We start from the raw sequence: 72,089 nt of genomic DNA, 5'->3' as shown, positions 1-72,089 counted from the left end.
TAGCTACAGGCACGGAACCCTCCACCAGCATGATCCTGGGCAACTTCCCCTCCGACAAGGCTCGCCCGGTGAAGATCCACCAGAAAGAGTCCACACACGGCTCCATCCTAAAAAAGGCCTCATAGATGAATCCAACGTGCCACCTCCTTCGGTGGAAGACGGCCAACACCACCTCAGGCAGCCTCTAGCTTGACATTGCGCTCCGGATTCACGAAGGGATCTGTGAGTTCTCCCCCTCGCTTACCCTCTCTCTCACTTAGGAACCGCCGTGACATACAGGCACTCTTGGTAAGAAGGAAGAAGGAGGAGAGGCAATAGTTGGAGAATAGGCAAAGGACTATGACGAGAAGCCCTCTCCCTTCCCCTATTTAAGGAGGAAATGCAGCAGCTAAAGAAGGGCAAAGGATCAAAGCGAAAAACTCTCTCCCTTACCCCATTCAATATGGATGGGAAACAATGGGACGTGCCCTGACCGATGGGACACACACTGACCGATGGAACGACGCCTGATCAGATGGGACGTGGCCTAGGTATGGCCCACAACTACCGCATGCTGGGCGCAAGAACCAAAGAGCCACCATGCGTAGGCGGCCCTCCGCCTTCCTAGGCGGGACTTGGAAAGGCCCAACTACAGGATCTCCACCCAAGAGAGACCGTTGTGCTTCTTAGAGTCAATCGAACGGCTCAGGCGAACGCCGAGAGATAGGTAAGGAGCAAAGGGATGCCCCATGTGGGCCATGCCAACTCCATCATGAACGACGAGCACGGATCCCGGTCGGACATTTCCGATTGGAGCTCTTCAAACCCCATCACTCAAGTCATCAAGGTAACATTACCAAACCCACTCTTTCTTTATATAATCATTCATACATCCATACACGCATTCATTCCATACGCCCACACCCCTCGGACGATTCTACCCGAATCACTCGGGGGCTCAGGAACTAAGGCATTGCACATGCGGCTAAATGCATCACAATGCTCCATGTTGTGTCACGAAGCGGCAGTAGCCTCATTCAAACATGAGCAACGACCGACCGAGGTTCAAAGGTCGGCCCATGAAGGGCTCGAGGTTGCCTCGCGTCAAACAGAGCCAAGGGAGAAAGCACAGATGAGCCCCGTGCGGCCCTCGCCCAGTCTGCCCCGAAGCAGACAGGGTCATCTCAACATTCTCGTTCGATCCAAAACCTCTGCCAAACCCACAGAATCTCCATTGAGGGGAGGCCAGCGGGCCACCTAGGTCGGTCTCTAGAACGACCCAGGCATCTGCCAGGTTGCAGGTTAAGGAGCAGTGGAATGTCACAAGAGGGCTATGCCCACCCCGTCATGAACGACGGACCTGGATTCCACTCGATCATACCCGTTAGCGAGCTCACCGAGCACGTCACTCGAGCCCAAGCGATCGAGGCAAGCGACAAAGCTCAACCCCTCCAGTTGTGAGAAACCGAGGATGGGGTAATGCACAAAACTCAAACCAACCCCTACCAAGCCTAACGAGGCTCAAGGGCTCAAGACACCTAAACTAACTACCTCGGCTGCGTGGGCTACACCGACGCTAGGATCCGTCTCTAAACTAACTGCCTCGGCTATGTAGGCTGCACCGATGCCAGGATTCGTGAGCTCCATCTCACCTGATCCCTAAACTAACTACCTCGGCTGCACCGACGCCAGGATCCATGAGCTCCGTCTCGCCCGATCCCTAAACTAACTACCTCAGCTACGCTGGCTGCATCGACGCCAGGATCCATGAGCTCCGTCTCGCCCAATCCCTAAACTAACAGCCTCGGCTACATGGGCTGCACCAACGCCAGGATCCGCAAGCTCCATCTTGCCCGATCCCTAAACTAACTGCCTCGGCTGCGCGGGCAGCACCGGTGCTAGGATCTACGAGCTTCGTCTCGCCCGATCCCTAAACGAACTGCCTTGGCTACGCGGGCTGCACCAACGCCAGGATCCATGAGCTCTACCTCGCTCGATCCCTAAACTAACTGCCTTGGCTATGCGGGCTGCACCGACGCTAGGACAACTCTGTCTCGACTAAAATACATACACACACGCCCGCTGACAAAACCCCCAGGCGATCCTACCTGAAACGCCTGGGGGCTCAGGGGCTACACCTGCGAGTGCGCTCGCGCGTGCCCGCTGACGAAATGAAACCTCCCCTACTGGCAAACACGAAAAGCATGATCATGGCTCGGTCATGTGAAAAAATCCGAGGTCCAACGACCCACGAGCCAATGCACGGTCGCAAAAAAACCTCACGACCACACAAAAAGAGGTCGAGGAGACACATCCTCGCATCACTAAGGCACGAAACGCCTCTAGGTGACCCTAAAACAAAGGCACGACCCCAACCCAATGGCCTGGGGCTCGTCAGGGGAACCAAAAACACACAGAAAAGAACACTCTTTTCACCCAACTTCAGGCAGTACAAGAGCGGTAGAGCCGCTTGAAACGTGCTGAACCACGACTCCGTTCCCTAGGCAGCATCGTCGGGGACCCCGAAGGCACCTGCTACAAGTGCGGGAGGGAAGAGGCAAGAAATGGCCTCCCATTCCTCCCCGTAGCACCCCAGCCTCATGGGTAGGGGCGCACAGGGAAGAAAGAATGGGGCAGGGTGAAGCCCATAGACCACCATCATCATGCTCCGAAAGGCATGAATGGAACACCACGGGACGACAACGCCTCCCCTGAACCCAAGGCGACTTCCCAAAGCTGTCTACAAGTACGGGGAGAAACTTGAAGTTGTCCGTGGTGCTCGTGCTTCAGCAACTCGAAGCCTACAGGTTCGGGGAAGCGCTTGAATCATGATATCCTATGGTTGGCCTGAACACAGCCCCATTCCTTCCCTACTCGCAAAATCCCTTCTAGCACCAGCTGTTGGAAGGAGCGAAGCCAGCTCCCGGCCACCGCAGATTACTCCCAACAAGTTGCATGATCAAGAACATATCCTCCTCTCTTCCTCCCTCGAAGTTCAGTCTCACGAAGAAGGGCAAGGAAGGTAGCTTACAACAACATGGCTACAAGTAGTTCAAATGAGAGGAGAGCCTTTATTTATAGGCCTAGAGGTGGACAGAGTAGCCTGAGACCCCCTCGCCATGTGGCAAACCAGGGGAGGTCACGTCTAGCATCAGATGCCCGCGTGAGGTCGGGAAAATTGAGACCCTCCCAAAGGCAGAGCCAGTATAGCATCGACGAGACCACTTGGCCCCACCTGGGTGATGAACCCCGATACACAACACACTGACACGGCAACGCTCAGCAGACATGTACCATGTCGTTGGGACGACTTGATCGGTCGGAGTGCAACGGCCACCTACCGCATTGAACACACTAGCCCATAAGGGGCCGAGCGACGAAGCTCGAGCAGGCCACGACTATGAACCCACGCTCTAGCACGAACGCATATTAGTGCTTTCACGATCACTCTGTGATCGCAAAAATGCTCGAGGGCTACTGTCGGGGTCATAACCCCGGGGTGTCTCAAGGCGCCAATTAGTTAGTAGGCCAAGCGGCCCACAATACGCTAGGTAATGAAGGGCCGAACAACCGAGGCCTAGCTCAGCCAAGCAGAGCAGGCCGGGCGCTAAGGCTAGGGTCAGCCACGACCCCTTAGCCATGCGACACTCGAGAAGCGCACAACCTCACCCCCGTCATGACCCCTAGAAGGAACCGAGAGAGGTCGAGCGCTGCCCAGCGTGCCTGTTCTGACAATAACAAGCATGCTGCACTGACCCCACAAGGACTGAGGGGACAACAGTCATCTCGGCCTGGTCAGACGCCATCCCTGTGCCACGCTGCCCGGACAAGACAACACCGCACAGTGGTGGCGATAGGTAAGGTATCCACCGCTCGAATACGGTCTGGTAAGACGCATGTATGATCCCACCCACTACGAGGACCTTGACTTAAAGACCCTCTAGACCGACGGGAGCCACGACCCTCTAGACCCCAGGCTCCTCAAGCCAACAAAGGCGATCGATGACCCGGGAGCGGCTACCAACTTCCGTATGATGCCCCGGGAAACCAGGGAACAATGACAAAGACCACGACGGAGACCATGTCGCGCAGGACGGCTAACGAACTACCACCGTTTCTACAGTTTTGCATTGGACAGCACAGTAGCACCACACCACCCCATGCTGCGATATGGCCACAAGACCATGACGATAGCCCCGCCTTGAGATACTCCACAAGGCGACGTAGCTTGCAAGCCAAGTTATCTAGGACCCCCCAGGCTCACGACCCTTTGGTCGAAAGAACCTCCTCTTTGTATCAAGCCCTGGCCCCGAACTCTATATAAGGACAGCCAGGGCTCTATCTTCAGACATCCTCTACTATTTCATTAATTCTCCATGGTAGTAGAGCTCCTGAAGCTTCTCTTCGGGGAGTCCACCGCCTAGCTTAGGTTCTTCTACCTCTTTCACCATTCTTGCACCCCCTATTGTAAGAACTTCAGAGCATTCAATCGAAGAACACGCACTCGATCATCTCTGAGACTGGACATAGGGCTCCGGCCTGAACCAGTATAAATTCTCGTGTCTTTTGGATGCTACCATCGTCCTCCTAGAGCAGCGCGGCAATCATATAAATTCACTAGCCCAGTTTACAAAACACCGACAAGTTGAGTTAATTGATCTCGAGCAAGAGCAAGATTGCCTCGCTCCACTTTATATAGATAGCGAATCTCAGCCACTACATCGAGCTCATTAATAATGTTTTGTCAATTTGTTTTTGCCTTTCTGTTGGCTATTGTTGTGTGCTGCTCATACTCGCAAATGTCACCATGGAGCACTCAATTTATAAAACTGTCACTACTATACCAGGATAGTTCTAATTTGAATTGTTTTTCATTCCCGACACAAGCTGGTGTCCATATACCCAATATCAACGGTGTGTGATCCGGTACACCCTTATCTAGTGCTTGTACACCAAAGGATATTTAAGTTTACATTACTTATCACAGTAATTCGATGGAGCTTTCTCGTAGGTTTTTTTTATGAAACAGGAGGGGTGTGAGCCTCTACTAAAATTTTATTAATAAAAAAGATAAGTTTATAAACATCCAGCTCATGAAACAAAAAAGCTTACAAAAAAGATAAGAAAAATTACACATAAGCTTCTAGCAGCTTCTGGTAGGTTGGAATAGATACATACGGTTTGTCTGCAATCTAATTGTTTTAGATGCGGTATTGCTCTCTCCCGAGCATCCGTTCGGCCGAACGCATGCCTTACTGGGCCTGCGGACCAGGTCTGACCGGCCCAATACGTGGATTCACGTCATCCACTTATTGTACCCACCATAAATATCTGATACTCCACGCTGCCTCCTAAAATAAAAATCTCCCACTCCACAAGCTGCCAGCGGCAAGCTGCACACACGTTCTACTTCTCCCAAATCTAGTCCACTCCCATTCTTCCCATGTCCTGCAGTCAAAGCACCGCCCGCCGATGGCGTCTCCGACCACTCAGTCGAGGTCCAGACAACTAGCGACTCGCTGCGGCCCACCGCGGCTCTCCTCTCCTCCTTCGTGGCCGCACCCCAGCCCTCATTCGCCCACGCCTCCTACTCCTCCTCACCGTGGCCCTCGCCGCCGCCACGACCTTCGTCCTACTCTGCCCACCCCTCACCGTCATGACCGCGGCTGCTCGCTCCCCAAAGCTCGTGGTGTTGCTCATATCCTCGGATGGCTTCCGCTAAGGGTACCAGTACATGGTCCTGCCCCACACATCCGCTGCCTCATCGCCGACGCCGGCACCGCTCATCACCTCCTCTTGTAGCTAGAGACGGCAAGGGCATCGTGGCTGTGTTGTACTTCGCGACCGTCTCGAGGCTCGCCAGACATGGTGGTCGCCAACCACTAGAGTGTCGCACCTGACATGTTGCAAGCATATGTTTCAAGTGTTTCATATGCATGTTGCAATCGTTTTATGTGGATGTTGCAAAAGTAGATCGGGATGTGGCATATATTGCAATGGCTATACACGTATGTTGCAAGCATCTGTTCCAAATGTTTCGGCTATTTCAGATGTATGTTGCACGTGTTTTATTTGGGTGTTGCATATGTTTCACACTTATGTTGCAAGTGTTTCATCCGGATGTTGCATATGTTTCACATATATGTTGCAAGTGTTTCATCTAGATGTTGCATAGATTTTGCAATGGCTACACACGTGTTTCAGATGTATGTTGCATGTGTTTCAACTGTTTGGGACGTATGTTGCAAATGTTTTCTCTACATGTTGACAATGTAGATATGGTGTTGCACATGTTGTAGTGGACCCCATCTGCATCAGCCGCCTGCTGCAACTGTTGGGTCTGCCTGCATGCGCGTGGGTGTGGAAGGGGCGCGAGCGACAGGCGCGGGAAACCGTGCGGGCGCAGATCGAGATGGAGTGGCGTTATCCTTTCCGTTTTAGATGATATAATGGAGGTGTGGAGGCTGCAATAGGTGAGCCATAGCCAACAACAGCATAGCCTGGATGCACAACATTTGCAAATTCATCAAATTATATGAACATATCATTCTTATATATACTGATGATGCTTGATTTAATTCGGTACTAACTTGTAGCTACGCGAAGGCTTTATATGTACGCGTGTAAGTCAAAATCCTGATGATTACAAGGTTCAATTTAGAAATGTAAGGTCGTAACAATGGTGTCTGTACAATATTATTAATTTATTATAAACAAAATGCCGTCCTATCCGCTATACACACCAAATTAAAGCCAACTCACCAGTGTAGGTATTTGCTATTCATTACTTCCACGATGTATTACTGGTAGCTTATATGTGACGCAGAATTGTTTTTTCAACTCATGTATATACCTCAGTGATCGAGCTTTCTGATGTTCCTTCAGTTTTTTTGTTTAAAAATCAGCTCCTTCGTGCTTTGGCTGAGGCTGCCAGAGCTCCGATGTGTTGCTCAGACTAAAAAACTAGGCAGACAGGCCAAGTGGTGGAATATGTCTTTCCTGTTATACAGAATTTTCCTAACCTTATTTTCCTCGAATGTGCAAGAAAGCTGCACATCTTTGTATTATAGGGAGGAAAAAGGATCGGCCCCTTACATGAACACCACGATCTCACTCGAGAGCGAGCCACGAGGGGTTGAATGAAACAAAATAGTTGGCACTCATAAAAAAAAACCCAAAAGGACGAGGCCTGACAAAAACCCTCACAAACTAGAATTAACTAGCCCAAACCGTGACCTAGACCGAGAGTTGGTAGGCCTCATGCACCCATGAGTCCATGACTAAAATCTTCCACCTAAAAAATAGAACGTGAAGAAAAAAACTTCCCCATTTTAGCGAATGAACCTTCAACGTTGGGAGTCGATGGTAGTCAAATTCACGTGTTTCATTCCAATTTCCACCCACACCCATCACTAAAATCTACAGAAACAGCAAAGAAACTCAATACTACTACTGTTGCGCTGTTTGAACACAATGGATGGAAGTAGCATGCTTATATAGAAAACACAAAACCTAAAACCGCCGAGTCATGGAGGTAGGAGCAAGTCGTTGTCTATCTCCCTCGCCGTACAGCTAATGCAACACTACACTTGTGCGTTGTTTGGTCCAGCTTGGCCTTTCCCTTTTCTAGAAGCCGTTTCAAGAGCTTTCTGGCAGTGACAGTGACAGTGACGCCTTCAGTTTCGTATATGCAATCCAAGCTCATAAAGAGAGGATTAGCAACTTGCCGCCTTTCAATTAGTGCTAAACAGAACAGACAATTAAAAGGTGGCAACACTTGTTGGAAGTGACATCGAACCCAGTTGGGGCAGAGAAAGGATGGAAGAATTGGCAAGATGGAGTTCTCATGCAGGTCAGAATTCAGTTGCCATCCCCATCATGGTGTTAGCATCCTAGCTTTCCACACGTAAACTCAGATATTTTCTCATCAGTTCTGCCCACTACAACCCCAAGAATTCATTTGCTGTTCTACGAGAATTCATGGTCTAGTCCAAGAACAGTTGAATCAATGACTTCTCAAGCGACCTCGTCATTACCATCTTGCCGGAATCAATGATGATAAATCTCTAGGCAGTGATCCTTGTTCCCCGTCGCCTCCTAAAAAATGGGAGCTCATCACAGTACTACATTTTTGGAAAAGGAAATTGACCTGCATTAGTACTCAGCTAGTTTCTATTACATAATTTTTCAGCTATCTAGCTAATCATACGGAGAACAATGATCGTTACATAATGTTGACAGAAAAAATGTGCCAACAAGAGTAATGGACTCCCTCACTAAGTTTATGACATTAAGATCACTAGTAGAGAAACGACCTTTGATCCCACCTCGAAATTTGGCTTTAGTCCCGGTATTTTTCGCGCCCGGGAGTAGACAGACCTTTAGTCCCGGTTTGTAGCTTTAACCGGGACTAAAGGTCCCTGCCCAACGGCTACTGCGGCAGGCTTTTGCTACAGGAGACCTTTAGTCCTGGTTGGAGCTACCAACTGGAACTAAAGGTTAACTTTTACTCCCGGTTCGTCCCTCCAACCGGGAGTAAAAGTCTACTCCGGGCTGGAGGCTCCGTCCGGGACTAGAAATGGACCTTTAGTCCCGGTTTCTATCTCCAACCGGAACTACGGTTCCCCTCCTATATAGCCCTTCTTCCTCCCCGAGCCCGAGCCACTTCGAGCTCAGTGTTTTCTTGCTTCATCGCCGGCCTCTCTTCTTCATCATCGCCGGTAATCACAAGATTTTCTTCGATTCCTCCATCGATTCTTCGGTTATAAAGGTTACCAACTTTATGCTCTCATGTTTCATCAGTAACATATGTCATTTTGTGGACTAGATATATGTGGTTTTTTATGATGGAATTTTTTTTATTTGTAAGCCATTTAAGCTCAAAATCACTTTAAAGTTTGCATATTTGGATGAAAGAAGATTAAAGTAGTTATTCAAAACTAGTATTCAGCTTTCATTTCTAGCATGCATAGCAAACTTCATGGTTTAGAGATATAGAGAATTTTAGAGTTTTTTAATTTTATTTGTTTATAAAATAAGAAATTTATATTATATTAAAAATGAGTATAGAGAGTAGATGGCAACTACTTCCGGGTCCTCGGCTTCTCATCGGGTTCAAAAGCGACTGAGGCCGGACCTCCCTCTCATTGCATGCGGTAAGTGTGAGGAGAAGATTGTGATGGAGTACCGGGTGAGGAAGGAGTGTTCCAACAAGGGCCGTATCTTCTACAAGTGTCCGGATCGCAATGTGAGTTATTTTATCGCATTTGATGATTATGGTTAATTTATACTTTTTTTCATGATGATTGTGATTAAAGTTCTAATTTTTTTGTTTTAATTTCAGTGGGATGGCACTGGATGTTCAGGCTGGTACTGGGAGGAAGAGTATGTTGAACACGTACAAAACTCTCTTGCACAGGCGGCTACAACGGCTGATGAGGCAGTGATCCTGCAGAAGAAGCCCATAGATGTTGAACAAACGCATGATCTGTCTATTTTAGTTGGGATTGGTCGTGAAATCCTTACGCTGCTGAAGTGCATTTTAGCTTTAGTTTTTTTACTAGTAGTTGGGATTGTCTACATTATAGCGAGACTTTCATAAATTAATATCTTGTGTGGTGACATGCATGTCGTATAATTAACTAATTATATTCTAGGTTTTAATATGGTATGTATGTTATGTAATACAGATGAGCCGGCATTGGATGTACAATGCTGATCGCCGCTCCCAAGAGTTCATTGAGGGCGTGCATTCTTTCTTACGTGTGGCCGAGGCAAACAAACACGATGGTTTTATGTGCTGCCCATGTGCCATATGTAAGAATTTGAAGGAATATGCTAGCTCAAGGAGTCTTCATTCACACTTGTTGAAGTCGGGTTTCATGCCAAACTATATTTATTGGACGAAGCATGGAGAAACCAGGGTTATAATAGAAGAAGGTGAAGAAGAACAATGGGACGATGATGACATTATTGCTGAATATGGTGCCTTCAATGATACTGCAATGGGGGAAGCTGAAGAAGTGGTAGTGGCAGAAGATGAGCCCACTGATGATCTTGGTCAGGCCATTCATGACGCACAAAGAGAATGCGAAAGTGAAAAGGAGAAGATCAAGTTCAAGCGCATGCTAGAGGATCACAAGAAATTGCTATACCCAACTTGTGATGCGGGACAAAAAAAAGTTGGGTACCACACTAGAATTGCTGCAATGGAAGGCAAAGAATGGTGTATCTAACAAGGGATTTGGGGAGTTACTGAAAATCCAAAAGAAGATGCTTCCGAAGGATAACGAATTGCCCGTCACTACATACGAAGCAAAACAGGTAGTCTGCCCTTTGGGATTAGAAATCCAGAAGATACATGCCTGTCCTAATGACTGCATCCTCTACCGTGGTGAGGAGTACAAGAAGTTAGATGCATGCCCGGTATGTCATGCATCGTGGTATAAGATCAGGTGAGATGACCCTGGTGATGTTGAGGGCGAACGTCCCACGAAGAAAATCCCTGCCAAGATTATGTGGTATGCTCCTATAATACCACACTTGAAACGTCTGTTCAGAAACAAAGACCATGCAAATTTGTTGCGATGGCACAAAGAAGACCATAAGGTAGACAATATGTTGAGACACCCTGTTGATGGGTCCCAGTGGAGAGCAATCGATAGAGAATTCCTAGAGTTTGCAAATGACGCAAGAAACTTAAGGTTTGCTTTAAGTACGGATGGTATGAATCCTTTCGGGGAGCAGAGCAGTAGTCATAGCACTTGGCCTGTTACTCTATGTATCTACAACCTTCCTCCCTGGTTATGCATGAAGCGTAAGTTTATTATGATGCCAGTGCTCATCCAAGGCCCAAGGCAACCTGGCAACGACATCGATGTGTACCTGAGGCCACTAGTTGAAGAACTTCTACTTTTGTGGAACAGACCAGGTGTACGTGTGTGGGATGAGCACAAACAGGAGCACTTTGATCTGCGAGCATTGTTGTTCATAACAATCAATGATTGGCCTGCTCTAAGTAATTTTTCAGGACAATCAAACAAGGGATATAATGCATGCACACACTGTTTCGATGACATTAAAGGTATATTCTTGAAAAAATGTCGAAAGGTCGTGTACCTTGGCCATCGTCGATTTCTTCCTGCGAATCACCCCCTAAGAAAGAAAGGAAAGCATTTTAAAGGTAAGGCAGACCACCAGACCAAGCCAGGCAACCAAACTGGTGAGGATGTACTCAATATGGTTAAGGATGTCAAAGTAGTATTTGGAAAGGCACATGGCAGCGAACCTGTTCCGAACGACGCCGACGGTCACGCACCCATGTGGAAGAAGAAGTCCATATTTTGGGAGCTACCCTATTGGCAAGTCCTAGAGGTCCATAGTGCGATCGACGTGATGCACCTGACGAAGAATCTTTGTGTGACCCTGCTAGGCTTCATGGGTGTGTATGGGAAGCCTAAGGACACACTTGAAGCACGACAGGACCTACAGTGTTTGAAAGAATGAGACAACCTACATCCAGAGAAGATAGATGATGGACGCCATTACTTAAGTCCTGTCAGCTACACTCTTAGCAAAGAAGAGAAGGAAAGCATGTTTGAATGCCTAGCAAGCATCAAGGTACCATCTAGATTCTCCTCGAATATAAAGGGTATAATAAATGTGCCAGAGAAGAAATTTCTAAACTTAAAGTCCCATGACTGCCACATGCTCATGACGCAATTGCTTCTAGTTGCATTAAGAGGAATTCTACCTCCAAATGTACGTCTAGCCACCGTGAAGCTATGTTCATTCCTCAATGCAATTTCTCAGAAGGCAATCGATCCAATGGATCTAGCTAAACTACAGAATGATGTGGTTCAATGTCTTGTCAGCTTTGAGTTGGTGTTCCCTCCTTCCTTCTTTAATATCATGACACACCTCCTAGTTCACCTGGTCAAGGAGATTAGCATTCTCAGCCCTATGTTCCTGCACAACATGTTCCCCTTTGAGAGGTTCATGGGAGTCCTAAAGAAATATGTTCACAACCGTGCTCGGCCAGAAGGAAGCATCACCAAGGGCTATGGAACAGAGGAGGTCATTGAGTTTTGTGTTGACTTTATTCCCTACCTTGACCCGATTGGTGTTCCTGAATCGCAACATGAGGGGAGACTAAGTGGAAAGGGGACACTAGGGAAGAAAACATATATTGGTACGCAGGACAATTATTTTAATAAAGCACACTACATAGTTCTTCAAAACTCCTCCTTGGTGGATCCGTATATCGAGACACATAAAGAGTTGCTCTGATCCGAGTTTCAGGGAAGTCTGAAGCTTGGATTACGCGTCAGCACATGGAAACTTTCAGCGACTAGTTGCGAAAAAAATGTCAGGGTGATGAGAGTATTGATGAGCAACTGTATTTGTTGGCTAGGCATCCAACGTGGCATATCCTCACATACAAAGGGCACGAGATAAATGGGAATACATTGTACACAGTAGCCCAAGATAAAAGGAGCATCAACCAAAATAGTGGTGTCCGCATAGATGCCACCGACCCTAATGGAAATAAGCAAACATATTATGGCCGCATAGAGGAGATATGGGAACTAAACTATGCACCTACTTTTAAGGTACCTTTGTCAAGTGCCAATGGGTAAATGCCACTGGAGGCGGGGTAGCAGTCGACAACCAGTATGGAATGACAACCGTGGACCTCAACAATATTGGGTACAAAGACGAACTGTTCGTCCTTGCCAAGGATGTGAATCAGGTGTTCTATGCCAAGGACATGTCTACAAAACCAAAGAGAGGGAAAAACAACAACGACCCAATCATTGAGCCAAAGCACCACATAGTTCTTTCAGGGAAAAGAAACATCGTCGGAATTGAAGACAAGTCAGACATATCAGAAGATTATGAAAAGGATGACCGAATTCCACCCTTCACAGTGAACAAAGACCCAAGCATCCAGCTAAATGATGAGGACACTCCATGGTTATGGCTCGATCATAACCAAGGGATATACGTTAAGAAGAAGTTCACTACTGTGCCCGCTTGATATATATAGTGATGTATTAGACCTATTATGTAATAATTGTGACTTCAGATTTTTTGTCATGTTTTCGTATTTTCTACGGTTTAAATGAATTTTCTGCTTGACGGTGGATTTCCTATGGAGAATGTGTGATGAAAAACCAAATAATCAATGTTAATAAGATGTGAAAACTTATTTCCTGTCGAAAAGTAATAGTTTTAATGATTTTAATCAAGTAGTATATTTTTGCATGGTGCAAATTGTAATTATTATTTACACTATGTTAAATATTTATACAGTAAAACAAAATAGTATAGGTTACAAATTTTTGTTGTGTATAATAATGCAAAACCAAGTCTAGGAATATTTATTATAATTTTTTGGATGATATTTTATTTATTAGGCAATTAATAACTGTCTGCATATTTATATAAAAGAAATATATAAAAAAGGAAAAACTTCTAGAACCGGCAGGAAGACAACTGCAGCCCACCTTTACTCCTGGGTCGATCAACCACTCGGGACTAAAGGTGGGCTACGTTTTCGTGGCCCACCAAAAAAATACCTTTTGTCCCGGGTCATGGATGCACCCGGGACTAAAAGGTCAGAGCTTTAGTCCCGGTTCTTACCATCACCTGGGACTAAAGGTCCTTTAGTCCCGGGCCGTGGCTTCACCCGGGACTAAAGATCGGCCTAATATATATCGCCTCGTCTTCTTCTCCCATCCATCGTCTTCATTCTTCGCCCGAGAGCCACCGTGCCGCCGCCGCTCCCCATAGCCTCCAGCCGCCTCCACGCGCCATCTCTCGCCATCTCCGCCAGCGGCCCGGCTCACGCCTCTCCCTGGTTCCACATGCTCGCACGCCTCGCCGAGCGCTCGTCGTCCCCTTCACCGGAGCGCTCGTCGTCGTCCCCTTTATTAGAGCGCTCGCCGTCATCCCCGTCGCATCCTCATCGTCGAGAGATCACCTCTGGCCATCCTCGTCGTCCTCCACCCTCGTCGTCCTCATCAACAACAGTGTGTGTATGAGTGTGTGCTTATTTGTAGATTTTATTTGTGTATGTGTGTGCTCGGACCGACGGCGAGGGAGCAGGGGAACGGGGCGGCCATGGAGTACAGCTCTGGAGGACTTCGGGCGTGTTTGGTTCATGCCTTCACCTTGCCGCACGCCCACACCGTGCCCTCGTGTCTTGCCGCACACGACGTAGAGCAGCGATTTTTGAGACTTGGCACTCGGGCCCGTCGAACGAAAGTTCCAATTTGCAATATGCCCGGTTCGGTGTGCTCTTGGTATTCAAACAGGTCGAGTGTAGAAGATAACAATCGAGAGCCTTCAAACTTAGAGTATGTCAGTAGCATAGCGAGCACAAAATCATTAGTGCATGTTTCACCGCGAACCAGCCCCCTCAGCCCTCAATCCTGCAGGCGTCCACCCTAGCCCCCATCTGGCAGTTCGCCGTTATTCTGGATCCCACGCCTGCTCTCTTCCCTCTCCGTGCCCTTCAATCCCTGACGTTTCCACCGAGCCTTGCCCAGATCTAGTGAGGAAGAGGCCGCCGAACACCTCCTATCGCAATGCCACCTCCTTCGCCCCAGATCCAGTGGCCCGCCCCAACACGGATCTTGCCATGGCCCTCTCTCATCGTACGTCCGGATCTCCTCCTCCGATCTGACACAATAGAGCAAGGGGTGGGCCGGCGGGCGCAATGGCCGCGACACACTCCTTCCCCACGTGGCCGGGACGCCCTTTTCCCTGCGGTGCTACTTCTTCCCCGCGGCCGCGATGAGCGCTTCCCCGCGGCGCTACTTCTTCCTTGCAAGCAGCCGTGACGCCCTGCTTCTCCACGGCCACGACGCACTCTTCCCGCGGCGCTACGGGCTGCGAAGACCTCTTCCCCATGATGCTATTTCTTTCCCGCAAGCGGCCGCGATGCTCTCCTGCATAGATAAGTTGGTAGGGATGATAGGTGGACCTCAATTGTCAGTGTCTATTAAAAGGATTTGGGGGCTCTGGTTGGAGGTCTTCTACCAGAGCAGAGAAGTTGGTGAAGAGATACTAATAGGTCCTAATAGCTCATACATAAGCCAATTATCCAACCACCTATTAGTAAGAGGTGGGTTCAAATAATCCATACTAAAGATGGATTGATGTCCTAAGATTTTAGGCCGTGCAGAAACATGGATTGATGAACTAGTTGAACTTGCGGACTGTGTTCATCTCGGCTAGCATGTTCTCTACCGAGTGGTAACGAACGTCAAGGAGGAGCTTTGATTCTACGAGGGAGAGCGGCAACGGTCGTGGAAGACCGTGTTCCCTTCCTTGTAGAAATAGAGCTCTTCCGTGGCCAAGTACGGTGCCGTCCGGTGGAGAAATGCTCGCTGAGATGATCACGTAAGCAAGGTCAACTAGTACGGATGGTTACTTATTTAAACATGTTTTTGAGCTAGAATTTGATGGATATTTGATAACTTCAGACCTACAAATGTCATCTACAAATGTTACTATCCTCGAGGTGGCACGTCCTGCAGGAGTCCATTTTATAGATACAGTTTTTATTTTTTGTAGATATATCTAGTGGAGTAAAAGTTAGATGGCTGCCCCGAGAGACAACATGGATGAAGAAATGATGGATATTATCAACACCGGCACTCAATTTGCCGATGGTGACCAGTAGGATGTAGATGACGGGAGTCAATACCTGGCTCTTGAAGATAACCAAGAAAATATTGTGCAAGAAAATACAGGCGAGGTATATATATTTATATATATATTTGAACATCTATCATCTATTATGTGTACACATGATATTTATTTATTCTTTTTTTTTATACGTAGCCCTCTGGATCGACGACCACAACGGCGAAAAGCAAAAAAATTCGAGGCCCGAAAAAGCCATTGGAGGGGCGCTACATAATATCGGAATTCAATATCGAGACAGGCGAACCACTTGGTCCACATGCAAGGAAATTCGTGCAACACTATGGGTGCCTTGTAAGGGACAGACTTCCGATCAGTGCCCATGAATGGAAGCAAAAGATCAACGAGCCTCATGTTAGTTTTGTCTCTGATCTTGATAAGAATTTAATTTGGGATGATATCCTTCAACATTTCACATTGCAAGCGGATGATTATGATGCTATCAACGATGATGAATTGAAGGAACTAGTTCGAAAGTGGGCTATGAAGAAGATGGCCACACAATTCCAGACTTGGAAGAAATCCCTATACACGAAATACGTCAAGAAGAACCTAACTCCCAATTTCAATACTAGCAGCCCGCTCACGAAGTTGAGGCCCTACTGGAATGATTTTGTACAGTACAAGACATCGGAAGAGGGTGCAAAACGGGTGAGAAGGAACCAAGAGAATGCCCGATAGAAGGTATACCACCATGGCATGGGATCAGGTGGCTACGCGACTGCCATTCCCAAGTGGGAGAAAATGGAAGCGGACATTCTTGCCAAGGGTATCACACCAGAATCACTCAATTGGCCTAAACGCGCGAAGAATTGGTTTTTCGCTCATGGGGGAAGACTGGACCTAGAGACCGGGAAGCTGGTTCATGGCACAAAACTCGAAAGAGCAACACAAAGATTGTCTTATGCTCTACAAGCTAAAGCTATTGGTGCGTTCAGGCTCAATAGAGAGAAGGATGAACTGACGTATGCCCTCGGGGCCGCTGAACATAGTGGCCGAACGAGAGGTTTAGGACAGAACATTTCTTGGGAGCATGGTTTCCTTGATGACAGAGATACCTACAGAAGCTGGCAGAGAAGGAAGGATGAGGATGCAGCGTGGATCAGCAGGTTGGAGGAATTGGTTCGTGAGTCACGGGTGGCGTTGCTTCAAGCATAGGAGCGCGAAAAAGACATGCAAGCTAGAATGCATGACGAAATCAGAAAGCAAGTGCAAATAGCAATGAGTGCCCAAAGGCAGGCATCAGATCTAGGAATCAACATTATTAGCCCCCCTGATCAGTTGAAAAGCAGCTGCGCTTCCACGGAGTTGCCAAATCAAGATGATGCAATGCTATGTTTCCCCATGGATGACATCACTGCACCATTTACATCATGTGAGCTACATATTCCAAAAGAGAATGCCACAATCATGGTGGCTCTCGGTGTTTTTTCTCCTCTAGATCCTACCAAGACACCAAGAATCCATGGGGCAATAATACCACCTGGATATGTTAGCGTCTCAGTGGATAGAGTTAACAAAGGTTTTAGTGATCTGCCTCTTGACATTCCAGGAGGTGATGGGGAGAAGACTCTAGGAGAAGCAGAGAAGACATTCATACTATGGCGCAAGCGCTACATCATTATTCCCGGGGTCTCTAGTCCACCGCCGCCTCCTCAACTGCCAGACAATAGGTGCGGACAAAAGTGAACGAAACAATTTTTTCACAAATTTTCTATTGATATGCATGATTAATAATAATAATTTCTTATATAATTATTCTTTTTTGTAATCACACAGCAAGGCCTCCGCCAACCTAAGTCCAATTATTCAATCTCCAGATCATCATAGTGCTCCGGGAAATGATTATGCAACGTCGCCACCGCCACCACCTCCAAGGATGTCTCCAACGCCTCCAAGGAGGTCTCCACCGCTGCCAACTCCAAGGAGGACTCCAACGCCTCCAAGGAGGTCTTCAATGCCTCCAAGGAGGTCTCCAGCTCCTAAGAGGTCCACCCCACAAACGAAGCCATTGGCCCACAAACTGGCAAAGAAGAAAGCCTCCTCTAATCCAGTTATTCCCCGAAAACTATCTTACGAGAAAAGTGAAAAGGAATTAAAGGCTGAAGTACAAAAAGATGTGAAAAGTTTCTTCGAAAATGTAAGAAAGCAACGACAAGCGAAGGAGAACCCGGAGAAACCATACTTCTACCTAGCTCCAGATCTTCTAAGAAAGAAGGTGGACCAGAAAAAGCGGGAATCTCAAAAGACCCGTCCAAAATCAAACTACGACCGCTCTCTCACCAAGTCATTTGAGGCAGCGCAGAAAAAGACTAGAGCAGGAAAAGGTGTTGCACAACTTGGACAACAATCACAACAATCAGTCCCCCCTCTTGTCATTCGTAATGAATATGATTCAAACTTAGACTTACCGGACGTTGATTTTGAGGAACTGGTTCGGTTTTACAAGGATACAGGTTTGGACCTTGCCCAAGTGCTCGCTGAAGGACCATCTGCTCTAAAAGTGGATCCTTGGAAGAAATTTGAACATGGAAAGAGTCTATACAACCCTGAGGCCTTAGGTGAACTGGGTACGCAAATGTACTTGCTAAACAAGTGGTACATGGCGGCGTGTAAACGGGGAGAGAACTTTGTTTCTGTCAGAATTAGAAACCAACATTACTTCTGTGGTGATGACGTTATATATGTCGAGTTTGGAGAATTACACCAACTATGCCACCTAGACTCTCTCGACAAAAGTCTCATTAGCTGCTATTGTCTGTAAGTGTGATTATTTTCTACTATTAAAGTGTATATATATAAAGCTACATGTATATATATAAATTAGAGAGAATTCCTTATTTGACACTGGAAAAATGAGTCGTTCCTTTCTTGGCCCTGAAATTTTCTTCGTTCCCTATTTGACACTCACTTCAACTTTCATTCCTAATTTGATACTGCCGTCAAATCCGTTAGCTAACGGTGTTAACTGGCCGTTAAAAAGACGTTTTTGCCCCTATAAAAAAAAGCGGCGAAGCAAATTTGAGAGGAAAAAAAAACCTGCGCCTTTTTTTTGTAGCTAGGCGCATGCATTAGAGGCGGACGCAGGTTTTTTTTCCGCTCAAATTTGCTTCGCCGTTTTTTTTCTAGGGGCAAAAACGTCTTTTTAACGGTCAGTTAACACCGTTAGCTAACGGATTTGACGGCAGTGTCAAATTAGGAACGAAAGTTGAAGTGAGTGTCAAATAGGGAACGAAGAAAATTTCAGGGCCAAGAAAGGAACGACTCATTTTCCTAGTGTCAAATAAGGAATTCTCTCTATAAATTATATATCCTCACACTATATTTTTATATATGCAGATATGAGATGACAGAACTCAGAAAGAGACAGGATAACGATGTTGGTTTCGTTGATCCAAATGTCGTATTCAAACACCCTGATTCCCCACCGCCTGGATGGAAAGCTGGACTCGAGAAAAATCTCATGAGGTTCTTAGTGAACCAACAAAACAAGGACATACTATTCCCCTACAACTTTAAGTGAGTGTTTGTCGCAGAACCGACCAATTTATAAGAATACAAGTACAATGGCAATCCGCAAGCGGTCGCACTGTCATACTTGAACCCATATAAACCCGGTAGTCCGTCGAGTACCACGACGGGTCTCGATAAACGATTACAACAACCAAGATCGTACAGGATTCAACATACATGCCACATATTATATAAAGTTCACAGATACTTTTCATCATCAGAGTACGAATAAAAAGTTATTACAAACTGAGTTTGATAAATAAAGCGGAAGCAAATAAGTTTGAAGATAAAGTTTCCAACATAGTTTGATACAGTGCCAAACCAGATCACGGTCCACAAAAGCAAAGATAGGAATTACTAAAGAAGCCTGCCCAAGGCTTACTCCTCATCCACGGCGGGATAGAAGCAACTCTTGCAATAACCATGATACACAGTGCCATCTGCAACAATGGGAAAAATAAACCCTGAGTACGAGAAGGTACTCAGCTAGACTTACCCGTCATGAACCAGAAATAAATTGACTCCAAGGATTATGCAAGGCTGTATAAGTGGACGTAACTTGACAACATTTTGCGTAAAAGGCAATTACCCGTTGTACAATTATGATTCCTTTATCAAGTTAATTATAACTATCCATTTCTAGATTAGCAACTATCCTGTGCCAAACATGTGGTATATCATTTAGAAGCATACAATAGTAACCAAAGCAGGTATTGTAATTCCATATTCATATGAACCATCATGTTTCATAATACAGTTGCTACGATGTTGGGACTAGCCAAGTTTCTCACTATCCGGGAGAGACGGTGATTCGAATCGATTTCAACCAGCTGGGAATTTATTCCTAACACAAACCCAGATCTACCAGCCACGATAGTCTTAGGTCACCTTTGGTACAACTCCGGTACACATTTCGTGGGTCCATACTGCGCCGCACAATCTGGAACACCAGATGCCAGGATGCTCAGGCCAAGCCTGCCCTTGGGCTCAGTCTGATCGTTCCCCGGAAGGAGCGCACAACAAAACGGTTCCCGGCCTGAGTTGAATTACTCGGCTTCGCGGTCGGAACGAGTTATCCGGCCAGCTAAGTGAGAGGCATGCGTTCAATCTTGTCAGAAGCGCCAACAATGGTACGGTCCTTAATCGACACAGACGGGGATAAATCCACACCCAAGACCTCCATGTCTTGTCGCTTCTCTATCGACTTCCCGTCCGATCTCAATTTACTTTTACCCCATGGTTCTGTTCCACGATAGCAGATATAGCCAACCGTGCTCCGGTATCCACCTATATCTCGCAGGTGACAGGACATCACCCGACTTCTACCGGTCTAAGCATGGCTAAGCATATATATTCGATCCTGGACCTATACCGGTTAAAGGTGAAATATCTAGACAAGGAATGTACATGCATCAAGTGGTTTCATTCAACTCTTATAACCTAATGCATCAATCATAAATACGTAAGTAAACATTTGTAAATTACTGGGAGACTTATAATGCTCCAGGGCTTGCCTCGCAGAAAGGAAGTAGGGTGATGGTCAGGGCACTCCGGAAGCTCTTCAGGGTTCTGCTCCACGCCTTCGGGAGCTACGGCTTGCGGATCCTCCTGCTAGTTCCCTTCCTCTGCTTCTTCGAATTCCAGCAACGTGATCTCTTCCTCCGATCCTAAATGCATGAGTATGGTATAAGTATTACGAATGCATATATGTTAACAAGTGCATCGCATTGTTTGAGTAGGTGCATATCTCTTCTCGATTATTACTTAACTACTTCTACAATGCATCGACTATGCCACAAACAGTAGCTACTTGTTTCACTCATAACTGGAGTTCTACAAATCCAAAAACAGTGATCCTGGACTTTCTGGAAAGCTTATCAAATTCTCTACAACTTTGTTATTAACCATTTTTACAGTCTACATCAGTTTCAACATGCAACTCATCACACTCTAGAATCAGTCCGAAACTATTAATCATGCAATATAAAGTAAGAATACTTCTACTTCAGGTAATCATTCAAAATTTGACAACATATAATTTACCAACAGTTTAAGCATACTAATTACATTTAATATAATATAATGGTGGAGCCCAAACTATTTATTTAATTGCCTTTATTATTTTATTTAGATATCTAGTTAAATAATAAACCTATATCAGATGTACTTCATAAATTCCCAAAAATTTACAGTGCCTTACTAATGCTATAAAAGGACTACTATAAAAATTTCATGTCATTTTACTAAGTAGAACATTCTGTACAAAAATGATAAGGCAGCAAGGCTTGAAATAGCATAAATGGAAAATCCCATTGAAAAGTGTCAAGCAACAGATTTTCTATTTTTCTTAACATCCATATGGTACTAGTATTACCTCCAATAAATTTCATGAATTTTGGACTCATAATTAATTTATAAAAATTCATGCAAGGATTGACTATTTATAAAAGAAAAATCTATAACTATAGATCTACACATGCACTGGTCCTCAAATTTTTACCAGAGTTCATATATGACAAGAATAGCCTACCACAACAATTTCATAATTTTTGGAGCACAGGAACTCTAGATATAAAATAAACAAATTTGAATGTATTCAAAAGCACATTTCAAATCCCTATTTAAATCTCAAAAATTTTCTACTGTATAAGTCAAAAACATATTTTTCCTAAATACTACACTTCCTAAGGAACACTACAAAATTGATTTCACAAATTTAGGAGCTACCAAACTGGATATATGAAAATCACAAAAGAATTCAAAAACTGGGGTATTTGAACTAGCTTTAATATACCAGTCACTGGCAACCGGGGCCCACCGGTCAGCCGGGCCCGCTTGTCAGCGACTGAAAACTGGGGAGGCGGTGCCGTTCGACGCGGCACGGCCCTAGCTCATCGCCGGCGAACTTGCCGGTGGTATCGACTACGCCTACATGGTCTACTCATCCACCCGCACCCGATGGTGGCCTTCGTACGGCTAGAAGGAGCACCGAAGCTCATCACCGGCGACCATGGCGGGCGGCTACGATGGCACGGCGGGCGAAACGACGGCAAAATGCCGGAGTTGGCCGTGAAGGCTCGAAATGAGGTCCGACCAAGTACATACGAGCTACGGCAAAACCATTTTACCCACTAACTCGGCGAATGGAGGTCGGAGTCGGTGCGGCTACGACGACGGTTGCGGCGGCGGAGCACCGGCGAGGACCGCACATGGCACGGGAGCTTACCGTGCTTCTTCGGCTAGCAATGTAGGCACGGTGGGACTGAGGGGGCACTACGTGGCTTCTATGGTGACAGAGGGGCTCCTGAGCTACGGTGGCGGCTGCGGGTGAGCGAAGGAGGCCACAAAAGTGAAATGAAAGCGTGGGGACGGAGCAGGCGACTTCGGGGCGCTATGTAGGGCATTGCGGCTCGACGTGGCTGGGCTGATCAGAGCAATGGCGACGCACGGCCTCCATCGGCTCCACGCGGCGGCCAGACTCTGGCGCGGTCGGCCACAGACGAACGGCGAGTTTAGACATCAGTCACGCGATGCTAAGCCTGACAGCGGGGTTTTCAGCGAAGAATTCACCAAATCCGTGGACTGTTAGCTAAAACTTCCTAAACCAATGTTAAAGCTTGAAGTACCAGCTCCAATTGTTGTTTAGAACTCATGCCTTGAATCTCAACCAATCTCAAGTTCTATCATCCCAAAGTCGGCGCGACTAAACTGTCAGTGCCCATGACTTACACAAATTTTGCTAAGTGTTGAATCCATTGATTTATTCATTTTTGTGATCTCAAGAATACCATGCTATGCACATAATTAGCTCCAGACCCAAACATAAAAGTTGTTCCCTATACCAAACACTACAACTTTGCTTTAGTGATCACTTACATGCATAGTCTCTAGCATATGATTCAAACTTGGTCAAACATGTTACATTTAACAGATGGTACATATTTGAACTATGTCATAATGACCTAATTAGCCCTAGCCATAAATACCAAAGTTGTTCATGATGATATCCTAAGCATGTTTAAGAAATTTCCATGGTCATCCTATCATTTTATGCAGTGGTCAATCATAGAGCTATCCAGGTCAACACATGAAATATCACTTAAGTGCTTGATCATGAAATGTGGCCTTCATGAACAAGGTTCCTTTTGTTAACCTAAGTGTAGCTAATGCGTTTTAGTGACTAGCATTACCCACTTGGATTTATTTGCACATGATCTTATGCATATGTTCTAAGAAACACGAGATAACAAGCAATGTTTCATATATTTCGATCAAATGTTTCAATTGTAAATGATGATTTATGAATGCTTGATGCTCATGCTCATGTTATGTAAGTCAAGTTATGCAAGGCTAACACCCGAGGTGTTACAGTGTTAAATAATTAATGTCGATCATATGGACATTTGTTCAATTATTTGCTTACTAGCTAAGATATCTCCCACATATACATATGTTGACTCTAGTTAATGTCAATCATATTTGTGTATAAAAATATATGCAGTAATCACTGGATATTGATGGTCATCGATATGGCCAATAGTCGATTGCGCATCTTAGACTCGTTAAGAAAAGAGCAAACAGACTACCAAGACATGATAGATATTATTCAAGGGTAATTTGGTCTCTCTAGCAACTATATATACCCCGATCTCTTAACTGCAACAATTATTAAAGGCCAAATTAAATTTTTATTTCATTGGGCGCAGTGTTTGGAAAAGTTTCATTGAGGAACACCACATGAAACATTGTAAAGCGCCACTGGATGTAATCGCACACAAAGTAAGTACCAGCTACATTTATATATATATAATTCAATTAACACCATGCATGCTTTCAATTCACCAGATCTTTTTTCTCGTAAAAGTGGGTTCTGAGGCAAGAACAGGGGAACAACTACTGCAGATACTATGTTTGCGAGTTCATCATGGCGTACTAAAAAAGAACTCCCGAAGAGAACCTCAAAGCACGTTATATAAATATATTCATATATTTACAATTTCTTTTATTGCTCATATATATAAGTAATCACGTGACCAACACACACACACATATATATATATATATTAATACTTTTCCTTTAACTTTTATTGAAGACTCTATGGTTGAAGGAAAAAGTCATACGACGTGACCAACTGAAAGCAATTCAAGAGACCATAGTAGGATTTCTTAATGACCAGGTCCTCAACCTTGCCGGCGAGTTCTACAATGACGTCAACGAAACATGGAAGCCAAACCAGATGGAGTGAATTTGTTATCCCAAGGATATGATAGAATATACAATGCAAGCTTTTTTTGTAATATATATATATATACATATACATATTATATGTACATAAAATTACGTACAATATATGTATATGCATGTAATATATATGTTAGTTTTATACTTTAGTTTGTACAAAATGTTCGAACATTATAAACGTGTAGAATACGTATATTATTAGCAGCGTAGAATGCGTATTCGAAAACCTATTCGAAAACCAAAACGAATCATCAATTAAAAATAGAAACAAAAAAAGAAAAAAAATAAAACCTTTAGTCCCGGTTGGTAATACCAACCGGGACTAAAGGGACGACCCACGTGGCCAGGCCGGGAGGCCTCTTTAGTCCTGGGCGTGAAACCGGGACTAAAGGAGGGACCCTTTAGTTCCAGATTCGTGCTCCCAGTTCCAAAACCGAGACTGAAGGGGGTTGAGAACCGGGAGTACATCTCGTTTCTCTACTAGTGGACGTGGAGGAAATATATTTAGAACATTAAAATTGAAGTTCAAATGAAGAGAAGATGGTTTTGGGCTCAATCTGTCAAAACTGGCCTAGCCAGGTTTCCAAACCGGGTAGGTCATTTCCCTATATGCTATCTAGCAACACGGACCGGCCTGAGAAAACCAGTTAGACTGGTTTCCAAAACTGATAAGATCGGTTTCCCTTTTTCAAGTCCGAGTTGAATCCAACTTGGTCGAGACATATTTTTAGTCATGGGAAACTTGAAGATTGTGTCTTCGAGATGTTTTCTACTGGAATAAGACCACCCCTATATATATCAGAGAATCATGACCGATTGAGAAATCCAACTTCCAATCATAAAAAAACACATTTAGTACTGCTTTTATCCTAACTTTTCATCATGTCTCTCGATGAGATTTGGTGGCGTTCTAGGTGACCTTGCCGACTCTAGAGCAACCTCATTGTGCCCCTCCGCTACGGGTCTTCCCGGGAGGTGTTTAGGAGTTTACCAAGCGATGAGTGGGCGTCAGATTAGCTCGATCGACTTGCTGGTCGGTCTCACTGTTCTAGGGCATTCTCACCGAGTTCAAGGTCGTGTGCAGCCTCGGGTGTGCTAGCTCTTGCTGGTGTATGACCTAATTCGATGTCAACACACTTTTTGATAACTCCACTGGCAAAGAAGAGGAAAACCGATCTACTAGAAACAAGTCGGACGAGAACGACAAGAAGACAGACGATACGACCAATCCAATGAATCTAGGTAACATCACCTCACTGTCATCACTCAAGGAGCTTCTGTGTCGATCTAGAAGCGTTCCTCGTGAGCTGCTCCAAAGATCGGTGGGTTAATGTGACTCACTCAATACCGTGAGCCCAAGTTTGGTGATCCTTCTACCTCTACGTCTGCTGCACTGGAGGTAAAGTTTAATGAAGAGGTAGAGGATCCTTACCCTACTCATACTAATTATGCTCAGATGCTACAAGATTATAGGACAGTGAGTGATAATAATCTTATGATTGTTGTTAATATGATCATGTCATGTTTTGGTAGAATAAATGGTAAGAAAGTCAGTTATGTCGATGCACCTGCTAGCAAACTAGCTTCTAATTAAACAACCTCAATATGGCATGCCTATAATTTTTATGAGAATCGAAGCTTGTATACAGCAGCTAACCAAGCCAATTTGACCTCTTTGGTAGTTCAAACCGATAAGGTCAATTTAGGTGGCGTTGGCACATATTTGCCTATATGGTCACTTTTACTTCGAATTGGGCTTGTAACATGCGAACCAATAATGGACCAGCAGTGAATCGGCCTTTAGCAGGGCATAATACGATTCTTCCAACCCGTCGAAGTCACTGAGTATGATTCCCACTCTTGTGGTGCACCCATTGTCCTTCCTACCGAGTTTAGTGAGTCTTTAATCGGCTTAGGGATGAATTGACTAATTCTATTGAGAACAGTTTAGGTGCACAGATTAAGCCTAGTAGGAGTACTTATCATAAGTCATACCTTCACATTTTGATTTTCTAAAAGCTCCTGGTAGTTGGAGGGTATCCGATTTTTCTAAATTCAGTGGTGAAGATAGTGTCGGGTTCATAAACCTGGGGTCCCTCACGGACCGGCTTACCCGCAAAGGCTCGGCCCAAGCAGACAACATGCAACTTGTGGGCTAGCCCAAGAGTCTAAACAACAGGCCAGAAGGGCGATCTAGTCACCGACCGGAAGGTCTGACCGAGGAGGAGCAGCGCCCGTTCGTCGACTCCAGCCCACCTCTCCGACCAGAGCGCTCACTTCGATCTCCAGCCGCCTCCGGATAGTCTCTCCGACCGAAAGGCCTAGCAAAGCGCTACCTCTGGCTCTGACCCCATGTCTCCGATCGGGGTATGCAAAGACCCTGCTCATTGCTCTTCTCCGATTGGCGCAACCAGAGCTGACTGGGACCAACCGACCAGGGACGCCCGCTCAGAAAGGACCAGGGAATGAACAAAGAAAGCGAGGCAAGGTGCACAAGTCAAAACACAATACTAGGGACCGTACCCTGTACACCCATAGGAATAGTACTCTACAACCACCCTAACATAAACAGTGTTGTAGGCGCCGACTTTTTACCTATAGTATTGTAGGCGCCATTAACTCCCATACGGTAAGCCCCCCAATATGCCTCTGGGCATTGATAATGTTGTGGGCGCTTGAATTTACCGTGCCGAGTGAACATGGTAAAACTCCTCACATGTCTCTGGGCATCAACAGTATATGCAGGTACTGACATCTACCATACCCAAAACAAGATGACATAACCTCCCACATGCATCCGACATCCAACAGTGTTGTGGGCGCCTACCATCATCCTGTACCTGCCGGCATGGGCAACAAGGTTTAGAAGCATATGTACTCTCTCCCTCTCACTTGTAAGGCCATCCCCTTCATCTATAAAAGGGGATGCACTCTCTCCCAGGAAACTCAGTTGATTCAAGTTAACCCAGATCGATCAAGTTCACTAGCACACAGCCATAGAACCACCAGGTTCGGACCTCAAGCACTCACTTGAACACTTAGCTCATAGCGGAGCTCCTGTCGCTCTCGGCCCTTCCGATCGGAGCCAACCGAACCTCTCGTACACCCCATCTTTCTCCTTCTTGTTTGTAACCCCACTGCAAACTTCGAGCACCTAGGCTCAGGAATAAAGTCATCGACCGACTCAAACTGGATGTAGGGCACGTTGCCTGAACCAGTATAAACCCTGTGTCATTGAGTACTAGGCCACCTCCGATCACAACATATGGCAAAACTACAAATATTTACTTGTTGGTCACTTTCTGCACCAACAGTTGGTGCCATCCATGGGTAAGACGATGTACGTTCAACACTTTTTGGTCATCGGATGGCCCACGTTTCCGCCACCCTCGCCATGGCAGGCTCGGGCAATATGATTCACTTCGGCTCACTGGAGTTTCCCGCACACTCACTTGTTGGGATGTGGGTTCCACCCATCTTTGAGCCATCCTAGGCCTTCCTCTTCGGAAGCCTGGACTTCATCACCGACCGGCTTGGCATACTACACCTCCGCGAGAAGGCTCTCATTCCGGCGCCCATCGGAGGGGCACCCTCCATCGCTCTGGGACACACGATGACTTCAACGACGTGGCATCTGCGCTTCATTCTGAGCAAACTCTCTGCTCAAACCCCACTGTGAGTAATGTCCATGCTGTTATTTACTCACTATTCTCTATCTTCCGCTAATTATCCAGAGGAATCCCATTGTCTCCATCGCGATGACCATACGATAGGTTCCCCTATGGCCTTGTGTCTCCCACAGATGCGTACACCTGGGGGCTCCAAAGGGTGCTAGTGCCCCCCGCTCTCATGTCCGAATTCATGGGAATGGTGAGCTATGCTCCCACCTATTTCCTCGACCTCATGGATGACGATGATGAGAGTGACGGCTCCAGCATTGGCGATATGGCGCCTAGCCACCGTCCGTCCTGGAAGTACGCTATGGCGGATGCTCCGGGACACCCACCGGTGGAAGCAGAGTCCTCATAGACTCACACCCCTCCGGACTCTCATACGAAGACCCCCCGAGCTCACATGGGAGCAAGGCGAGGCACTATGACAACAGTGGCTTCATTAGCCACCAACTGTGCCAGCGTGCTTGGTGCACCACACTGCGCCCCATGCGCATAGACCAGCGAGTGGCGCCTGGGGTCACGCCCATCGGGTCCAGCGCAACACCATGGATAGGGGGAACGATCCCCACAGTTCGCTCAGGCTAGTCAGAACATCGCTGCTGCGACAATGCTTCTATGTGGCCTGTCCGAGCTGAATGACCCTCATGAACAGGCGATCCACCGTTACTTCCGGGCTCTAGTGGAGACTGCCGCCGTTCAACAAGTGGAGAGCTCCGTATCGTGACACCGACTCGCGGCCTCACTCCCCACCAGGGGAATGGGGATGCAGCCGATGGGTTGCTCCACTCGCTCACCACTACAACCGCCAAGTGCGGCACAAGAGGCCACATTGGTGCCTTGTCTTGACTAGACGACCGCTTTGTGCCGACCGCCTGTATACGCGTGGCTCGAGCCGAACCGAGACACACGCAACAGCGACCGGAGTCCCAGCCCGGATGGCCCGGGACCATGGACCTTTGTCCAACACTTCCAACGAGCGCCTCTCCCGCCGCGCTCCAATGGCGGCCGAGGCAAAGGCAAGGCCAAGCGCTAGGATCAGCATGAAGGCCCCTCCACACAGAAGGGGAAAAAGAACATAAAAGATCACCGCCGACCAGCTAATTCTGCGTTGGTCGCCATGGCTGATCACACAGGCAAGCAGCCCTAGTAGGACCCTTCGGGCCACTTCCATGAGCTCATGGAGAGCCCGTGCACCAACCACGACTACCCCGTCAAACACCTCTACAAGGACTGCTAGCTAATCAAGCACCTTCTACGGCAGGCCGGCGAGCCAAAGGAAAAAAAGGTGAAGAAGCAGCGACCGAGAAAGCGGGCGTAGCGGGCAGGGATCCGGATGACTGAAGATTGAAGTAATCTGACCAAATGCCTACCGACTAAAGGATGACAATGACGATATTCTCAACGAATGCATGGAACAGCTATGTCATTCCCCCCCCTAAGTTTCAGTCTTACCATTGTTTACTTAGCGTATGCTCCTATAAGAGCACCCCGACCCAAACACATTTTGGCCTAGGGCGCTCGGGGGCTCCACTAGGGTACACTGCTACCTCTATTTTTCGTTTACTATCATATGGTGAAACTCCTTCCTACACAAACAAAAGGGTAGTTCATTCCTTTAATTTGCCTTACGTAGCTTTGCTTTAAAACATTCTGACCGATCGCACCCCGCCTTTTCCTATGGTTACAAGCAGCTGAGCCTCGTGGGCCATGCCTTGGGCTCCCAAGGTTGCAGCCTATGGGATAAACAGGAAGGTACAAGAAAGGAAGAATAAAAAACAAAATTATGCTAAGGGAAAACTAAGGAACAAAAGGAACAAGCTTCCCCGAACTGAGTGACTCCATCACAGAAAATGAAACTGACTGTAGTCATTAAGTACACTAGAATGTTTACACGAGGGCTCCCCCATGAACTTAAAACTTTTTACATTTACTAAACTACTTATACCTTACAAGCTATTGGGGCGGCTTGGTGGCATCTGCTGTTGGTGTGACCAGCGAAGGCACGAGCGGCTCACTCCCCGATGGCATGACATTTGGCTTGGTTGAAGCCGGGGCAATGTCCACCTCTGACCCAGGCTCTATGCCATCCATAGGCTGGGCAATGTCCTCCCGACACACGCTTCTGGCCATGTCTTCACGGTGGACATCCATCACCCACTGAGCAGAGACTTGCTCTGCAACCGACCTTGCGTGCGGCAGCAAGCTCTCCCCGATCGATTGGATGTCCTCCATGCTCAAGCCTTCAGCGTACCCACTGTAGATAGTGACGAAGTCTAGGTTCGGATGGTGCATCACCACCGAAGTCAACACCCCCAATGCTCCATAGAATAGCCCGCTCGTGATAAGGTACTAGACCGCATCCGAGACCTCCGCTAGCTGGACGGCGGGCGTGCTAGTGCTTGGTGCTGACTCGAAGATCTCCGAGACGATGAGCTGGGCAACATTGTGGATCTGATCAAGTTCCCTCTCGAGAGCACGTTGCTCTTCATGGGACTTGGCCAGCTCCTCTGCATTTTGGCTGAAAGTCACCTTGATCGTCTCTAGGCCCTGCTCCAGCGTCTTCACCCTTCCGCCCAGCACTAAAAGAAGGGCGACAAGCTCAGAAATAGGCTGAAGGAAGAAACCAACATGATGAAAAATAGAAAAGGTATGTACCGACATGGAAGTTCTCAAGGGTGGAGAATTCCTCCGCCTGCTGGGCCACCTGCTCGCACAGTCGGGCGCTCACCTCCTCCGTCCCCATCACCTGACCCCGAAGCACGAGCACTTCCCGGTCTGCCTCCGACCGGGCCTTCCGCTCCGACTCCAGGGTCTTCCACGCCAACTCTAGGGCGTTATGCTCCAACACCAAGGTGCTCTGGTCTAACTCAAGGGTCTCTAGGGATTTCTAGAGCGCTACCTCAGTGTCCGCCAGGGATGTCCACAACCCCTCCTCGGTCTCCGCCTGGCGGGCCTTTGCCGCCTCGAGCCCTTGCTCGGCGGCGGTCGCTCGCTCTGCTACATGCTACCCCTCCACCCGCGCCACGGTCACCTTGGCCACCCGGTCCTAGGACTCACAACGAGCGGACTCTAGCTGACGCTCAAGCTTTGCCACCTGGGCATGATCCATTCAGAGGAAGTGGGACTTGTGGGACGACATCCCCTTCAGACTCTATGAAAAACAAGCATGCTAAGGCAACCAACAAGAAATTCAGAGGTCAAGGACAAGTATGGGAAACTCACCTCCACGACAAGTTGCAGGTCAACCTCGACTAACTGTTGGGCGGACTTAACCCGCTCCTAGGCATCCCCGAGCTTCGTGGACAAGTTGGTGAGTTAGAACACCACGGCATGTCCTTGTTCCCCAAGGATGTCCCAGAGCTAATGCTCCTGCAAATCTCGAAGGACGAACCACACCTTTGCCGGGTCCTCAGGGCAGGGCCACTCTAGGTCACCCTCCGGTAGCCCACCAGAGGGCCCCGCCTCTGACTGAACCACCGCCAGCTCCCACGACAACACCGGCAGCTCCGCCACTACATCTGCATCATTGTCAGATGGGATATCCACCACCTCGGTTGCGCGGGCCACTACCAGGTGTTCCGACTCTATCCTGGCCACGTCTCCACCGGCCCCTTCAGCTCCGACCACGAGGGTGAGCCGTGCAGTCCTCCACCCAGCAAGGCAGGGAGCTCGGTCTCCCTCTCCTCTTCCACCGCGGCTGGTGGAGGAGGGGCCATGAGAGTTACCTCCAACATGACCTCCGCCATCAGCACTGGGATCACTGCCAATGTCGATGTCACTGCCACCATACCAGCAACCGACCTGGGGGGCACCACCCCTAGAAGGGAAGGACTCATTACCGCCACCCTGTTTCCCCCGTCGCTCACCGCGACACGTTGTAGGGTTGGCCTCCAAGTCTCCTGCACAGGAGTCGAGGTGATGCTCAACCCCGTCATCGCCTGGCCACTGATAGAAAGTGCAGGTAAGTCACACTCCAAAAAGACTCAACAACAAAAGATCGAAAAAATAAAGAAAATGTACTAGGAGGTGAGCGGCACGACTCTGAAGGCAAGACCCGATATCAATGGGCCTACAGGGCAAGGACTGCTCCTAGGCTGTGACCCATGCCCCCTCACTTCAGCCGGGGGCGGAGTTGTCCCAACCAGCTCCTACTCGGCCTATGGGTCGCTGCGACCCTCGGCTCGAGACTCCCCAATCGGAGCAGCGGGTGAGGCATCCTCCGACTACGAGTCACGCGATGCACAGGTGCCAGTCCGCTCCTCGGATAGCTCAGCTTGCTCAACCACGTCCACGGTAGGTGGGGCATCCTCTGACTGTGAGTCACGCATTGGCACTGGTCCTGGCGATGCACGGGTGCCAGTCTGCTCCTCAGACCACCTGGCTTGCTCGGCCACGTCCACGATAGGCTGGGACAGGACCGGCGATGCCACCAAAGGGCACGATGACTGCATCCACTTTGCCTCCCGTTCACCGATAGCGTCCACGCTCGCCACACGCTTCCTCGACATGAGAACCACCGCGCGCCTCTCTGCCTCCTGCTCATCACTAGCAGACGTCGCCATGGGGCCGCGATGCTCTACCGAGGTCAAAGCGACCTCCGGACTTTCCTCCTCCTCGAAGAAAACCATATCATCCACATATGTGGGATCCTCCGACTCAAGCTCGCACTCGACGTCGCACTTTCTCTCCTCAGCCTTCATGCGCCGAGCAATCTCCTTTAGCTTCTTGTACTTCCAATGAGCCACCTCGGCTTTCTTTTTCTTCCTGGCATCTACCGCCTCCTTCTAGGTGGCCTGCCAGGCCGCGCCCTCTGGCCCCTTCGGAAGGTGCGGCCAGGACCTTTAAGCATCAAGCCCCTATGCAATAGGCGACTCAAGATAAAAAAAGTAAGAAAACAAAGGGGGGAAAGAGCATGAAGTAAAGAAAGAGGAGCATACCAATTTGGACACCACTAAGGCGTTGAGAGGTATGGGCTTCCCCACAACCTTCTCTTTGGGCTTCAGCTACAGCACCCAGCCAAGGTGACTCTAGACCTCATCGTCCGGCAGCTCCTTCGGCGATGCACGGTCCGGATCTGATGGGCCGCTGTACTTCCACATCTGCTGCGTCCTCTCCACCAAAGGCGCAACCCGGTGGCGGTAAAGGGTGTCGAACACCTACACCCCATCAAGGCCATGCCGCACGATCTTCTAGAGCTCCTCCTCAATGATCTCCACCTTCTTCCTTTCCTTACGGGCACAACCCCACAACCAACTATCCTGCTTCTCCGGCCTCCCACTGGTGAACGCCGAGAACGGCACCTCCGCTGGATTCCTAATGTAAAACCACTCCCTATGCCACCCCCAGTTGGAGTATTCCTGATGTATGCGGGATACGAGCCTCCCACGCTTAGTTTCCTCGGTCGGATTCCCCACCATCAAGGCTCTCCCAGAGAACAGCCGCTGGAAGAAGTCCATGTGTGGCTCCATCCTGAGGAAAGCCTTGCAGACGGTGACAAAGCTAGCGATGTGCAGCACCCCCATCGGATTAAGGTGCTGTAGCTCCAGACCCCACTCATTGAGGAGCCCACGCAGGAACCAGTGCGCAGGGTATCCTAACCCATGCTCATGGAAGGTAAGAAAGGAAACCACCTCGTTAGGCCGAGGTTGCGGGAACTCCTCCCTCTCTGGAGCCCTCTAGTGCTCCACCTCCTTTAGCGGTAGAAACCCCTTCGCGACAAAGGCCTTCAACACCGACTCCCTCACAGTGGACGACCTCTAGTCCAACATTTCACTTCGGGATCACAAAAGGATTTGTGAGTTTTTTTCTTCTCCCTCGCTCTCTCCCTTTTTGTTTCCTAGAAACCGCCGTGGCTCTCAAGAACGCTCTCGGCAAGGAGGAAAAGGAAAGGAGGCAGCAAACGAGGAACAGGCGAAAGAATCAGGCAGAAACCTTCTCTCTTCTCCTACTTAAGGAAAAGGGTACAACAGTTAGGGGAGGGCACGGTGATCGGGAAAGGCAAAACAGCAGAGCGAAAAACCCTCTCTTCCCCATTTAATGTAGATAAGACGTGCCTTGACCGATAAGATGTGCCCTGCCAGATGGAACAACTCCTAATCAGACAGGATGTGGCCTGGGTATAGCCCACCACCATAGCACGTCAGCCACTACCGCATGCTAGGCACAAGAACCAAAGTGCCACCACACACAGGCGGCTCTTCGCATCCCCAGGCAGGACTTAGAAAACCCAAAAACGAGATCTCCGCCAGGAGAGACCATCGGGCTTCTTAAGTCGATCGAACAGCTCAGAAAGACACACCGAGCAACAGGTAAGGAGCAAAGGGACGCCCCATGTAGGCCATGTTGACTCTGTCACAAACGATGAGCACGGGTCCTGGTCGGACATTTCCGACTAGAGCTCTTCAAAACCACGTCGCTCAAGTCATCAAGGTAACACTACCGACCCCCTCTATTTCTTTATAAATCATTTCATACATCCATACGCGAATTCATTCCATACACCCATGCCCCCCAGATGATTTGGGCCCTAAACCGCCCGGGGGCTCGAGAACTAAGCATCGCACGTGCAGCGAAATGCATCAAAACGCTCCATGTTGCGTCACAAAGCGGCAGTTGCCTCATTCGACATGAGCAACAACAGAGCCAAGGGAGAAAAACATAGATGAGCCCTATGCGGCCCTCACCCAGTCTGGCAGACAGGGTCATCTCAACCTTCTCGTTCGATCCTAAGCCTCTGCCAATCCCATAGAATCTCCATCGAGGGAAGGCCATTAGGCCACCCAGGTCAATCTCCGGAATGACCCACGCATCTGCCGGGTTGTAGGTAAAGGAGCAATGGAATGTCATAAGAGGGCTATGCCAACCCCGTCACGAAACGACGGACCCAGATTCCACTCGATCATACCCGTTAGCGAACTCACCGAGCGCATCACTCGAGCCCGAGTGATCGGGACAAGCGACAAAACTCAGCCCCTCCGATTGTGAGGAACTGAGGCTAGGGTAATGCACACAACTCACACCAACCCCTACTAAAGCCCAACAGGGCTCGGGGGCTCAAGATACAAAACGCCTGGGTCTATGACCCCGAACTCGCCCCATCCGGCTATGCTTCGACTGCACTCTAAACACCTAGGTCTACGACCCCAAACTTGCCCCATCCAGCTACGCTTCGACTGCACTCCTAACACCTGGATCTATGACCCCAAACTCACCCCATCTGGCTATGCTTCGACTGCACTCCAAACACCTAGGTCTGCGACCCTAAACTCGCCCCATCTGGCTATGCTTCGACGGCACACCAAACGACCGGGTCTGTGACCCCGAACTCGCCCCATCAGGATCCACGAGCTCCGGCTCGCCCAATCCCTAAAACTAACTAAACTAAACTGCCTCGGCTGCGTGGGCTACACTAGGGCCATGATCCATGACTCCGACTCGCCTAGTCCCACGGCACGCACCGATGCCAGGACCCACGAGCTCCGACTCGTCTGATCCCTTAACTAAGCTGCCTCGTCGGGTCCCGCAACGTGCACCGACACCAGGACCCGCGAGCTCTGACTTGTCTGATCCGTTGACTAACTACCTCGCTCGGTCTCACTGCGCGCACCGACGCTAGGACCCACAAGCTCTATCTCGTCCGATCCCTTGACTAACTGCCTTGCCCGGTCCCACGACGCGCATCGACGCTAGGATCCACAAGCTCTGTCTCACCCGATCCCTAAAAACTAAAACGCCACGGCTGCGCAACGACGCCTCGATTGAAAATTCCATCTCAAACTAAAAACACACACACACCCGCTGACAAAACACCCCCCGGATGATTCTGCCCGAACCGCCCGGGGGCTCAGGGGCTACACCCGTGGGTGCGCTCGCGCGCACCCGCTGACAAAACAAAAACATCCCCCACTGGAAACATGAAAAACGCCCCAGACAGTTCTGCCCGAACCGCCTAGGGGCTCGGGGGCTACACCCGTGGGTGCCCTCATGCGCACCCGCCCTCAAGGCAAAAATCCCCCAGATGATTCTGCTTGAATCGCCCCGGGGCTCGGGGGCTCCTGTCAGGTTCATAAACTTAGGGTCCCTCGTGGACTGGCTTCCCTGCAAAGGCTCGGCCCAAGCAGACAACACGCAACTCATGGGCCGGCCCAAGAGTCTAAATAATAGGACAGAAGGGCGATCCAGTCATCGACCGAAAGGTCTGGCCGAGGAGGAGCAGCGCCCGTTCATCGACTCTGGCCCACCTCTTCGACCGGAGCGCTCACTTTGGTCTCCAGCTGCCTCTGGACGGTCTCTCCGACCGGAAGGCCTGGCAAAGCACTACCTCTGGCTCCAACCCCGTGTGTCCGATCGGGGTATGCAAAGACCCTGCTCACTGCTCTTCTCCAACTGGCGCAACAAGACCCGACTGGGACCAACCGACCGGGGACGCCCACTCGGAAAGGACCAGGGAATGAACGAAGAAAGCGAGGCAAGGTGCACAAGTCAAAACACGATACCAGGGACCGTGCCCTATACACCTGCAGGAACAGTACTCTACAACCACCATGACACAAATAGTGTTGTAGGGCTGACTTTTTACCTACAATACTATAGGCGCCATTAACTCCCATACGGTAAGGCCCCCCCATATGCCTCTGGGCATCGACAGTGTTGTGGGCGCTAGAATTTACCGTGCCGAGTGAACATGGTAAAACTCCTCACTTGCCTCTGGGCATCAACAGTATATGCAGGTACTGACATCTGCCATACCCAAAACAAGATGACATAACCTCCCACATGCATCCGACATCCAACAGTGTTGTGGGCACCTACCATCATCCTGTACCTATCGACGTGGGCAACAAGGTTTAGAAGCATACGTACTCTCTCCCTCTCACTTGTAAGGCCATCCCCTTCATCTATAAAAGGGAATGCACTCTCTCCCAAGAAACTCAGTTGATTCAAGTTAACCCAGATCGATCAAGTTCACTAGCACACAACCACAAAACCTCCAGGTTCGGACCTCAAGCTCTCGCTTGAACACTTAGCTCATAGCGGAGCTCCAGTCGCTCTCGGCCCTTCCGACCAGAGCCGACCGGACCTCTCGTACACCCCATCTTTCTCCTTCTTGTTTGTAACCCCACTACAAACTTCAAGCACCTAGGCTCAGGAATAAAGTCACCGACCGACTCAAACTAGATGTAGGGTACGTTGCCTGAACTAGTATAAACCCTGTGTCATTGAGTGCTAGGCCACCTCTGATCACAACGTACGACAAAACTACAAATATTTTACTTGTTGGTCACTTTCTGCACCGACAGATAGTAAATCCACTATGGAACAAAATAGTTTGTTTCTTGCTCACTGGGTGAAGCTTGTACCTTGGATTTTATGAATGTTTAACATTTTTCTGTCTCTTACCGATACAACTGTCTCTTGGTTTACATATTTACTTGCTTGTTCTATTGGCTCTTGAGCTCAACTAGAAGAAATATGTCAAGATCATTTTGTAATGTAATTACTATCTGTCCCTTTTATAGATGAAGGGGACGTCCTTACAGGTGAGAGAGAGAGAGTTCGTACGCTACTAAATCTTGTTGCCCACGCCGTCGGGTACAAGATGATGGTAGGTGCCTATAATACTATTTGTGTCAGGCGCATGTGGGAGGTTTTACCGCATTCACCACGTATGGCAAATGACGGCGCCCACAACACTGTCGATGCCCAGAGGCATGTGGGGGGTTTTACCATGTTTGGCTAGTATGGGAGTTGATGGTGCCCACAACACGATAGGGCAAACGATGGTGCCCACAACACTGTTTGGGTTCTGACATGCCTAGAAGGTTGCAGGGCACCCTTATGACATATCCTGTTGATACTATCCTATAGGTGTACAGAGTACTATCCTGTAGGTGTACAGGGTCTGGTCCTTGGTATTGGTTTTGACTTGAGCATCCTGCCTTACTTGCTCCGTCTGTTTCCTGGGTTCTCACCGAGCGAGCGTCTCCGGTCGGTTGGTCCTAGTCTGCTCCGACTACACCAGTCGGAGAAGAGCTATAAGCAGAAGTTCGGTGCATCCCCGGTCGGTGACGCGGGTCAGAGTCAGAAGCGAGCGTCATTTCTCTTTGGCCAGGCCTTTTGGTCGGAGAGGTGGGCCGGAGTCAGAAGCGAGGCCTTTTCGGTTGAAGGGGTAGGCCAAAGTCATAGGCGAGCAAGCATCGTTCCTCCTCGGCCAGGCCTTCCGGTTGAAGACTGGATCGCCCTTCTGGCCTATCGTTAGGTTTTAAGGCCAGCCCAGGAGTTGCACGTCTTTCGCGACATCATCTACTGGGCCGAGCCTTTGCTGGGAAGCAGGTCCATGAGGGACCCCAGGTTTATGAACCCGATACCATGTATATGCACTAGGAAGTAGTCAGTTGCCTTATAAAAAACATAATAAGCGAGGAGTTGCATATGAGTATGCTCCCTAAAAACTTGATCACTAGCATATCCATACAAGTATACAAGCAGACGAAGTTATGGAGGCCTACTCATCCAGGAAGCTATGTGTGCAGCTACCAAGACCATGGAATATAGAGAGAAGTAGTAAGAGAGAACATGGCGCTAGAGATTTTGTTCATGTGTGATATGTCTCTTGTAGGCACAATGGGAGAGGGGCGATGAACCTAGACATATCATTGACTAGTGTTGGTATTTATGAGTGCAAACTAAAATATAAGACTTCTGCAAGCGCATAGAATACCATTGTAGCATTTCACCGGGAGTATTCCAGATATCGTTATTTATATTTTACCATAGGGAAACAATGGAATAAAGATTATTAAATAGTAACAAAGGAGTATCTACTAACATACTAGCATAACTAGAGCAGGGGGTAATGATAGGAGTTATGTAAAATGACACACAGGGGATAAATCTATAAACATAATGTAAACTAGTTAACTCAAAAGGACAACGGGTGAGGTAGATTCCTATGATATTCTTATTATAGGATCAAAGTATATATATACCCGACTTTAGCTAAGACTAACTCTACTCTTGTGCACTTCAGGGCGCCGCTAGACAGCAGAGCACCATAAAAGATAACTCTACTGACGCGAATATAGTCCTACAATTTAAGAACCTGCACAACACAGGGTGGATTACAGAGGATAGACGGGGCTATCACCACCCGCTACCTACCACACAACTAGGGAGCAGGGTGCACTCACAGGTAGAGCATCGTGTATAAGCACCACACTTACATGAGGCTCGGCTACTCAGCCTAGTCGACAAACTAGCAGGCTAAGCACTCTGTGAAACCACACACAAAAGTAAAGAGAACCTTAACTAAGCAAGATATATATTCAAAGTAATTATAGCCATGTAGATAAGAATGATATAATGATAATTAAGTCTCACAAGATATGTAAGTGAAGATATAATGGTTTATCGAGCCTCCGAGACTTGATCTGGAACCTAAGCATGAGCCCAACTTGACCCTCACTCCCGAGCTACTAATGTACTACATTGGAGAGCTCTAGACCTATTCCTCCTAGTGTGTCTTGATTTGAATGTGCAACACCCTAAAATTGGCTACTTTCTAAAAAGAGTGAAATGATTTCTGTTAATTGTTTTGTGCTCATAAAAACATAGGTAAAAGAAAATTTTCTTTAAATTAAAATCCAACATAAGGGTAGCAACATGTTTGCGCATACATGTCGTTGCATTGGTACTTTTGTGATGAGTGGTTTGGAAAATAAATTCAAATCTCAATCTTCAAAATATTATTTTCAAGTAGTGGTTTAAAAAGAATTTGAAAACTTGCAAGAACAAAAGTTAGATAAGATGCTTTGTTTTCAAAATCCAAAGGCTTGGAAAAGGTTTTAAGATGCGTTAGAACAATGCCTCTCCTTCCGGGAATCTTTCCGACCTTTTTCAGGATTAAATTCCTAATTCTTAGAGCTTTGTCTTTTTTCCTCGATCAATCCAAAAGTCTTTTTTGGGAGCCAAAACCACTTTGGTTGTGTTCCTTATCCTTCCATCTATCCCTAGGAATTTTTCTAGTATTTTTTGGGGCTCTGAGATATTTTTCAGAGCCTAAATAGTAATTCTCGATTTTCTGTAATTATTTTAATTCTAAAAATCAATTCCTAAAATATCTCCACTTTCCAAAATCTTCAAACCCTACGTGTATATATATATGCCGATGTTTGTCTTGATGTGAGGATTCCAGAAGTACAGCCCATTTTTCGAGCCTCCACTCGTAGCCCCACAGATCGGACGCTGAAGTTCGGAACAACTAGATTTCTGGCGAACTCTTCGGCGAGCTTTTTTGGCCACCTCGGACGTCTCTAGCGAAAACCATCACCTCCGCAAGGTAGATCTCATCGTCCACTACGTCGGCACGCCTTTACTTTTGCAAATCTATGATCTGTTCATTGTTTCCCTAATCCTTCTTTCTCTACTCCGGTGAGGAACTCCCTGGTTGGCTGTGTTCTTCGTCCTCTCCGGCCTCCACCAGTGCACGCCTCTGCCCCTGGCCCGTGGACCCGTGCCGCCCCATCCTGCACCCCCACCCCATGCACCTATGCCCTGGCTCCCAGCCCTAGCGCACGTGCGGAGCAGGGAGTAGGCCGTGCATGCGGTGGCCGACAGCCACCGGTTGAGCCGGCCCCGATCCAGCTGCGTGGGCCCCTACGCTGTGCGGCCCTGTGCCGCCGCTGTCTGGCCGGCCAGGGAAGCCCCAGCCAGGCCCTCCCTCCCCATGTGAGCCGGCAGCAGCAGACAACCATGATCACGTCGGGATGAAGAAGAACAGAGAGGTAGAAGATGCAACTATTTATGATTTTGCCATCGAGTTGTCTCCGTCGTTTAATCGTTTTAGCTCTGTTTCAGTTCGTTCAAGTTGCATTAGATTTGTGTCGCCTAGATCTATGCAGTAGAGTTATTAGTTTTCATATCACATGTTTATGAATTTATTTTATTAAAATATTAATTGTGTTATAATTAATTAATTGTTGTTTAAGAAAAATCGATTTAGGTTTTTTATTTCAATTCGATTACGTGAGTTTTATAGCAATGTGTGATACGTGTTAGCAGCGTCATCCAATATAACAAATATTTCTGAATTTTAATATAAGGTATTAATTTAAGTTATATTTATTCAATAGCTTTTAATTAAAAGCAACTACATAGGGTTAACTTCGTTCTTGTCGTGTTAAATCATGCCAATGTAAGGTACGCGTTAGTAGCAATGTTTATCATGTCACATGTTCATAATATTATAATTTAAATATTAATTTGATCAATGATTTCATAAACTTGTTTCTAAATAATAGCAACCTAGGACAGTATCCACCTTTTATAATTACTTGTTAATTAATGCCAACTTAAATATGTATTTATTAATTATAATTTGCTTAGTTTAAACATGATTTATATAAAGTCGGTTAAGATGCTTTCACATGCATTTTTCTCTTACAAAGTTAAAGTTTAATTTGATTAAATGATATATGCATGTTTATGTATAAAATATGACTAGTTCAACTCGGCTTTTAAAATAAAATGTGATTTATGTTATCTGAATTAATATGCTTCACGTAGTTTTGCTCAATTAAAATAAATCAAGCATATAAGTTTTTCTCTCTTTTGTAATATATAATCCCGATAGTCGTTTCTTTTTAACGATAGTTCCGTTATCGGTGATTCTTGCGTTCCCGTGATTGTAGCGACGATCCCTATCTTTTAGTATATTGTTTTAAAGCTTTTGGTTATGATTGGTGTATTGTTCTTAGTTGTCTTTGGTTTGTCTGTTTGTATGTCTATTTGTGCTTGGTGTTTGTTACAAGTAGAAGTGAATCGTACGTAAGCGTTGGAGACCAGAAGTTGAGTGCCAGAAGCTGCAATATTGAAAGATGAAGTCTGAAGATTCTCTAAGCAAGCTACTTTGGGGAAAAAGTAAGTTAAGGCAAGTATAATATAAGGCTCCTTGTTACCTATTCACTTTAATGCAATCTCAATTCATATGCATATGTTAATGAACCGTCTAGAGTCTATTTACCTTGATATTGATTATTATGTCCTTGATTTACCTATGAGTTTTGCATGTGGGTAGTATGCTCAGTTTGCTCCAACTAATATTGACTAAAGAATACAATTAAAGATATATGCAATATGGTATTAAAAGATGCTTTTTAGCAACATGAACAGAAGGGGGCTAGAGCATTGGACCTTTTTGGGAGCTCTAGTCTACCCTCAGTAAGGACTGAATCTTAAAGTGGCAAACCAGGACTTACTGTACAGCCACGAGAACTACATGGCTCTGGTCTTAGCCTAATATCTTGATCTGTTCTAGTTCATCAGCAGCTTACTGAAAGGGCAAGAGGGGGGCACTAGTTAGTATGTTTCTTTTCCTGCCAGGATGTGTACCATGCCGCGACCATGAGTGCCACTCTTGGAGGAGGGCTGCATACGGCTAGACGGCTGAAACCTTAGCGGCTGCTACTTATTAGAACAACTTGTGAAAAGCTTCATAGTGATCCCTGCCGACTTATCTTGGAAGTGAGTCAAGAGGCTAATCACCTCGGGCAAAAGGCAATCATGGCTCGTGGTGAAAGTGTACAAACTCTGTAGAGTATAAAACTAATATATTAGCCATGCTCATGGACACGAGCGACCTAGATCTTTTTCGAGATAGATGGTTCTATGGATGGTTTGGGATATGATCAACCTTGATGTTAAATATACTTACACCTTGGGAGCTTAAGCATAACCTAGTGACACAGGTTTAACAAATAAAATATGACCAACTAAAAGTGCTTACCATAGTTCAACCGTGTCTAGCCTTTTGAGCCTTGCATCCCCTCATGTTATACTTGTTGAGTATGGTGCGCTCACACTTGCTTTACAATAAACAAAAATCCTAGATGGGTACCAGATGGTGGATCAAGTGAAGAGTTTCTTGTGGAGTCCATGAGTACCAGGCGAGTGTCTCCTCTAGTCAACCGTCCCTGTGGAGTATGGAGTCCCAAAGAGAAGATTAAGAATAGTTTCTGCTATGCTTTTGTAATAGTTGTAAGTCCTATTGTAATTATGTTCGATATATAATAAAACATTGTTCTTGATATTCTCCATATTTGTCGCTATATGTGTCATGTGGACATCCTGGGCACACATATAGTTAGCGCTTGGTATTCTTTGGAAAACCGGGTGTGACATGATTGCTCCCAATGGATGGCCTTCTAGAGAAGGTCATGGGTTCCTTTTATAAGGGGAGATGGAGTAGAGGGCAAGGCATTGCCACATCATCAATCCACGTCAACTCCCTTGATCACTGTTGGATGAACTGACTTCAAACCGACCTTCATGCATAGTGGAGATTGATCCTCAGAGGTGGTGGAGAGTCCACGTCGAAGGGGGAACTAGGCGTCTGCACAGGTTGGCTGGCCTAGGGGTGGGGCCGGCCGGCCTGCTTCCGACACCGTTTGACCCCATCTTTTGCAGACAGGTGGGTCCACCCCTAGGGTCATAGATATACGTGCTTGCACATTGGTTGATGTCAGTTTATATACTTGATGTGTATGACAATGGGCCTGCTGATCTTGTGAAGTAAACTGGAATCCTTGGATCTTTCTAATTGGCTTGCTTTGGTCCATTTTAGCCTGTAGAATGGCTGAATTACCTGCATGCAAATATTCACCAAAACTTGTGGAATTTGTTAGTTTAAAGCTTCTAAACCTATGGTGATGTTTGATTTTAAGGATTCTAGCAAGTGAAATTGATGGTTTATTTTGGCGGTAGAGACCGTCAACAACTAGTGATGGTAAAATTAGTGATGTTCATTACTAGTAATTGATGAAAGCATCTAGGCCTCTAATTTAGTTTTGGTGATTAATGACGATAAAATAATTGTGACGACTAATGTGTGTTTTGTAGTGACATTACTTTGTGAGGTCACAATGATTATTGATTGATGGGGCAATCATGGTTTTCATGCCCCTCTTGATGATTGATTGTTTGTTTTTCAAAAGATGAGCGACAAGGTTAAGGACAAACTAGTTCTAAGTGTCATTTTGAGTTGAGAGACACTTAGAGTAGTTTAAGACTTTGTTTTTTCTTTAGTCATACTATTAAGGAGGTATGAACGAGTAGTGTCGGTGCAGAAAGTGACCAACACGTAAATATTTGTAGTTTTGCCATATGTTGTGATCGGATGTGGCCTAGCACTCGATGACATAGGGTTTATACTAGTTCAGGCAACGTGCCCTACGTCTAGTTTGAGTCGGTCGGTGACTTTATTCCTGAGCCTAGGTGCTCGAAGTTTGCTATGGGGTTACAAATGAGAGGGATAAAGATGGGGGTGCAAGAGGCCCGGTCAGACTCTGGGCTGGAGGGCCAAGAGAGATGGGAGCTCCTACGTGCGCTAAGTATTTGAGCGTGTGCTCTTGTTGGAGTTGTCGTCTGTGTATCTATGAGATTGATCATGAAAAATGGCCCCTTCGTTGGGAGATAGCGCATCCCCTTTTATAGATGAAGGGGACGACCTTATAGGCGAGAGAGAGAGTTTGTACGCTACTAAGTCTTGTTGCCCACGCCGTTGGGTACAAGATGATGGTAGATGCCCACAATACTATTTGTGCCAGACGCATGTGGGAGGTTTCACCGCATTCACCATGTATGGCAAATGACAGCGCCGACAACACTGTCGATGCCCAGATGCATGTGGGGTGTTTTACCGTGTTTGCCTGGTATGGGAGTTGATGGCGCCCACAACACTGTAGGGCAAACGACGGTGCCCACAACACTGCTTGGGTTCTGACATGCCTAGAAGGTTGCAGGGCACCCTTCTGACATGTCCTATCGGTATTGTCCTGCAGGTGTACAAGGTACGGTCCTTGGTATTGCTTTTGTCATGAGCATTCTGCCTTACTTGCTTTGTCCATTTCCTAGGTTCTCACCGAGCGGGTGTCACCAGTCGGTTGGTCCTAGTCTACTCTGACTATGCTAGTCGAAGAAGAGTTGTAAGCAGTGGTTCGGTGCATCCTCGGTCGGTGATGCGGGTCGGAGTCAGAAGCATGTGTTGTTCCTCTTTGGCCAAGCCTTCCGATCAGAGAGGCGGGTCAGAGTCGGAAGTGAGGCCTTCCGTTTGGAGGGGTAGGCCAGATTCAGAGGTGAGCGAGCATCGTTCCTCCTTGGCCAGGCCGTTTGGTCGGAGACTAGATCACCCTTCTAGCTTGTCGTTAGGTTTTAAGGCCGGTCCAGGAGTTGCGCGTCATTCGCAACGTCGTCTGCTGGGCCAAGCCTTTGCTAGGAAGCAGGTCCATGAGGGACCCTAGGTTTATGAACCCGACAGGATGAGCCTTTGCTGGGAAGCAGGTCCATGAGGGACCCTGGGTTTATGAACTCGACAGGAGCCCCTGAGCCCCCGAGCGATTAGGGTAGAATTGTTTGAGGGATTTTTGTCTTAACAGCGGGTGCGCGTGAGCGCACCCATGGGTGTAGCCCTCGAGCCCCCTGACGATTCGGTAGAATTGTCTAGAGGGTTTTTCATGTTGCCAGCGGGGGATTTTACTTTTGATGGTGGGTGCGCGCGAGCGCACCCACGGGTGTAGCCCCTGAGCCCCCAGGCGATCCGGGCAGAATCGTCTAGGGGGTTTTGTCAGCGGGCGTTAGTGTGTGCACATTGGTGGGCGTAGCTTCCTCTTTCTAGTTTCTGACCCATCATTTCTAGGAGCATGTTCCAAGGCATTTGGTCACAGCCGAGGGACAGCCAAGGGATTGGGCGAGATAGACTTGCGGACCTAGGTGCTAGGCGCAATGTCATGGATCCTGGCATCGAGCGGGCCAAGGGATCGAGTGAGTCATAGTCGCGGATCCAAGCGCTAGGCGCAATGAGGGATCGAGCGAGTCAGAGTCGTGGATCTAGGCATTGGACGGGCCAGGCACTGGGCGCAATGAGGGATTGGGTGAGTCAGAGCCGCGGATCTAGGCACTGGGCGCAACGAGGGATTGGGCGAGTCAGAGTCATGGATCTAGGCATCGGATAGGCCAGGCGCTGGGTGCAACGAGGGATCAGGTGAGAGAGAGTCGCGGATCTAGGCGCTGGGCGCAACAAGGGATCAGGCAAGTCAGAGTCACGGATCTAGGCACTGGACGGGCTAGGCGCTGGGCGCAATGAGGGATCAGGCGAGATAGAGTCACGGATCCAGGCACTAGGCGCAATGAGGGATCAGGCGAGATGAAGTCATGGATCTAGGCGCTAGGCGCAATGAGGGATCGGGCAAGTCAAAGTCATGGATCCAAGCGCTGGATGAGCCAGGCGCTAGGCGTAATGAGGGATCAGACGAGACAGAGTCACGGATCCAGGCACTGGGCACAATAAGGGATCAGGCGAGATGGAGTCACGAATCCAGGCGCTGGGTGCAGCAAGGGACCGGGTGAGTCGGAGTCACAGATCTAGGCGCTGGGCGCAATGAAGGATCGGGCGAGTCGGAGTCACGGATCCAAGCGCTGGGCACAACGAGGGATCAGGCAAGTCGGAGTCATGGATCTAGGCGCTGGACAAGCCAGGCGCTAGGCGTAACGAGGGATCAGACGAGATGGAGTCACAGATCTAGGCGCTGGGCGCAATAAGGGATTAGGTGAGTCGAAGTCATGGATCCAGGCGCTGGGCGCAACGAGGGATCGAGCAAGTTAGAGTCACGGATCCAGGCGCTGGGCGCAATGAGGGATCGAGCAAGATGAAGTCACAGATCTAGGCACTGGGCACAATGAGGGATCAGGCGAGCCAGAGTCACGGATCTAGACATCGGGCGTGCCAAGGAATCTTGCTAGTCGAAGTCATGGATCCAGACACCGGGCGCGCTGAGGGATCGAGCGAGTCAAAGTCATGGATCTAGGCGCAGCCGAGGTCGTGCCAAGGTGTTGGCCGTCCCGAGCCCCTGAGCCCCATTGTGCTTGGAAGGGGTCAGTTTTGAGTTTTCGTGAGTTACCCCATCTATGGTTTTCGCAACCGGAGGGACTGAGCTAACATCGCTTGCCTCGATGGCTCGAGTGACGTGCTCAGTGAGCTCGCTAACGGGCATGTTTGAGTGAAATCTAGGTCAGTCGTTCATGATGGGGTCATCATAGCCCTCATGTGGCATTCCACTGCTCCTTAACCCATGTCCTGATAGATGCCTGGGTCATTCCAGAGACCAAACTGGGTGGCCCGCTGGCCTCCCCTCGATGGAGATTCTGTGGGCATGGCTTGAGGTTAGGATCAAACGAGAAGGTTGAGATGACCCTATCTGCTTCAGAGCAGACTGGGCGAGGGCCGCTCGAGGCTCATCTGCATTTTCTCCCCTAACTCTGTTTGACATGAGGCGGCCTCGAGCCCTTTGTGGGCTGGCCTTCGAACCCTAGTCGGTCGTTACTCATGTTGAATGAGGCAACTGCCACTTCGTGACGCAACACGGAGCATTGTGATGCATTTAACTGCATATGTGATGTTTCAGATGTATGGGATGAATGAATGTGTGAATGCGTGTATGAATGTATGAATGACAGCAGATGAATGAATGATCATATAAAGAAATAGTGGGGTTTGGTAATGTTACCTAGATGACTTGAGTGACGAGGTTTAAGGAGCTCCTATCGGATTTTACGGCCAGGATCCATGCTCGTCGTTCATGATGGAGTTGGCATGGCCCACATGGGGCATCCCTTGGCATGTCACCTATCTCTCGGCATTCACCTGAGTTGTTCGATCGACTCAGGAAGCCCATTGGTCTCTCCTGGGCAGAGATCCCATCGTTGAGCCCTTCCAAGTCTTGCCTGGGAAGGCGGAGGGTTGCCTACATGCAATTGTGCCTTGTTTCTCAAGTCCATCGTGTGGTAGTGGTGGGCCATACCCAGGCCACATCCTGTCTGACTAGGCGCCGTCTCGTCGAGTAGGGTGCGTCCCATCGGTCAGGACGCATCCCATCGTATTCCACCCGCATTGAATTAGGGAAGAGAGAGGGTTTTTTACCCCAATCCCTCGCATTTCCCCAACTGCTGCACCTCCTCCTTAAATAGGGGAAGGGAGAGGGCTTTCATCCCATTCCTTCGCCTATTCCCCATCTCCTGCCTCTCCTCCTTCTTCCTTCTTGCCAAGAGCATTTGTGTGCCACGGCGGTTCCTTAGTGAGAGAGAGGGGAGAGCGAGGGAGAGGAGAAACTCACAGATCCAATCACGAATCTGGTGCGCAATGTCAAGTTGGAGGTCATCCAAGGTGGTGCTAGCCACCTTCGCTGAGAGGGGGCGGTTTCCATCGAAGGAAGTGGTGCACTGGATCCTACGCGGGCTCCTTGATGAGTGGGGCCTAAAGCTACAGCACCTCAATCCGACTAGGGTGCTGCACGTCGCCGGTTTCATCACCATCTGTGAGGCCTTCTTTAGGATGGAGCCGTATGTGGACTTTTCCAACGGATCTTCACCAGGTGAGCTTTGTCAGAGGGGAAGCCGCTCGGGACCACGCTGGTGGGGTGTTTTGCCCTTGCAGCTACTCAAGTTGGCCAGATCATAAAGTTTGATGAGATGTCAGAGACATCCTCTAGCCATGGTGGCCATACTATAGCTGGTAGCATCCCTATCTGGGAGTTGCCCTGTCTGTATAGGAAAGTCTAGAGCTCCATGTTCTTCTGCTGAGCATCTATGGGTGCGACACCCTTGAGCTACCCATTGCGCTCACCAAAGTCAAGGGAGCGGAACTAGGCAGGGCCCTTACGGTGGTGGTTATGTCTGATGGCAGTAAATGCTCTTGGATGATGCCCATGAACTTATGAACTTGTTGTGGTACTTGGTGCCTGCCTCTGAAACAAAACCAGAACTAGACTCTACCGCCATCTGCAGAGGGTATGCCGACGACTAGAGCACGGACGCCATCTATGCGCTCGGGGAAAGCTTGCTGCCACACGCACAGTTTGGTGGCCAAGCAAGTCTCCATGTAGTGGGTGATGGAGGCTCACCATGCGAGCATGGCTGAAGGCATGTGTCAAGAAGACGTCACCCAGCTTGCAGATGGAGTGCAGGTCAGGTTGGAAACTCCGTTCGAGCCGAGCGTTGCCCCATCGAAGGGCGAGCAGCCTTTATCTTCGCCAGTCATGTCGTCAGCCGATCCCACCGGGCGGCCACAGTAGAAGTAGCCAGTAGATGTAATAGTTTAAGTTCGTGGGGGAGCCCCCGTGTGAATAGTTGTACTGATGAATACATCAATTTTTGTTTTGTGATGAATTACTTCATTCGGGGAAGCTTGTCTTGTTCGTTCCTTATTTTTACCTTAGCATAGCTTTGTTTTTATTCTTTCTTTTTTGCACCAGCCCGTTTGCCCCATAGGCTACAACCTTAAGAGCCCGGGCGTGGCCCACGAGGCTCAGCTGCTCGTAACCGTAGGTAGAGGCGAGGTGCGATCAGTCGGAATGTTGAAGCAAAGTTACGTAAGATAATTAAAGGAACGAACTACCCTTTTGTTCGGGTAAAAAATGTATTTACCATATGATAGTAAAAAAGAGGTGGTATCGCACTCTCGTGGAGCCCCCGAGCGACCTAGGCCGAAAGTGTTTGGGACAGGGTGCTTTGCAGGAGCGAACGTTGAATAAAAGAAAACGGTAAAGACCGAATTTTAGGTGAAGAAACGGCGTAACTGTTCGATGTTCCAGGTGTTGGTGAGAATGTCACCGTTGTCATCCTTCAGTTGGTAGGTGCCTGGTCAGATCACTTTAGTCACTGTATAGGGTCCTTCCCATGGTGGAGAGACTTTGTGCTTCTCCCTGGTCGACTAGGTCCTTCAAAGCATGAGGTCTCCGACCTAGAGGATCCGTCCTCTAATTTTCCTCTCGTGGTACCTGTAGAGAGTCTACTGGTAGCGAGCGGAGTGGATGATGGTCATCTCACAGGCCTCCTCGAGCAGGTTGACTATGTCTTGCTGAGCCTCCATGGCTTGGTCATGATCAAAAGCCTTCACTCTTGGGGCGCCGTGGTCGAGGTCGGAGGGCAGCACTGCTTCAGCTCCATAGGCTAGGAAGATGGGTGTGAACCCTATGGATCAGTTCGGGGTCGTTCTTAGGCTCCAGATGATCGCTAGGACCTCTATGACCCATCACCCAATGTACTTGTTGAGCCGATCGAAGATGTGTGGCTTAAGTCCTTGGAGGACCATGCCATTGGCACGCTCCACCTGACTGTTAGTACGTGGGTGTCCGACCGAGGCCCAGTCGATCCTGATGTCGTATCCATCACTAAAGTCTAGGCACTTCATTCCGATGAAGTTAGTTCCATGGTCAGTGATGATACAGTTAGGAACGCCGAACCGGTAGATGATGTCGAGGAAGAATTTAACCGCCTCTTCTGAGTGGATGTTGGTGATGGGCTTTGCCTCTATCCACTTGGTGAATTTGTCCACTGCTACGAGTAGGTTAGTGAAGCCGCTCGGGCCCTTTTTGAGGGGTCCTACCATGTTGAGGCCCCAGACCATGAACGGTCAGGTGATGGAGATGGTTTAGAGCTCCTGTGCTGGCAAATGAGTTTGCCGAGCGTAGAACTGGCATCCCTTGCACCTGCGGATGACCTCCTAAGCATCTCATAGTGCGGTGGGCCAGTAAAAACCTTGGCGAAAGGCTTCAGTCCTTTTGGGAGGGAGAACCTACTTGAGGAGGTAGGAGAGTAGCGGTGCTCACCAGTTGGTTTGATCGAGTGCCAATATGGCAACGTTGGTGGGCGACATCGTCATGGAGGCACTGGGTTCAGAGCCTCCGAGCGCCGGTTTGGCATCGGGGTCGGAGCCCCCGAGCACCGGGTTGGTGTTGAGGTGTGTCTGGATCAGACCTTCTAGGATGCGGGCGAACGGCTCGTGGAGGTCATTGATGAAGACCCCGCTTGGAGACGGATCCCACCTGGTGGCCAATTTTATGAGAAAATCATCAACATCGTTGTCCTTTTGGGGGACATGATGTAACTCGATCCCCTTGAATTTGTCCTTGAGCTTGCACACCTCTTGGCAATATGCTGCCATGAGGGGTGTTTTGCAAGAGGACACCTTCATGACCTGGTCGATGACCAGCTTCGAGTCACCGTGAACGTAGAGTCGCATGGTGCCAAGCTCGATGGCGATGTGTAGTACATTGATGAGGGCCTCATACTCCATGATGTTGTTTGAGGATAAAAAGTGGAGGCAGATGGTGTAGCAGAGCCTACTCCCATCTAGGGAGATCAGAACCACTCTAGACCCCAAGCCGGGTGCCATGATGGATCCATCGAAGTACATTGTCCAGTACTCGTGGGTGACGTTTGGGGTCGGTAGCTGGACCACCGTCCATTCGGTGACAAAATCCACAAGAGCCTGAGACTTAATAGCGGTACAAGGGATATACCTGATGTCGTGGCCCATGAGTTCGAGTGCCCACTTGGAGATCCATCCCACGACATCACAATTGCGGATGATGTCTCTGAGCGGGTATGAAGTGACGACCGCGACTTCATGGTCGATGAAGTAGTGCAGGAGCTTCCAGGTTGCCATTAGCACGGCGTATAGGAGTTTTTGCACCTGGGGGTATAGGACCTTGGGGTCGGCGAGTACCTCTTCGATGAAGTATATGGGTCATTGGACCTTAGGGTGGTGTCCCAGCTCCTCCCTTTCGATGACTAGGGCGGCGCTCACCATGTGGTTGCTTGTCACGATGTAGAGGAGGAGAGGTTCTCCCTGTTTGAGAGCGACGAGGATTGGGGCCGACGTTAGTGATGCTTTGAGGCTCTCCAAAGCCTACTGTGCTTCCTTAGTCTACATGAACATGTTTGTCCTTTTGAGTAGCTTGTAGAGAGGCATCCCTCACTCGCCGAGCCAGGAGATGAACCGGCTTAGGGTGGCCAGACAGCCGGTGAGCCTTTGTACGCCCTTAACATTGCATATAGGGACCATGTTGGAGATGACCATGATTTTTTAGGGTTGGCCTCGATACCGTGTTCGAATATGATGTATCCAAATAGCTTCCCCTTTGGAACCCCAAAAACACATTTTTTAGGATTCAATTTGATGTTGAACCTTTGGAGGTTCACGAATGTCGCGGCCAAGTTTGCGATCAGGTCACAAGCTTGAACCGTTTTGATCGCTATGTCATCAACATAGACGGCAATTGTTGGTTTTGGCCGCTCGGTTTGATCAGGCTGATCGAGCGGGTCAATTTGGTTGGCGAAGCCTTATTGCATGCACCTTTGGTAGGTAGCGCCAGCGTTCTTCAGACTGAAAGGCATGGTTACATAGTAGTACGAACCATATGGTGTGATGAATGAGGTTATGAGCTAATCAGACTCTTTCATCGTGATCTGGTGATAGCCTGAGTAGGCATCCAGAAAGGAGAGGATCTCGCATCCTGAGGTGGAGTCGACTATCTGGTCTATGCACGGCAAAGGAAAGTGATCCTTTGGACACGCTTTGTTGAGTCCAGTATAATCAACGCACATTCTCTATTCCCTATTCTTCTTTTTAACAAGAACAGGATTGGCAAACCAGTCGAAGTGGAATACCTCTCTGATGAAGCCGGCTACCAGGAGTTTGGTGACCTCCTCGCCTATGGCCCTACACCGCTCGTCGTCAAAGCAATGTAGGCATTGCTTGGTAGGCCTCGAGCCTAGGACGAGGCATAGTGCGTGCTCGGTGACCTCCCACGGTATGCCTGGCATGTCAGATGATTTCCATGTGAAGACATCATGATTGGCGTGCAGGAAGTTAATGAGCTCGCATTCCTATTTGGCTAGGAGCTGGGTCCTGACCCACACCATCTTGGTTGGGTCAGTAGGGTCAATCCCCACCACCTTAGTTTCCTCGAGTGGGCAGAAGGCCGTCGAGGGGGTTGGCTTGTTGCAGTCTGGGACTACTGGGGTCGACAACCCCCCGAGCCGTGGGAGCTTGGAAGAGTTGATGACGGTAGTGGCGAGCTCATAATGCTCATGGTCGCACGTGAAGGCGTGCGAGAAGGTGCTACCCATAGTGATGATAACATTTGGTCCCGGCATCTTCAGCTTTAGGTAGGTGTAGTTGGGGACCACCATGAACTTGGCATAGCATGGCCACCCCAAGATGGCATGGTAAGACCCCAGGAAGTCCACCACCTCGAAGGTGAGCACCTTCGAGCGGAAGTTGGCTTGGTCACCAAACATGATGGGCAGGTCGATCTGCCTGAGTGAGTATGCCCACGCTCCTAGGATCACACCGTGGAAGGGAGAGCTCGCCGGGCAGAGCTCCGACCGAGTGATGCGCATGGCATCGAGGGTGTCGACATAGAGGATGTTGAGGCCGCTACCTCCGTCCATCAGCACCTTAGTGAGGCACTTCTTGTGGATGATGGGGTCGACGACGAGCGGGTAGCATCCCGGTCGGGCGATGTGGGATGGATGGTCCCTCCGATCAAAAGTGATCGGAGATTCTAACCAGCGAAGGAAGGAGGGGACGGCCGTTTTGGTGACACACGCCTCTCGGTAACGCACTTTGTGCTAGCGCTTGGAGAAGATAGCATCGGTTCCCCCAAAGATCATGATGCATTCATCGGGGTCAGGGAAGCCGTCCCCATCCTTGCCCAATGCACCTCCTTTCTTGGCTGCTGCCTCCTTGCCTTTTACTTCTTTTGGCCCACCGGCCTATCATAGGAAACGCTTGAGGAGCTCATAGTCCTTGTAGAGGTGCTTGACGGGGTAGGCGTGGTTGGTGTATAGGCTATCCATGAGCTTGTCGAAGTGGTCAGATAGGCCCTACTAGGGCTGCTTGCCTACGTGATCAGCTGTGGCGACCAACACGGAGTTGGCCATTCGGCGCCGATCCTTCTTGTTCTTCTTGCCCCTCTACTTGGAGGGGCCCTCATCTTGGTCCTCGAGCTTGCCCTTGCCCTTGTCCCAGCCTATATTGAAGACTGCTCTGACCGCCTCCTCATCGAAGGCATGGTTTGTGGTGATGTCGAGCAGGTCGTGGGTGGTACGGGGCTTTAGGTAGCTAAGCTTGTGGATCAGGGACTCGCAGGTTGTCCTAGAGAGAAAGGCATTGATGACATCCACGTCGAAGACATCAAGAAGGGAGTTGCACCGCTTTGAGAATCTTGGATGTAATCCCATAGGGACTCGTTGGGCTCCTACTGGCAGCTCTTGAGGTCCCATGAGTTCCTAGGGTGGACATACGTCACATGGAAGTTCCCGACGAAGACCCTCTTAAGGTCTGGCCAGTCGTGGATGCTGTTGTGTAGGAGGAATTCAAGCCACGCTCGAACATGTTCCCCTACACAGATGGGGACATACTGAATGATGAAGTGGTCATCATCCACTCCTCCAGCTCGGCAGGCGAACCGAAAGTCTTTGAGCCATATACCAGGGTTCGTCTCCCCGATATACTTGGCAATGTTGGTAGACGGTCAGAAGCGCTGTGGGAATGGCGCTCTCTGGATGCATCAGCCAAAGGTCCGTGGTCTCGGGCCATACGGACTGGGACTTCGGTCGTTGGGTCGATGACCGCGCATGGGGTGCGTTTCACCGGTCCCCTCGATGGTCCGACCGGAGCCCATGTCGTCTGCTCTCACCATCGCCCGATGGAAGTCATCATCATGCCAAGCCCAACGCCCATTGCTGATGACGCTGCAAGTGTCTTGGTTCGGCCTGAAGCATTCATGCATAGGCAGTCGGTGTGGAGTGGGTGCCGGGTCAGGCTGTGGCGCAGCTGCGCCCTCCTATTCCATGCCTAATGGCTACAGCGGTGAGCAGATGGAGTGATTCATTTGGTGCGTCCCCACTCCTCTAGTGGGGAGAGGCCGTGAGTCGGTGGCGTGATGCAGAGCTCTCCACCTATTGAACGGCGGTGGTTTCCACTAGTGCCTGGAGGTTTCGGTGGATCACCTGTTCCTAGGGGTTGTCCGGCTCGAGAAGGCCTAACAGAAGCATCGCCGCAATGATGATGTTCTGGCCGGCCCAAGCAAACTGTAGGGGATCATTCCCCCTATCCATGATGTTGTGTTGGACCTGGTGGGTGTGACCCTGGCCGCCGCTCGCTGGGTTACGCGCATGGGGCGCATCGTGGTGCGCCGAGCATGCCGGCGCAAGTGGCGGCTGGTTCTGCCGCCTTTGTCGTAGCTCCTCGCCATGTGCCTAGGCACACGGGAGGGCATCCGCGTGAGGTTCTAGAGGGGTGTGGGTCTATAGAGACTCCGCCACCACCAGCGACTATCCCAGAGCATCCGCCGTAGCGCGCTCCCAGGACAGAGGGTGGCTAGGTGCCATGATGTCGCTAATGCTAGTCGTCGCTCTCAACATCATCATCCATAAGGTCGTGGAAAGAGGTAGGAGCATAGCTCACCATCCCCACAAATTGGGATGTGAGAGGGGGCAGCTCCAGCATCCTATGGAGCCCCCGGGCATACGCATCTGTGGGGGCGTGAGGCCATAGGGGAACCGGTCGCATGTGAAAGCATCTAGGCCCCTAGTTGGGTTTCGGTGATTAATGACAATACATGATTACTATGACTAATGTGTGTTTTGCAGAGGCAATTAAGTTAGGTCATGGTAATGGAGATCGATTGGGTATCATGGTGGTCATGCCCCTACGATGTAAATCATTTCGGTTTTCAAAGGATGGACAACAAGGTTAAGGATGGACTAGTTCTAAGTGTCATTTGGTGTTAAAGAGACACTTAGAGTAGTTTAGGACTTTGTTTTTCCTTTGGCCATACTATTAAGGGGGGTATGGACAGGTAGCTTGACCTAGGTGAGTCTAGTGGGTTAGGTGTGGTGCACACTTGCTAAACCTAGCACTAGGTAGCTCCTAAAAAGCCATTAGATCCATTGGAGCAAACTTCATTCACGTACGTTCGAAAGTTGGAAGTGAATGCAGGGTCAAATACTGACCGGACGCTGGCTTCGGTGTGACTAGATGCTAGCGCAGAGTCCGGGCAGTTCATTTGATCAAGGTGAAGTCGTCTAGAAGTGACCGGACGCTGAGAGGTGAAGTGACCAAACGCTGAGGGCCAGCGTCCGGTCGACTCCAATAAGGTTCCAGAGAGGAAAAATCCTGACCGGACGCGTCCGGTCAGTGATGACCGAACGCTGGCCAGCGTCTGGTCACCATTTGATCACTGGAATTCAGGGTGAACTGACCGGCGCATCCGGTCAGCCCGTAGAGGCACATAACGGTTCGTTTTTTAGCCCATGTCATAAATACTTTCTCCATTCATGTGTGGGGGTACTTTTGCTCATTTCAACAGCTGAGAAACACCTTTGAGAATGCCAAGAAGAGCAAGGTCCTAGTGAGGTGATTGAGATTTGAGAATCCCAAAAAGAGCCCTCATTAGTGAGATCAAGAGTAGCAAAGTGTGCATCCACCCTTGTCATTAGGCTTGTTGTGGTCAAGTGAGAGTTCGTGCTTGTTACTCTTGGTGATCACCATCACCTAGATGGCTTGGTGGTGATTGGGAGCTTGGTGATCATCCAGTGGAGCTTGTGGATGACCTAACTCAAGTTGTGAGCGGTTGCGGGTGATTCACTGTGATGGAGTGTCAAAGAATCAACCCATAGAGAGCACTTGATCCTTGCGCAGATCAAGGGGGAGCTACACCCTTGCGTGGGTGCTCCAACGAGGACTAGTGGGGAGTGGTGACTCTCCGATACCTCAGCAAAACATCACCACGTTCCTCCTTCTCTCTTTACTTTGAGCAATTCAATACTTGTCTTTACATTAATAGAATTACCATGCTAGAGTAGAATTGGAACTTAGGTTGCAAGACTTTTTGTGCGGTAGAACTTTAGAAACACTTTCTAGGCACAAGGGGTCAATTGGGCTAACCGTTGGATTTAATTATTGCGAAGAAATTTAGAATTAGCCCAATTCACCCCCCCCCCTCTTGGGCATCTTGATCCTTTCAATTGGTATCAGAGCCTCATGCTCATGTATTTAGGCTTAACCGCCTAGAGAAAGATGTCTCACGGGGATGGACCTCCTCCTATCTTTGAGGGGGATGATTTTCCATATTGGAAAATTCGCATGGAGGCGTACTTAGAAGCTCTAGATGTTGGAATACTTAGAGCCGCCTCACAAGGCTTCCCAAAACCTCAGGATGCTAGTAACCTATAAGGCGATGAGGTGAATTACGAGAAATGGAATGCAAAGGCTCGAAACACCATCTTTAGAGGCCTTTGCAAAGATGTGTTTAACCGGGTGAGGAACCACAAAGACGCCCATGCACTATGGTCAGACGTTTGTGCGCTCCATGAGGGAACAAAGAGTGAGCGTGAGGAATGCTATCATCTTGTCATGAAAAAGCTTAACTCCTTTGAGATGCTTCCTAAAGAATGTGCTAATGAAATGTATTCGCGCTTGAATGTTCTTGTAGAGGAAGTCAATGGGCTTGGACTCACTCAAATGCAACCATCCGATGTTGTAAGAAAGATCTTGAGTGTCCTCCCATTGACAAATATGGGCATATTGTGACCGTGCTTCATCAAGGTGATCTTTCCACCGCTACACCGACACAAATCTTGGGAAAGATCAATGCTCATGAGATGTACATGCACATCACACCTCAAGATGGCTCATCCTCTACAAAGAAGAAAGAAAAGGACTTAGCATTCAAAGCTAGCCAAGAGAAGGGCAAAGCAAGACTTGAGTATGAGAGCTCAAGTGATGATGAAGTTGATGATGCAAGTCTTGCTCTCATGGTGAGAAAACTACCAAGATGCTAAAGAAGCTCAATAAGAGTGGCATCAAGTTCGATGGCAAGAAGAAGTTCTTCACTAGCTCTAGAAGGAAGCCAATCTCTGAGATGGATTGCTACAATTGTGGAGAACTTGGTCATCTAGCACACCAATGCACCAAGCCCAAGAAAGACAAGTTCAAGAACAAGTACAAGGGCAAGAAAGATGACTCAAGTAATGAAGAAGAAGATGAGAAGAAGAAAAACAAGTCATACAAGAAGAGAGATGGCAAGAAGAAAGACTTCCACAAGAAGAAGAAGAAGAGTGGAAAGGCATACATCATCGGTGATTGGCTCACGGACATTGATTCATCTAGTGGCTCATCCGATGATGATAGTGACAACGAGAAGGTGGCCGCAATTGTTATTGACTCTTCATCATCTTCACCGCCACCACCACCATCATCCTGTACACACCTATGCCTTATGGCCAAGGTTGAATGCAATGTATCAAATGATGATGATAGTAGTGGTGATGAACATGCTAGTAATGATGATAGCGATAGTGATGATGATGAATATGAATCACCTTCTTATGATGATCTTGCTAGATTGATAAAACAATACACTAAGATCATTATAAAGACTAGAGCTAAGAATGAAAAGCTAGAAGCTAAGAATGATTCACTTTTAGCAAAATGTGATATGGCAGAAAAGGCTAGTATTGAGCTTAGAGAAGCAAATGATGATATATCATCCAAACTCAAGGAGCTCAAATCTTCTAAGAAAGAGCTTAGAGATAAACATGATAAACTTGAGAGGATACACAATGAGCTCATCACTAGCCATAACAAGCTAAAAGAAGAATATACAACTGTAAAGATCAATCATGATAATCTTGTTATTGCTCAAGAATTCTTATCCAATGAGCCACATGATGCTACTAACGATATTGTTAAGATTGATATAGCTACATCATGTGATGATTTGATCATTGAGAGCATTGAGCAAAGTTCTAGTAGCAAGGGCAAGCAAGTGGTTGAGGCCAATTATTATGATGAGTTTGTCAAGCTCAAGAATGACAATGAAAAGCTCAAGAAAGATCTTGAAGAGATCAAAAGCCACAACACTATTGTGCAAGAAACTCTTGATCATGATGGTGACTTGATCCTTGAGAATGAGAAGCTCAAAGAAGAGAACAAGAAGCTCAAGGAAGAGAAAAACAATGATGCTCTCAAGGAAGAAAACAAGAAGGTCAAATTGGAGAAAGAGCGTCTCAAGATTGGATTGAGCAAGTTTACAAGAGGCAAGTATCTACAAAGTGAGCTACTTATGAACACCGTCATGAAGATGGATAGAAGTGGCATTGGGTATTGAGCAAACCAAGAGAAGAAGGCTCAAGCTCAACAACAACACAAGTCAAAGCCAAAGCCAAAGAGATGTTTTGAGTGTGGACAAGAAGGTCACTTTGCCCATGAGTGCCAAACTCCACCACCACAACCCTTGCCCAAGCATGCTAGACCTTTTGCCTTCAATGCTCACTACATGCTTAGAAAGGATTCTAGTGGGAAAATGAAAGTCATGTTCTAAGGACCTCCCAACAAGAATAGGCCTAAGAAATTTTGGGTTGCAAAGTCACTTGTTGAGAAGGTGAAGGGCCCTCAATAAGTTTGGGTTCCTAAAGCTTGATCTCTTGTGTGTAGGTGAACTACAAGACCGGTGGAAGTCATTAGGTTATTGATAGTGGTTGCACACAACATATGACCGGTGATCCTCGTATGTTCACCTCACTAGATGAAGAAGTAGATGGACAAGAAAGAATCACATTTGGAGATAATTCAAAGGGCAAGGTTAAAGGATTGGGCAAAGTGGCAATATCAAATGATCATTCTATCTCAAATGTGCTATATGTTGCTTCATTGGGCTTCAACTTGCTACCCGTTGGACAATTGTGTGATCTTGGCTTCCAATGCTTGTTCACCAAGAAGGAAGTTGTTGTATCTAAGAAGGATGATGATCAAGTGATATTCAAAGGATTTAGATACAACAACCTATATCTAGTGGATTTCACCTCCGAAGATACAAATTTGAAGACTTGCCTATTCACCAAAACAACACTTGGGTGGCTATGGCATAGAAGACTTGCTCATGTTGGGATGAGCTCACTCAAAAAGCTAATGAAGAATGATTTGGTGAGAGGGTTGAAGGACGTGAAGTTTGAGAAGGACAAGCTTTGTAGTGCATGTCAAGCCGGCAAGCAAGTTGCAAATACTCATTCAACCAAAGCTTTCATGTCAACCACAAGAGTGCTAGAACTCCTTCACATGGATTTATTTAGACCAACAACATACAAGAGTTTGGGAGGAAATCTTTATTGTCTTGTGATTGTTGATGGCTATTCAAGATATGCATGGGTATTCTTCCGTCATGACAAATCCGAAGTTGCATCTTGCTTCAAGAAGTTTGCCAAGAGAGCACAAAATGAATTTGAAGTGAAGCTCAAGAAGATTAGAAGTGACAATGGGAAGGAATTTGACAACACAAACATAGAAGCCTATTGTGATGAAGTTGGGATCAAGCATGAGGTCTCCGCAACATATACTCCTCAACAAAATGGTGTAGTTGAGAGAAACAACCGGACATTGATCACTCTTGCAAGAACAATGCTAGATGAGTACAACACCCCCAAACCTCTATGGGCGGAAGCTATCAATACCGCATGCTATGCATCCAACCGCCTATTCCTTCAAAAGTTCCTTGGCAAGACACCTTATGAGTTGCTCAATAGGAAGAAGCCGGACGTCTCTTTCTTTAGGTTGTTTGGTTACAAATGCTACATCTACAAGAAGCGGCAACACCTAGGGAAGTTTCAAAGACGTTGTGATATTAGTTTTCTTGTTGGTTACTCATCAAAGTCCAAAGCATATAGAGTATTTAATCATGCCACTGGCTTGGTTGAAGAAACATATGATATAGAATTTGATAAATCTAATGGCTCCCAAGGAGCACATGAGAATCTTGATGATGTAGGTGATGAACCATTGAGGGAGGCTATGAAGAACATTCCGGTTGGAGACATCAAACCTAAAGATGATGAAGATGATGTACAAGTGATTGATCCACCTTCTTCATCAAGTATGCCACAAGATTGTGATAAAGATGGGAGAGCAGAAAATGAAGATACTCATGTCTCCCATGATCAAATGGTGGTACAAGCACAAGATGTTGATGCTCCACAACATCCTACTCAAGTGGTCAATAGAAGAAATACACCTCTACTACAAGATCATCCACAAAATCTCATCATAGGGAGTCCATCAAAGGGTGTAATGACTCGCTCACAAAAACTTGCTTCATTTATGACTCATCACTCTTTTGTCTCTTGCTATGAGCCTACCAAGGTAGAAGAAGCTCTTCAAGATCCGGATTGGATAAATGCCATGCATGAAGAGTTGAACAACTTCACCCGCAATGAAGTTTGTACTCTTGAAGAGCGGCCAAAAGGTGCAAGAGTCATTGGAACAAAGTCGGTATTCTGCAACAAGCAAGATGATCAAGGCGTAGTTGTGAGGAACAAGGCAAGACTAGTTGCAAAGGGGTTCTCTCAAGTTGAAGGATTGGATTTTGAAGAGACCTTTGCACCGGTTGCAAGACTAGAAGCCATTCATATCCTCCTTGCATATGCATCACATCATGAAATGAAATTATATCAAATGGATGTGAAAAGTGCTTTTTTAAATGGCTTTATTAATGAACAAGTCTATGTTGATCAACCTCCCAGGTTTGAAGATCCTAGATATCCTAATCATGTTTATAGGTTGTCCAAGGCATTATATGGGCTTAAGCAAGCCCCAAGAGCTTGGTATGAGCGCCTTTGGGACTTCCTCATTGAGAAGGGCTTCACCATCGGGAAGGTCGACACCACACTATTCACCAAGAAGCTTGATGGGCACATCTTCATTTGTCAAGTGTATGTTGATGATATCATCTTTGGATCATCAAATGAAGATTCTTGCAAAGAGTTTGGTGAATTGATGTCAAAGGAGTTCGAGATGTCAATGATTGGAGAGCTTACATTCTTTCTTGGTTTTCAAGTCAAGGAAATGAGAGAAGGGATTTTCATCTCTCAAGAGAAATATACGAATGATCTTCTCAAAAGATTCAAGATGGATGAATGTAAGCCAATCAAGACACCAATGCCAACTAATGGTCATCTCGACCTAGATGAGGGAGGTAACACGGTTGATCAAACTATCTACCGCTCTATGATTGGTAGCTTGTTATATTTAACCGCATCTAGGCCCAACATCATGTTTAGTGTGTGTATGTGTGCTAGATTTCAAGCTAATCCTAAGAAAACTCACTTAATTGCTATAAAAAGAATCCTTAGGAATCTTAAGCACACACCAAGCATTGGCCTTTGGTATCCCAAAGGAGCTTTATTTGAATTAGTTGGCTATTCCGATTCGGATTATGCTGGTTGCAAAGTTGATAGAAAAAGCACATCCGGAGGGTGCCATTTGCTTGGTAGATCACTTGTGTCTTGGTTCTCCAAGAAACAAAATAGTGTGGCCTTGTCCATCGCCGAAGCGGAATACATTGCCGTGGGTGCTTGTTGTGCACAAATACTTTACATGAAGCAAGCTTTACTAGACTATGGTGTAGTTCTAGAAAAGTACCTCTTTTGTGCGATAATGAAAGTGCGGTAAAACTTGCAAATAATCCGATTCAACACTCTCGCACCAAGCACATAGATATCCGCCATCACTTTCTTAGAGATCATGTTGCTAAAAATGATATATCATTAGAAGGTGTAAGGACCGAGGATCAATTGGCGGATATCTTCACTAAACCGCTAGATGAGGTGACTTTTTGTCGTTTGCGGAATGAGCTCAATGTTCTTGATTTTAGTAACTTCACTAGAAAATGAGCTTGTGTTGTCCCTTGCATTGCATTGTAATATACAACATGTTTAATTTTTGGTAATGCATATAGGGCTTGTCTAACATGGTTATATAACCTCCGTAAAGCGTGTGAAGAAGTTTAACCTTGGACCAAACTTGACAAGCAACTAGATTTATTTTCAAGTATTGCATTGCATATGCATGAATGTTGCTTTGTCGTTTATCTTCAATTGCCCTCTTATTGCCTATTTTCTTAAAAACAATTTTAGCCTAAGGCAAAATATTTTGGAAAAACTTGAGGGTTTGAGAGAGGTCACTCACATCGGTCCCAATTGGTGTTTATTTGGATCTTATTGGAGTTGGGACTTGATTGGGAACAGGCAGCACGAAGAACTTTGAAGATTTGCTGGAAAAAGGGTGACCGGACGCTACATCGAACTCTGATGTCCAGCGTCCGGTCAGTTCATAGAAGGTGAACTGTTGCTGAGAAGGAGTGACCGAACGCTGAAACAGAGTTCTCCCAGCGTCTGGTCAGATGGTGATCCAGCGTCTGGTCAATCGAAGACGATGAAGGTGGCTTGCACTAGACTCTGGCTGCGTTCGATCGGTGTTCACTGGACGCATCCGGTCACGATTCCAAGGGATTTGGACCTCTCTGGAATCGACTGGACGCTGGGTGGCAGCGTCCGGTCGTTGCCACCGGAGCGTCCGGTCAGTAGAAATCGTGCGGGAATCGAACTCTTTTCTCCATTTCCTATTCTACTCCATGGGGGCCACTATAAATCTCCGTGTGCGGTTTTTGACCTATCTCCATTTCGCATCCTCGCCACCGCCACGCCCGTCCTCTGCGCCACCACCAGCTCCGCACCATGCGCCACCGCTGCCACTGCTCGCGCTTCACCGCTGCCCATGCTGCGCTGCCGCCCGCGCTGCGCCATGCCCGCGCCTCCACGTCATGCACCACCACCGCCACACCCTGTGTCGCCATGCCCTGCCCATAGCAGTGCTGCCTCACCAGCGTCACCCACGTGCTCTAGTGCCCTAACGCCACCGCCGTGCCCTGCCCGAGCGCCAGCGCCACCGAGCCCTTGTTCTAGTGCCATCGAGCTCTTGCCCTAGCCCACGCTCGTGCCTCTACTTCACGTGCCCAAGCCACATTGCAGTGCCCTGCATCCTCTATTGCCGATCCACGCCACTGCAAACCCTAATCACCAATTACCGACCCAGTGGTCCCCCGATCCATTCCTCTTCTCATCATTTCGCCGGTTCGTTAGGTAGCAAGCCCTTAGTTCTAATTTCGCATCTAATTGCTTGCTTTCCTAGGGTTTGGTATCTCTAGATGAATAATTAAAATTATTTGTATACCCTCTATTCTATTGTGCAGCGAGTCGGTGCCATTGTGGTCCTATTTGCAGTTATCAGTCAACTTGGGGCCAAGCTCGCAAGTACGGATCGAGGCCAAGCCTCGGAAGTGATAGATGGCAGTTGATCTTTGTCAGTGGTAGTTGTTCTTTTCAGATCCATTAGATGGTTCGTGTCAAGAATGTTGGAGGTGGTCCCGGTGATGAGGATCCGAGACCCCCACCTCGCTTGCCTGCAGATCCAAAAGGCAAGGCAATGAAGAAGCTTGCAACAAAGAAGCATAAGTATCCAGATGCATACATGGCTAGAGTAGCCGCAGTTGCAGCAGCAACAGAGTGTGCAGAGGCAGGAGGTGCTAGGAGTGGAGTCTAGATCGTAGATCAGCTCTCTCCATCTATGAGGGCCGCACTTGAGAAGGTTGAGCACCGTCATGGTGGTCCAGCTAGGACTGTCATGGTTGCGGGACGACGAGTTGTCTTGGATGAGAGTCAGCTTCAAGGGGGGTCATAGCAGGAGCCACAGCCAGCAGCGTAGACTCAGGAGGGAGAGCAGGCCATCGAGACAGAGCAGGCACCTCAGCCATAGCCTTGCCGCTCTGGTCGTACCCATGTGCCAGTCACTCCGAGGTTAGAGACCTAGCGGAGGGGTTCATGTCCACCGCCTAGACCACAGGGTCCGCCTCCAGTGACCCACTTGGATTTGAGGGCCGTCACGACAAAGCAGGTTCAGCAGCTCAGATTTGTGGACTTTGAATAATGGTTTCCACCGAGGCGGGATGAGCGTGCTTCAGAGGGTTTCTACACACCTCTGCAGGAAGATTTTTATAATGCATATCTTAACAGTGGGGCTATATTCAGATCTCAAAGGGTGTGTAACATTGAGACCATTATTGCAGTAGCTAGAGAGCACATTCGTCCCTACCTATCTTACCTACCAAGGCTGACAGATTTACTTGGATGGACAGGCTTATATGTTCTATCTTGGGTCTGTCAGTTCTATGCTTCTCTCTGGATTGACCCGCAGCACACATTTATACACTTTGCATTCAGTGGTAGAGATTACAGGCTGACGAGCACTAGGGTCAGAGAGATACTCAGGCTTCAGGAGCAGCCCATCCGGCTACATGAGGTTTGCTATGGACAGACAGTGCCCCCCAGATGCCCTCATGGCGGTATGGTGCCCCCTATAGATCTAGTCCGCCACTGCTTCACAGAGCCATTCAGCGAGGGGTCTAGTAGGACACCCAATGATCTCACTCCCACTGCTAGAGTGCTTGATGCCATTATGAGGACACTGCTTCCGAGGATGGGGTATCGCGAGGGCTTTACTGGCATATAGTTGTGGTTACTGAACTCTCTGATGCAGCAGACAGTGTTTGATATTTGGGATCTCCTTCTATCAGAGATGGAGGATACTATTATAGAGGGGTTCAAGGGTCACAGGCAGCTACCGTATGCTCACTGGATTACATTCCTAATCCATAGGGCAGTTACTGTGAGGCTACCAGAGATGTTGGCAGAGTACAGTGGTGCTACTACAGAGTTCCCTACATACAACATGACTCAGATGATCTGACATAGTGCAGTGAGGACACACAGCCAACCGAGCCGATGTCCAGAGGTGCCAGAGACTACAGCTCAGTAGGATGAGACAATCAGGGGCATAACAGCTATAGAGGAGGAGCAGCTTGATGCTTAGCAGGAGGGGATGGTCGAGAGCGACCCCAGTGACAGCTCAGATGAGGACTATCGAGACATTCCTCAGATGCCTCCATGTCGACATGACCATGAGGTCAGTAGCTCTAGTTTAGCTCCACCTGCACCACAGACAGACCCTGCTCTACTTGCCATACTTGAGCGGATGAGGCAGGATCAGGCTTGCTAGGCTTAGGAGACCGCCGCCACTTTTGCATAGTTTTAGACTCGGCAGGATGAGTTTTAGTGGTAGCAACAGGCCATACAAGCAGCAGCAGCAGGCCATGCATCAGCAGCAGCTCCTCATGCAGCAGTAGCTCCTTGGATTTATGCAGCATGTAGTGATAGCTATTGGGGTTCCACCACCACAGCCTTCACCCAAGCTTGGTCAGCCTACCACCACTTCTATGACTCCAGCTTTACAGCCTAGTGGGCTTTAGAGTCAGGGACAGCCACCAGCACAGTTTGCTTCACCTACAAAGCATGTGTCCTAGTGGTTTGCTTCGCCCGTGTTAGCCCCATAGTTCACACCTCTTCAGACGGGCTTCACACCGGCTCAGACTTCCTCACTACTAGTGCCTAATACCTTAGTCTCCAGGAGTCTTGGAGCAACTTTTAGTAAGTTGATAGGGCAGCCTACTTTGCCATATTTGCATGTCCTATGTCCTTCTATAGTTGCACCTATTACCGGGACTACAGAGACGCTTCCTTCTTTAGTGGCATCATCAGAGCCGGCTGCTCTAGTCATACCTGCACAGTCTATAGTAGCTCCAGTTGTTGATTCGACCTAGACCACTTCAGCGTCGCTTCCAGCTACAGAGGGTCAGACTGCTCAGAGCTCAGGTTCAGATGATGATGGCACTCAGTTCCAGCTTGCTCCTCGTACCTCAGCGCCCGACTCATCCACTACAGCCCCGCCAACCGACCCTTAGGTTTTGGTGTTTGACGCTAAAGGGGGAGAGGGATCGAGTATGTTAGTCTTAGGGGGAGCAACATATCTAGGGGGAGCTTAGTTTATCTACTAGATTATCTATTACATTTGGAGTTTTATGTGTCATACACTATTATGCATTCGTGTGTTTATTTTTATGCATCAAACTATATTTATGTGATAGTGATATCTACGTGATCGTGATATATGACATGTGTGCTCTCTACTTTAAATTACTTATATGTCATATAACTTGTGCTATGCTCATTTGCTTTGCTTCCGCATTTTACTCCGATACAAATGAGCTTTATTACTTGTACTCATGCTTATTTCATATCTTTTGAGTACATCATGTTGGCTTGGGTCATATAAACTTGCCTAACTCTTTTGTTCTTATTGTCAAAAGCTTATATGAACCAAGCATGTTAAAAACCTCAACTCTTTCATATACTCGAGGTAGTATTGTCATCAATCACCAAAAAGGGGGAGATTGAAAGCATCTAGGCCCCTAGTTGGGTTTCGGTGATTAATGACAATACATGATTACTATGACTAACATGTGTTTTACAGAGGCAATTAAGTTAGGTTATGGTAATGGAGATCGATTGGGCTATCATGGTGGTCATGCCCCTATGATGGAAATCGTTTCAGTTTTCAAAGGATGGACAACAAGGTTAAGGATGGACTAGTTCTAAGTGTCGTTTGGAGTTGAAGAGACACTTAGAGTAGTTTAGGACTTTGTTTTTCCTTTGGCCGTACTATTAAGGGGGGTATGGATGGGTAGCTTGACCTAGGTGAGTCTAGTGGGTTAGGTGTGGTGCACACTTGCTAAACCTAGCACTAGGTAGCTCCTAAAAAGCCCTTAGATCCATTGGAGCAAACTTCATTCACGTACGTTCGAAAGTTGGAAGTGAATGGAGGGTCAAATACTGATCAGACGCTAGCGCAGAGTCTGGTCAGTTCATTTGATTAAGGTGAAGTCATCTAGAAGTGACCGGACGCTGAGAGGTGAAGTGACCGGACGCTGAAGGTCAGCGTCTGGTCGACTCCAGTAAGGTTCCAGAGAGGGAAAATCACGAACGGACGTGTCCGGTCACCATTTGATCACTGGAATTCGGGGTGAACTGACCGGCGCGTCCGGTCAACATGACCGGAGCGTCTGGTCACCCCGTAGAGGCACATAATGGTTCATTTTTCAGCCCATGTTATAAATACTTTCTCCATTCATGTATGGGGGTACTTTTGCTCATTTCAACAACTGAGAAACACCTTTCAGAGTGACAAGAAGAGCAAGGTCCTAGTGAGGTGATTGAGATTTGAGAATCCCAAAGAGAGCCCTCATTAGTGAGATCAAGAGTAGCAAAGTGTGCATCCACCCTTCTCATTAGGCTTGTTGTGGTCAAGTGAGAGTTCGTGCTTGGTGATCGCCATCACCTAGATGGCTTGGTGGTGATTGGGAGCTCGGTGATCATCCGGCGGAGCTTGTGGATGACCCAACTCAAGTTGTGAGCGGTTGTGGGTGATTCACCGCAACAAAATGTCAAAGAATCAACCCGTAGAGAGTACTTGATCCTTGCGCGGATCAAGGGGGAGCTACACCCTTGCGTGGGTGCTCCAACGAGGACTAGTGGGGAGTGGCAACTCTCCGATACCTCGGCAAAACATCGCCGCGTTCCTCCTTCTCTCTTTACTTTGAGCATTTACTTTGAGCAATTCAATACTTGTCTTTATATTCATAGAATTGCCATGCTAGAGTAGGATTGGAACTTAGGTTGCAAGACTTTTTGTGCGGTAGAACTTTAGAAACACTTTCTAGGCACAAGGGGTTAATTGGGCTAACTGTTGGATTTAATTATTGCAAAGAAATTTAGAATTAGCCCAATTCACCCCCCCTCTTGGGCATCTTGATCCTTTCAACATGGCGGTCGTGGCAGGGACAACGGGGTCCCTCCAGAGAATCGGTGAAAGACAGTAAATAGCGAGTAAATAACAGAGCGTATGTTACTCACAGTTGGGTTTGAGTCATGCGCGGGCTCGGAGCGAAGCACAGGCGCCTTGTCGTTGAAGTCATCAGGAGTCCCGAAGCCGACGGAGGATGCGCCTCCTCCGATGGGTGCCAGAACAAGTGCCTCCTTGTAGAGGTGCGGCACGCCGAGCCAGTCGGCGACAAAGTCTAGGCTTTTGAAGAGGAAGGCCTAAGATGGCTCGAAGATGGGTGGAACCCACATCCCAACAGGTGGGAGTGCGGAAAACTCCAGTGAGCCGAAGCGAGTCGTATCACTCGAGCCCGTCATGGCAAAGGTGGCAGAAAGGTTGGCCATCATATGACCAAAAGCGTGAACGTACGGCATCCTCCCCACGGATGGTGCAAACTGTCGGTGCAGAAAGTGACCAACACGTAAATATTTGTAGTTTTGCCGTTGTTGTAATCGGATGTGGCCTAGCACTCAATGACATAGGATTTATACTGGTTTAGGCAACATGCACTACGTCCAGTTTGAGTCGGTCGGTGACTTTATTCCTGAGCCTAGGTGCTCAAAGTTTGCTGTGGGGTTACAAACAAGAGGGAAAAAGATGGGGGTGCAAGAGGCCCGGTCGGACTCTAGGTCAGAGGGCCGAGAGAGATGGGAGCTCCTACATGCACTAAGTATTTGAGCGTGTGCTCTTGTTGGAGTTGTCGTCTATGTATCTGTGAGATTGATCGTGAAAATTGGCCCCTTCATTGGGAGAGAGCGCATCCCCTTTTATAGATGAAGGGGATGGCCTTACAAGCGAGAGAGAGAGAGAGAGAGTTCGTACGCTACTAAGTCTTGTTGCCCACGCTGTCGGGTACAAGATGATGGTAGACGCCCATAATACTATTTGTGTCAGACGCATGTGGGAGGTTTTACCGCATTCAATATGTATGGCAAATGACGACACCCACAACACTGTCGATGCCTAGAGGCATGTGGGGGGTTTTACCATGTTTGCCTAGTATGGGAGTTGATGGCGCCCACAACACTGTAGGGCAAACGATGACGCCCACAACACTGCTTGAGTTTTGACATGCCTGGAAGGTTGTAGGGCACCCTTCTGACATGTCCTGGCAGTACTATCCTGTAGGTGTACACGGTACGGTCCTTGGTATTGCTTTTGTCTTGAGCGTCCTGCCTTACTTGCTCCGTCTGTTTCCTGGGTTCTCACCGAGCGGGCGTCCCCGGTCGGTTGGTCCCAGTGTGCTCTGACTGCGCTAGTCGGAGAAGAGCTGTAAGTAGAGGTTCGCTGCATCCCCGATCGGTGATGCAGGTCGAAGTCAGAAGCGAGCATCGTTCCTATTTGGCCAGGCCTTCTGTTCGGAGAGGCGGGCCGAAGTCGAAAGCGAGGCCTTCCGGTCGGAGGGGTAGGCCAGAGTCAGAGGCGAGCGAGCATCGTTCCTCCATGGCCAGGCCTTTTGGTCGAAGACTGGATCACCCTTTTGGCATGTCATTAGGTTTTAAGGCCAACCCAGGAGTTGCGCGTCATTCGCGACATCGTCTGCTGGGCCAAGCCTTTGCTGGGAAGTAGGTCCATGAGGGACCCTGGGTTTATGAACCCGACAAGTAGCTTGACTTAGTTAAGTCGATCTAGTGAGTGTATGTGGTGCACACTTGTCAAACCTAGCACTAGGTAGCTTAGATGAAGGCCATAAGATCAATTGGAAGTCAAACCATTTTCAAAGGCGCTTGAATTAGATGAAAAGGGAGGTGTTTCTTGACCGCCAGATTTATCCAATGATCTGGCTAGAGAAGCACCTGAGTTAAGGGTAGTGCTTTTCAGAGGCATGCTCACTATGCACTTGATCGCTTTCTTCGATGGGCACTAGAGAAAGGTTCACCAGAGAAAAGGGAACAAGTAACAATAAATGAACATAGGAAACATAGGGTGTGTAGACCATCGGAGAAAAGAGCAGTCAATAGAGAGGATCCAAAGAGGTTTTTAGCTCACCCACATAATCCGATGGGTACCACTGGAGAATCACCGGAGAAAAGGTTATTGTGGCCAGCGCAATAATGGCTAGTTTTCTAACAAGCTTAGAAGGACTACTAGAATCCTCCGGTGCTCACCGCAGGACTGCACCGAAGATTCTGGTGAGTACAAAAAAGGCTGAGTGAGTTTCCAACGGCTAGTTTTTGGGGTGTAGCCTATATGGGCCTATTTGGTTTCTTGCCTTAGCTGCAGCCTGGCTAGGATTGGAGCCTGGTTAGGCTAGGCCTGTCCCTAGCAAGCCAACTAGGGTTTGTTTGGTTGGGTTGCTATCCTTGGCCGGGTTTCCATAAGAGTTTGTTTATTTGGTTGCTTGCTTTGTCTTGTATAGAATCACCACATCTTTAGCCTGATAAGGTTACCCCCTTTGAAGCATTCTATCGAATAGGTGGTGGGCTGCTGTGGCAGAACCTCCTAAGTTATAGGGCCCACATGCACCTATCACTGTTCGACGACCTTTGACATTTATGCATATGTTTCCGTTAACTTAAGAAGACTGTCGGGTGTCCTCGGGGAACCCCGAATCATCCACGATTTCCGAGCAGGATCATGTTACAGAGTCATTGTAGTATTACAACATTTATTCAAATATCAATACCAGAGTAAAAACAGCGGAAGTCTTACAATAACATAATTTACAAACCAGTTGTTTCAAACCTTACAAACTAAGTTCGATAATTATTACAAACCGTAGAAGTAGTGGAATGGCATTATAATATAATACAAAACACACAATGAAACTGCCCTGCCCAAGGGCCACACATTTACTTCTCATCGTCATCACAAGGAACAACTGTCATGCAGCACGATCCAAAACAGATCTGCTCATGAGGCTCACCTGCAACAAGGGTCAACGAACCCTGAGTACAAAAGTACTCAACAAGACTTAACCAAAGTATTAACTGATAAACCTAGGAATGCAGGCTCAGGGATTCAAGGTATAGCTTTAACAATAATCAAAGTTCTTTTGCGTAAAAGCTCTTTAACCAAATTCTTTATATAGAAAACTTCATAAAATCGTATACACAGCTGACACGATCTGTGTTGAGATCATGAAACTTCATATCCAACACCTTCACAAGCCTTAATCGAGTTCCAGTTATTAATACTACGATGATGAACAGAGAAGTGAGTCTCCATAACCGAGGAGCAACGACGATTCGAACCGATTAAACCCAGCTGGGGATTCCAGACCACACGACATATGCAGGTCCCCGACTCACATATATCAACCTACCCTCGGATCCTCTAAAACAAGAATGGGTCTACGCCACCCGAGAATACAGTACTCCACCAATCCAGCCCATTGCCACGTGGGTACACGCTATTCCCGCCATCTCTCCACTCCCAGTGCGCGAGTAGCCATTCTCATAATAGAATCACCAAGTTAAGGCTTACCAGAGTATGTGGTTAGTACTACAAAGTCTCACCACACACT

This window comes from Miscanthus floridulus, chromosome 17 (assembly GCF_019320115.1).
Source record: "Miscanthus floridulus cultivar M001 chromosome 17, ASM1932011v1, whole genome shotgun sequence".
Classification (NCBI taxonomy): domain Eukaryota; kingdom Viridiplantae; phylum Streptophyta; class Magnoliopsida; order Poales; family Poaceae; genus Miscanthus; species Miscanthus floridulus.
This window is presented reverse-complemented; position numbering follows the sequence as displayed.